Source organism: Protopterus annectens, chromosome 17.part0 (assembly GCF_019279795.1).
Source record: "Protopterus annectens isolate FY-2018-M chromosome 17.part0, PAN1.0, whole genome shotgun sequence".
Taxonomy (NCBI): Eukaryota; Metazoa; Chordata; order Ceratodontiformes; family Protopteridae; genus Protopterus; species Protopterus annectens.
The window spans coordinates 829,648,187-829,716,993 of NC_056751.1; the positions used below are offsets into that span (position 1 = coordinate 829,648,187).

The window sequence follows — 68,807 nt, forward strand, 5'->3', positions numbered from 1 at the left end:
GCATGTACATTTCTGTTCTTTCCAGTAGGGCACACTGTGGATACATTTCAAACATAAGTACTTTACAAATACCTATTCAACACAAACATCTGTACAAATCAGTTTGATGTACACATGACATACAGTTCTAATATTCACAAATGACATATAATTATTTACAAAATTCCAGCTCGCTATGCTGACAGTACCTCCTGTCATCACACCTTGGATGATTTTCAGAACAATTGTAATTTCAACATATTGTGTCCAATGCCAACTATGCACAGTGTAACAATTAAATTCATAGAGCAGTACACTCTAAAGCATTTAATGAAGAAGCTGTGGAGCATTAACAGAGTCTGTTACACAGATTCTCACATAGCATTATTAAAATATAGGAACACTTCACTGCAAAGCGTTTATTACCTGGTTTGCAAATGAGGTTGCAGACGAGGATCCAACATCTGCTTATTTGTTCACTCCTTAAAATCATAATTAGATTTGAGAGAGACTGAAACAGAATCTATTAATTGTTACACTGTGCAAAGTTGCCATTGGACACAATATGCTGAAATTACAATTGTTCTGAAAATCATCTAACTTCAATACTGGCATTACCTGGTACAACCCCATCTGGAATACCATGCCTTGGGAATATAAAATTTAATGCACTGATCACACTTTGGTTTGTAATGTCAGTTAACGTCATGACTTCTGAAAATTTCATTAAATAGTCATCACAAACCAGACAAATGTGCTCTTCACAGTGAAATAAATATGTCCTTGTCTTGCTTTATGGTCTATGTGAAAGTGAATAAGGCCATACAACATCCCTTTAACTATTGTTGTTGTACACAAAATCTGGACAGACATTCCAGGCCAAAATTACATGTCATTGACTTTTCCTTTACAAATAACTGTAATCAGGGTAGATTTCTGTTTTCTTGCCAACATTTCTTTTTTTTTCAAATGTCTTATATTCCCTTCAACAACCACTCTACCTTTGCTCCATTTGAGTAGTGCACATTTAGATCCTGGTCTTCAGACAGTTCTTCTTTCTCATCATCTTTCTCAACACAGTTTATCCACTTATAATTTCAAGATCCTTGTTTAAAATCCTACCCAACCAAAGTATTACCAACTGCACATCTTACTTGCAGAACCATAAATAACAAAATAAACCTTTTAGAAACCTGAATCACTCTTCATCATTGCAACCTCCTCTTCATCTCTAAAGCATGACTGATGGAATGTATACTTTTTTACCTTTGACATATAATCTATATTAGTCTTTCAGGAATGCCTGAGTAGGAAATAAAGTGATAGTACAATGTCCTCCCAAAAATATTTTATACTACTCTCATAGCAACATTAGTCTGTCAAACTGAATCTTCTCCATACTGAGTTGTTGGACAATTCATTCTTGGAGGACCAACTAAGTTCTTTTACTACCTCTGTATACCTACCCCACCCTCATCAGCACATTCTTTCAATTCCATTTTAGATGCATTTTCTCCTTGGATCGCAAAGAAAAGCCTCACTTGGATATATTAACCCTAACTGGCTAAGCCCTCTGTACAAAAATCTTCCTCATCCTTCTTCCTTATATGATCTCACTCTGTTAATAATGGTATCCACCAGTCTCAGTCCTTATTCAAACCATAACATTCTCTTAGTCTTCATACTCACTTACGGGTGGCGCAATGATGCAGTGGTTACCGTTGTCATCTCAAAGCAAGAGGTTCTCTGGTTTGATTCTCAGCTGGGGTGCCTTCTGTGTGGAGTCTGCATGTCCTCCCTCTGTTTATGTGGGTGTCCTCCAGGTGCTCCAGTTTCCTCCCACATTCCCAAGACATGCTGTAGGTGGATTGGACATTCTAAATTGGTCCTAGGTGTGAGTGTGTATGTGTGTGCCTTCTGAGAAAGGTTGGGCGTCGGGCTGCCACTCGTTCTGCAGACCATAGATCCACTGTGGTGACCCCTAACAGGAGCAGCCAAAGGGAGAAGAAGAAGAAGAGACTGTACACTCTAACATCCTGGAGAGATGTGCTGAAGTTTCTTGTCATTTCAAACTCACTAAGCAGTTGATGCCCCTTCATCTCACACTGGCCCTTTAAAGAAACATAAAATCTCCCACAATTTGTGATTAATGGATGTTCATTTTCTTCCCACAATGATATCAAATTCTACAGAACTGACCAACTACTGCCCTATTGCCTTCCTCCTCAATCACAAACTATTATTCAGTACTCAACATGGCTTTCGTCCTTCACGCAGCACCACCACTGCTCTACTGCTTATTACAAACACAGTGAACTCCCATAGAACGAATGGCAAATATGTTTCAGCAATTTTCCTAGACCTTTCTAAAGCTTTCAATATGGTGCCTCATACTAAAATAATTTCGGTCCTTGCTGCCTTAAATCTCAATCAGACTGCTCTCACATGGTTCCAAAGTTACCTACAAGAATATAAACAAGCTGCCCTGTGGCAGCATGAACTCTCTCCCCTTCTGCCTGTCAACCTAGGTGTTCCTCAAGGATCCATCCTTGGACCCCTCCTGTTCTCTCTTTTCACCAGTGATCTCCATAGTACCACCCAGCAGGCCTCCATCATCCACTATGCCGATGATTCCACACTAATTTGTGGAAACTCCACCTTAGAACTATTACAATCTCAGACCAAAGATCAGTAGTAGAAGCCTGGATCACAAACTCTCAGCTGATCCTTAATCCAAACAAAACTAAACTTAAGCTATTCCACCCCACAAAACCCACTGTTCCCTCTCCCTCATTCACAATAACATCCCTAAACAAAACTGTTATCTCAACAGCAGTCCAAACCAATCTCCTGGGTGTTGAAACTGACAGTAACCTTAAGTTTGACATCCATATCTCACAGACTATTAAAAAGGTGCATAAAAAACTAGGCATTCTCTACTGCAACAAACACTTTCTTACAAATGATACTAAGTCCACTATAGCCCGAACTCACCTGCTGTTCACACTTTTCTATGCCTCTCCTATTTTCATTAACTTCAAAAAATCTGACCTAGCAAAGCTGAAATCGTGTTATAACAATTGCAACTAAATCCCCTAGCATACACTGTTGGAAACTCCTGGTGTTCTGGCTGAACTGTGATTCTCAAACAATCTGGAAATATATCGCTGATTGATAAGTATATTTCTTGGCATTTTAACCTTTCAGAGTTCTGCATTGTCTTAATTTTGCCTGACTGAATTATTGTTTGCCTGACTGAATTATTTTATATATTTTCTGGCATTGTTTTCTGTTTCTCATCTGACCTGAAACTGCTTTCCCCCTATTCCTGTGGTGAAGTTTATAAAACTGGTCTAACAGCTTTTGTGTTATCTGATTGCTTCAAGACTTGCTGATTTAAAAATAATTTCTGTTTGTAAATTCCTGCATACACAGTTGGAAACTCCTGGTGTTCTGGCTGAAGTGTGATTCTCAAACAATCTGGAAATATATCGCTGATTAATAAGTATATTTCTTGGCATTTTAACCTTTCAGAGTTCTGAATTGTCTTAATTTTGCCTGACTGAATTATTTTATATATTTTCTGGCATAGTTTTTTTCCCCTCTCCCCCACCCTATTCTTGTGGTGTTGTTATAATTGGTGGCTTTGCAGTTGCCCACCCCTACTGTAAATTTGATCTGGGGCACCCCGCCCAGTCTGGTGTTCACTCTACTTAATACAGAGAGAACATTTGAGAAGGCCAACCCAATTAGGTTCTTAACCTTAAATTTTTCTTCAACTCCTTCTTCCTCTCTCCTTGCACTTTACTAAAACAAAATCTCACTTAATTTTGCTTTTGCCTCTTCTTAAAAGTACTCCATTGCATTTATTCTGCTCCATTTATTACTGCTTGGTAGTGGCCTGATTAAATTGTAACTGTTACTCTAAGCCTTTTGGTTGAAGCACTTGGGCTCCAGACCAGTTGTTTTACATTAAGAAGGTTTGTGGTCTGCACTGTTGTGGCAGGACAGGTAGCTTACATCCTTCTAAGCTGGGAATTGCTGATTGAAGGCTCAGTGTCTGTTATTTTAAAAGTGTATTAGTTCTGGTTAAAGCAGCTGGGCTTCAGGCCAGTTATTTTTCATTAAGAAGCTTTGTGGTCTGCACTCTTGTGGGAGGAGAGACTAGATTCTGCCCTTCTGGGATGGGAAGTTCTGGTTAAAGGCTTATTGTGCCTGCTTATTTGAACTGTTTCTTTCTGAAATTGGTGCACCTTGTTTGCTGTAGCATAGACTAGGTTCAGGCATCCTGAATCTAGTTTTGTTTGTATAACTTGAGCACTAATCCAGGCCATCTTTTTTTGGCGAAGGTTCCACTGCACCCTAATGGCAGGAGTGTTCAGTTAGAACTTGTCTGATTGAAGACTGCTGGAACAGGGCTCAGTTTTGATCTTGTTTACTGGTTAATTGGGTAATTTGTTTAAATCAGTTTGCTCGTTTTCTATTGTTATATTAAAAAAATTGCACTTTATTCATCTGCTTTTACGGTATTTGTGTTTCCTACTCCTTTATTACTTTATTTTGCTTTTGCTGCTTGTTCTTAAAAGTACTTAATTGCATTTATTCTGCTACATTTATTAATGCTTGCTAGTAGCCTGAGTAAATTGTAACTGTTATTCTAAGCCTTTGATTGAAGCACTTGGGCTTCAGACCAGTTGTTTTACATTAACAAGGTTTGTGGTCTGCACTGTTCTGGCAGGAAATGTAGCTTACATCCTTCTAAGTTGGGAGTTGCTGATTGAAGGCTTAGTGTCTGTTATTCTAAAAGTGTATTAATTCTAGTTTAAGCACTTGGGCTTTGGGCCAGTTATTTTACATTAAGAAGGTGTGGTCTGAACTCTTGTGGGAGGAAAGGGTAGATTCTGCCCTTCTGAACTGGAAGTTTCTGGTTAAAGGCTTATTGTGCCTGCTTATTTGAATTGTTTCTTTCTGAAACTGGTACGCCTTGTTTGCTGTAGCATAGACTAAATTCAGAGCTGCTGAACCTAGATTTGTTTGTATAACTTGAGCACTAATCCAGACCATCTTTTTTGGAGAAGGTTCCCCTGCACCCTAGTGGCAGGAGTGTGCAGTTAGAACTTGCCTGATCGAAGACTGCTGTAATGGGACTCAATTTTTAGCTTTTTATTGGTTAATTTGTTTAAAGCAGTTTGCTCATTTGCTACTGTTATATTAAAAAAAAAATACACTTTATGCATTGCCGCTTAGCTAGGTTTAAACTATTCCCGGCGCCATAAAGTCTGCTCTTCAAATTTCCCTTAGAACTAGCCAGTTTTTTAGTTTTAGCACTAAAATCCATTTCTTTGAGCTCAGCATTTGTTCAGAACTCGTTGTAAGCACTAAATAAGCTACAAATTACTACAGCACTCAACTTTCCTCACTTGTCTAGAGGAAGACAATTTTTAGTATTTAATAAATAAGCACCTATCCAGACATGTCTAAGGGTCAGCTCCTGATGTTTTCTCCTGTCTACCTGATGAATCTGGGCATCTTGGGGCAATGCAGCAATTGTCTCATGTACACAGACAACCCTCTCCTCCTACCACCCAACACTACAACCTGTGAGAGATGCACTTATATAGCCAAACTGGAAGCAAAGCTCTCTTCACCTAAGACTGGACTAGACAGTCAAGAGGAGAAGGTGAACACTTGCACCACACCACACTCATCACATAGTCCCTCAAAACCTACACCACCAAAGCATACACATAAAAACACAAAACACACACCTGCATTTGCAGAGGCTGTCAATAAAAATCTGCTCAAGCAACAGAGACCTCCAAAGTAGAAATGCAAGCAACCTCCACCCCCCAACACAACCCAAATGACATATAGCCCACAAACTCAGTGTGCCACTCAACCACAGCCCATAAGGCATAACAACGTACCCAACCTCTAGTCATAGGTGACTCTATAGTCAGGCACACTGATGTTCCACTCACCAGGTTAAACAAGGAGAAAGTTACTGTCAGCTGCCCGTTGGGTGCCAGGATCCATCACATAATGCACTCACTCAGGTCACTCCACAACAAGTACAAATATGACTCTATCATTGTCCATGTTGGTGTGAATGACCTGAAATGTACCTCCCTGGACTACATGAAAAGAGACATGGAGGAGCTCTCCGATCTTGTATCCCAGGCAGGTATGACCCTAGCCCTGAGTAGCATCCTGCCATCACCCAGAATGATACCACAGTACAAGGCAAAATGATTTACTTCAACAATTGGCTAAGCTACCGGTGTCATTCTAAGGGGGTCCAGTATCTGTCTGCCTGGGATGACATGATCGACAGACCACGATGCTTTGCCAGAGATGGCCTGCACCTGTCACCCTTGGGATTCCAGATACTGGCTAAGGTTCTTGCCACCCCTATAGTGCCTTTTTTAGGCAGGGTTCAAATGACAAATTCACTACCGTAACGAGTACAAGCAAGCAAAATCTGAGGGTAATGCTACTCAATGCTAGAAGTCTAAACTTCAAAATGCATTCACTCGAGGCACTACTTAAAATGGAGAACATCGACATCTCTGCCGTGACAGAGACCTGGTTCAAGGCTCCAGAGAGTACCCCTGCATTACCAGGCTATAATTCATACCTCACCTTTTGGCCACCTAACCTGGACCGAAACACTAAAGGCAGACGCGTGTCCATATTCATTAAGGATATCTACACCTCCAGGCTAGTTGCTTAACATAATGCATCCGAGATTATCCAAGTGCAACTAACTCTGGTCTAGACCATAATCCAAATTGTAACTTGCTACAGATCCCCCACCATGCCCCAGGATTCCCACTCCTCATTTCTTAATACACTGGAAAATATTAGGGTACAACCCAACACCCTAATAATGGGTGATTTCAACTACCCTACCATTAACTGGGAAAACTACTCATGTACCAACTCTTTTGCTCAACGTTTTCTGGAATTCATAAATTCCAATGCCTTGGATCAACTTATCCACACCCCCACCAGGGGCAGCAATATCCTTGACCTGGTCATTACCAACATGGGCGTCCGGTGTTCCACACCAGAGGTCAATTCCTTGTTGGTCAGATCCGACCACAAACTAATCACCCTAGACATCCACATCCTGCCCCCCCATTAGGGAAACCACTGTAAAAATGTTCTCCAAAGACAACTTCACGCTTCTTAAGACAGAAGTGGCAAACTTCACGACACCTATGCAGATGAACAATAGAGGTACGACTGCTGAATCCTACACAAATGCACTTTATAAGCACTTACACAAGTGCATGGATCGTGCTATCCCTAACAGAACCAAGATGCTATCCTTCAAAAAAAAGGAAGCCAATCTGGTGGTCCCCTGCCATAAACAAACTCTACAACAGAAGAAAGAAACTGTTGCAAAAAAAGAGTAAAATCCCATGATTGGAGGAACTCCCTGGTCAGCCTCAGCAAGAAGCTAAGATCCCTCATAAAATCCTACAAAGCTAGTTACGAAAACAAAATTGCCACTGATTCTAAAGACAACCACAAAGCATTCTATAGCTATGTCAAGAATCTCAATGGCAACACTCAGATCTGCTCTGAGTTACAGCAAAATGGCACTAAATATACAGAACCAACTGATATTGCCAACATTCTTGCAGATAGGTTCACTGCTAACTTTACCTCCCACTCACCCCAGGCCCATCTCTATACCGGAAGAATGCATAGTTCCTGTAATCACAGCTGCACAGGTAAAAACCACACTCTCCAAAGCCAAGAACACAGCATCCATGGGACCTGACAACATCCCAGGCTGCATTCTACATGAACTGCAGAATGAATTGGCACCCCACCTAAGCACCATGTTCAATCATAGCCTCACTTCAGGCTTTGTGCCCACTGAATGGTGCACAGTTTCGGTTATCCCACTTCACAAAGGGGGAGCCACCATGGACCCCGGGAACTACCGCTCCATTAGCCTAATGAGCCTGGTCTGCAAAGCCATGGAACGTATCATCATTGAACTTATAAACAAAGACATTGGTAATCTCCAAACTCTGAACCCCAGCCAGTTCGGGTTTGTAAAAGGCAGATCATGTCTCCTAAACCTGATAGACTTCTTTGAAGCAATCACCAAAGCCATAGACGAGGGTAAGGTGGTTCACACAGCCTATCTAGATCTCACCAAGGCTTTGGACACCATCCCCCACTCTGGAATTATAGATAAACTCACTAAACGAGGTATAAGTCCCTATGTTACAAGATGGGTTGCCAACTGGCTCACTGACAGAACCCACACTGTGAAAGTAGCGGATTCCAAATCCGACTTCAGACCAGTGACAAGTGGAGTACCACAGGGTTTACTCATGGGTCTTCTCCTGTTTGGTATCTTCTTTTCTGAAGTACAGGCTAAAACAGAAGGTCTTTGGCTAATGAAGTTTGCAGATGACTGCAAACTAGGAGCCATAAGCGAAACTCCTAACAATGTGGACATCCTACAAAAGGGGTATGTACCTTACAAGACAGCTACAACAACTGGAAAGGCCGCAGAAATACCTCACAAAGAGGATTACCGGCCTCAAACAGATGCCCTACGCAGACCGTCTAAAAAAAACTCCAGCTTTACTCCATCAGATATCGCCTACTCAGAGGCAATCTCTGCCTAACATACAAAATTATGTCAAACCCAGAGCTGTTAGACATGCTCCACTTAAAGAAATCCCAATCCCTCTGAGCTACACGCTCTAGGGACCTAAACCTTGTCACCACAATAAACAGAACATGCTGGAGGGATCGATTCCAGTCCCAGAGACTTCCTATACTCTGGAGAAAACTACCTATCTATATCAAACAAAGCTCCTCATTAGCACTCTTCAAGAAAAATCTTGATGATTGGATGGGAAATAGGAAATTCACCCCAGGGTTCACCTCTGTAGCTCTGCTCGACAGGGGCACAGGAAAATAATTTTCTTGGGTGGCAAAAGCCAGGGTACCTTTTTGGCTAGGCTTATATAGGCCCTAGGGCCAATAGCCTAGTACCTACCTATGAACCTATGAACAGGACACATCATTGTAAGGTTCTGAAACAGTTAAATTGGTTAGAACTCCCTCAAATTTTACTCTACAATCAACTTACATTGGCTCATAAATTACTATACCATCCCAATAGCACTCCTTCAATTCAAAACCTGTTACAACCACACTCTAGTACTAGAACAGTATACTCTATTCAATAGTTCTTGCTTGGCAGAGCTAAAGCCAACAACAAGGCAGATGAATCTCTTCTTTCAAATGTTATCCCTAAAATCTGGAATACTTTACTCTCCAAAATATCCTCCACTACCTCCTTGCCCCTCTTTAAAACAGTATTGAAAAAACGGGTGTATATTATAACATCGAAGTGTCAAAACTTTGAATGTTATAACATTGATCCCAAAACCACGAAAGCTGAAAACCCTGAAGACCAAGAACAGCGATTTGTTTCCCTGAGAAAAAAATCACTGTTCCAGTACAAAACACAAAATACACAAACACTACAAACTATTTCTAATGTGGGGGTTTTGCACCCCCCCACATCCCACCTACTTAAATATACCAACTCCGAGATCGCACCACAGTGGAGGAATAGCGAAGCCACGGAAACGGCCCACCAAATCCTTTCCCTGGGAAAGAATTCAATGTTCTGCTGCTTCAATATTGTCAGTCTTTGAGGTTTTGGGTTCGATGTTATAACATTCGAAGTTTTGACACTTCGATGTTATGACATAACCCGAAAAAACACCTTAATAAATCATGGCTCTGTAACTGTACCTCACCTGGATAATGCAAACTACACCCACTAGTCTCCCTGATTTATTGATCTCCTTGCAATGTTACCTCCTTACTGAAAACTCCTTATATTCTCAAAACTGCTTAATATAGCACTAATCTTAACCTTTCAAGTGAGATATAATGTATGTACTCAAATGCTAATATCATCTGTAATTACTAATCTAAGTTATTGTGCATATGTTTCATTTCTGACTGACTGCAGTTAACTTGTCTTACTTGTTCCATCCTCTAATTTACTGGTACTGTAATATATTGTAAATTACTTCTACTGTACTACCAATCCCTTAGGATTATGTATTTTGTATTATGAATGTTTTTATTATTGTCACTTGTGGGGCTTTTCTCCTCGGGCCTCCACTGGAAAAGGACATGTGTCCAGATGGATTTTCCCAGTAAATAAATGTGAAATAAATAAATAAACTTCAGTTCCTATTTGCAGATATAAACCAGTCTGTTTTATTCAGTATGTCAAGTGGCAAGGCAGCATTTCTTCTATAACTAGATATCTGTTGCTGAAATACTGGGACTCCTAGGAACCACCTTCTAGCTCTCTGACCTTTCAGCTATATTATGTTTAGCCCTTTTATTCTACTTGAAATTAGGAGGCTGGAGGTTGCAAAAAATTTGCTATGGGCCCAGGAGGCATCTTTTTTGTTTTGTGTTCTCATCTGGATGAATTTGAGAGGACATGGATTATCATTCACCAACCTAATGCAAAGCACTATTATGAAAGGGTTCCTCATTGCGGTATCTCAGGTCTTAGATTTCCATCTGCAACTTTTGAGCAAGACCTGATCCCCTCTGGTCCCTAGCCAGGCTGTGTTGTTTGGTGGCAGACTGATTTGGAGCAAACCATTGTCTCAGATTTGTTCCATACAGTCAAGCTGGCATTCATCATGGAGACCTGGTGAGATGAAAATGTTGAGCTGTATTTTGCAGCTTCTGTTCATCTAGGTCTCTGAGATCTTCACAGAGCAAGACAGGACAGTATCAGTAATAGAGTTGCCAAGTGTTTTATGTAATCATTTGATGAAAACCACGAGGAAGGTGATAACATCAACACCTCTGAGTATGCCCTTGCAGTATGACTGAACTGCAGAAGCCTCTTTGTTTACAGTACATCCTGTTATCTGGGAGACGTTCTGCAGGTCATGTATTTCTTTGTCCTACTAGTGTACAAATCCTATTAGTAGATAATCATGGATAAGTTCAATGTCTGGGTTAGTGAGAAATTCTCTAAAATGGCTACAGAACTTTTTTTTTGTAAGTTTTTCACATCATTCAGGCTGTTACCACTACTCTACATAAGTTAGGATGCTCCTTGAATTTTGTTTTTCAACTTGGCGTGGAGATGGTGGTGGAACCATTTTTTTTGGGTCTATATTATATGAACGAAAGTTCATAATATCGAACTCTCAAAAGAGCGGAAATGCCAGACCTCTAACTTCTTTTTGTGGGGGGATGTGCTCCCACACCCCCTGCTAAATATATATATATATATATATATATATATATATATATATATATATATATATATATATATATATATATATACCAACTCCAAGATTGCACTACAGTGAGGAAAGGGCAAATATTCCGACCTTCATTGTACTGCAATCCCACAAGAAGCACTTTGAGGTCCGGCATTTTCGTTCTTCAGAGCGTTTGATATTATGAACTTTTGTTCATATAATATAGACCCTTTTTTTCAACTAACCCATACCTGATTCACTTTAGGGTTGGCCTTTCACCAACAGCACCACTTATGCATAGCTGGTCAATTGTAAAGATCTTCGGAATATCACTGGTCGAGTTTGGTTGCCTAGCATGGAGGAGCTCTGGGTTTAATTTCTTCAAGCCTTTTGGGTTTATAATACCATGGCAGGAATGGACCCCATTCCTAAGTCAAAGTATGATTAACATTTATGAAATTAGGATTGTTTCAGTCTTTGATGTTAGCCAAAAATGCTCTTTGCAATACCCACAATGTGCCCAGAACTTACTCCTTATGCAGTTCATATGGAATTACATGTATCAGTGGCATATCTAAATACAACTCTAAATTCTTTTTTATAAGACCTGTTGCTCCTTGTGTTATTGGAACTGTATGGGCATCCTTCTTCCACATTGCTCTCATTTCTGCCTACAAATCCTGGTATTTTATGACTTTGTGTCTCTCGGTACACAAAACGCTGTAATCACTAGGTATCGCAATTTCATTGATCAATGCTACTTTTGTCTTCTTTTCATGGACTACTATATCTGGTTTTCTTGCACCTATTTTTGAACTTTTGGTAATGGGCAATCCCATGTGATATAAACTTCATCATTCGTGTAATGCTTTGTGGCTCATGTTTCCAACACTTCTCAGCTACTTCAAGCTTGTAACGTTTGCACAATCCTCAGTGCAACAGTCTTGCAACATTATTATTATGCCTTTCAATATACAGGCCCTCTGCCATTAGTATATCAAATCCAGCAATAAGATGTGTGATTGTTTCCAGTTCTGTTTTACAGAACCTGCATTTGTCTGTTTCTCCCACATGTTCAATGGACTTTGTAAACCAATGTGTATTTAGTCCATTCCCTGGACCACTAATATTAACCTTTCATCTTTTGGTTTAAATTCAGCTGTCCTTAACCATTCCTGTGTCAGATCTAGATCAACACGAGATTGTTCTGGGAGCTTTCTGTACTTACTGCAGCTATATTAATGCCTTTTCCACATTTCTTGCCTTCTCATCTGATCCTTCTCTTTATAGTCTTTATTTTGTTTTCTGGCACATTTATTTATTGCCTGATTGTTGTTTACTTCTGTTTTGGTTTCCATTCCTACTTGACACCAATATGTTTCTGCTAAACAAAGCAGGGAAGTCATCTTACATTTGTTCTCTCCATGTTTCAAAACTTTCACTATATTTGGAAATGATGAGGTCTGCAAATAGGTATGCAGTCCTGCAATTGTAGATCTGTGCATGTAATCAGTTCCAAGGATGCCCATACGCTCTTCAGAACGAGGAATATATAATCGTGGTATACACTCATTTTTATATATCATTTGATAAGCATGAAGCATTTTTCTTGTTTTCCTGTCCAACAGATCGAATACCTTTTGGGACCAGTCAGTCACTCCAAAACTGTAAGCTAGAACAGGAAAAGGAAATTGGTTTATAGCTTGGACTTTGTTCCTAGATGTCAGGGCTATTATCAGTATTAAATGTGATCTTCTAAAATACTCATTACTGAGTTCTGTTCACATTTGTTCATGTTTTATTGTCGATCTCTCATCAAATCCCAAATACTTAAGTTCCTTTCTATCATATTCCTGTCCCGGACTGATATTTTCTTGGTGCTGCAACTTTCCTGCTCTAAATGTTGCTTTTGCACATTTATCAACACCGAATGACATTCTTATACAATCTGAGAAAGTTCTGATCACTTACACTTGTGCTTTCAGTTCCTCATCAGATGAACTATACAGTTTTAAATCATCCACAAAAAAGATGAGTATTCTTTACACTTTGTTGTTGTCTGGGAACCAACTTGTAACTATGACCTAATCTGTTAAGTACACAGCTTAATGGTTTAAGGGCAAGACAGCAGAGCAGAGGTGACAAAGAGTCACCTTGGAATACCCCCGCCCCATTTAAATTTTTATCCCTGGGATAATAATTTGTCCTTTATCATGGCTTAACTGCAAAGTGGTTTGCCACTGTTTCAAGATGCCTGTAATGTAATTGATCAATGTACGGTGTATCTTATACATCTGTAAGCACTCCTTTATTCATGAATGTGGGATGCTGTCAAATGCTCTTTTGTACTCTATCCATGCCATACTTAGATTCTTCCCCCCTTTTTACTATTCTCCACCATGACTTTATTTAACAAAAAATGATCTTTTGTTCCATATGACTTTCTTTTGTTACCCTTTTGTTCTATTGCTATGATTGAGTTTTCTTCTAAATGACTATAAACTCTGTCAGCATCTATTCCAGTATATAGTTTATATGGATCTATATCACATAGTCGAAATTTAATACCTTTGAACACTGAATGTTCAACCCATCCTGTTCAAAGTTAAAAAACTTTGACTATGGATAAAAAACAAACAAAAAAAGAAAACAAAACAAAATAAACTGTTGTAAGCAGGGGGAGCCCCCTGCACCCCCCACACCCCCGCTACTTAAATATACCAACAGCGAGATCGCACCACATTGAACAAAATGGAAACCTCCCCTTACAGAGATTTCCATTGAAACGTTCAAACTTCTGCAAATTTGAACTTATGGTCTCAACCATATGAGGTTCGAACTTGCAGAAGTTCGACTGTCTGATAGGAACTCGTTTATACATTATCAGAAGGCAAGTTACTGGTCTATAACTTTTAGGATCGCTTGTAGGATGACTCTTAAGGAGGAGTATCATTTTTCCTGTTGTTAACCAGGTTGGTGTCTGTTCAGGGTGTGCATATAAGTCGTTCTTACTCAGGGCTAAATCACTGTGTAAAGATGTTAATACGTTTAGCCAGAAGTTAGGTACTGCATCTGGGCCTTGAATTTTCCAGTTACTTTTCTTAATTTTGTTTCAGTTTTTCTTGCCATTACTTCATTCCATTTCATACTCTGTACATTTGAACTTCTTACTGTTTCTTTTACTTCTTCTATCCATTCAGAATCTTTGTTATGTTTCATGGGGTCTTCATAGATATTTCTCCAAATTTGTCTATTTCTTCTTTTTTTGGGTGGTGTTTCTATTCCTTTTACTTTGCTTCCCAGTTCTCAAACAAATGTTTGGGTCATCAATGAATTGGTTATTTTGTACTTTTCTGTTATATTTATGTGCATATCTTCTAAGTTTTTCTACCATTGCTGATATCTTTAGTTTATTATTTGCAATAGTGTACAACAGATCCTGGTATGTTCTAATAGTGTGCAATGCTTTTATCACATCTATTTTTCTAAGTATTTTTGCTGATCTTTTCCCTCTTCTATACTCTTCTAACAGGGGCACTTCTTGTCTTAATTGCTTTATAGCTTTCTCTGTTTAATACTTCCATGATGGCATTTGATTTCTTCCCTTACTTTCTCTTATTGCCTTGTATTTTTGTGGTAAGACTTCATCTGTTATTGATTTAGCTGCATAGTAATATATCTTATTTATTTCTATTATAACACATAAATTTCTGTTAATCTTGATTATTGTGTTTATTTGTTTTATCAGCCTTCTAATATTTTGGGTCTTATTGATTTTCTGTAATCTATTTCTTTCATTGATCTTAATATGTCTATCCATCTGTATTAAATCAAGCAACTCTTCCCTTAGATCATTTTCTTCTAAACTGAGGGTACATTCTTTATTCTCTGTTTCCTACGGGCATTCTACAGAAAGTTCCAGAGCATCATCGTTTGACATATTATCCTCAACTGACAAAATATACTTAACTGCATCCATCATCTGTTGCCTTTTCATATGGGAACTCACTTGGCTATAACTCCACAACATTTACTGTGTCAGAGTTGCCACCATTTCCTGCTCCTTCCCATACTGTGCAACTCCAACTGAATTTCTACACTGGATTCCCACTGTAAGCTCCAGAGTATCTTCATGTGGTGACTGATCAGATGCTTCCCATTCCACCTGTTTCTCCTTATTTTGGGTACTCATTGTTCCATCATGCTTTGACATTACCAGAATTGCATTTTCTACACTAAGGCCTTCACTTCGCAGATAATCCATAACTTCAGTTTTCTGTTTCTTTAACTTCTCCAGTAGTAATCTTCTTTTCTATTCCCCCCTTTGTTTTCTTACTTTGTTTTACATTGTAACATTTTCAATATCTAAATGCCTTAGCCTGTATTTCTCTTCAAATATCTTTGGTGCTGCTTTTTTCCATATTGATTGGTTTTGCTTTCTCTTTTGCATAAGTATTGCACCATATTAAATCTCTTTTTCTCTCCATATTTCTTCAGATGTCTCCTGCTCCACCTGTTTCTCTTTACTTTGGAGAATCATTGATCCATCATGCTGTGACATAACCTGTGTTAGACTTTCTACACTAAATCCTTCACTTTGTAAGTATTCCATTGCTTCAGCTTCTATTTGTTTAACTTCTACTTTTACTACTCTTCTGTTCTGCATTCCCCCTTTGTTTTTTTTTTACTCAAATGATTTTTATTTTGATGAAATAACACAATAATGTAATATATTCATAACATTCAATAACTATTTACAGTATTTACATTCAGCCTGACAAAAAGGATTCAGATAAAAACATTTGTAGTTAAATAATAAGTTAATATATAAACTCTGATAGGGAGAATTTGGTTCCATCTGTAGGATATCAATCAAATTCAAACTTTCCTCCACGGACTATTAACCAATGGCTTAGGAAAAGTTCTTAACTCTTTAGTTCTTTTCTCCAATAGTATGCATTTTTTCAGTGATGATAGGAATTCCTCCATTGTGGGTGCTACATTAGAGTTCTATCTTCTAGTTACACATTTTCTGGCTATTGCTAGCATTGTCCACAACAAATACAGATCACCTTTCTTCATATTATTACTATTAACAACATTCAATAAAATTAAAGACTTTGTCAAAAGAAATATATCAGTATAGATAGCTTGAAGAATTTTGTTAATCTAATTCCAATATGGTTTAATAATAGTACAGTCATAAAAAATATGAGACCAGTCAGCATTAGTGGACAGATGACATCTCCAACATAACTTGCTGTTTGAAGGGTTCGTTTTTAAGAGTTTCTCAGGTGTCAAAAAGGATCTATGTAGAAATTTCCAATGAAAAATCCTCCAGAATTGTGAGTAAGAAGTTAGTTTAACTGAAAATAAAATGTTTATTTTATCTTCCATTGATAATGATACTTGAAACCCTTTAGTTAGGTATTGCCAGTAAGAATCTTTAGGAACTGTCTTATAGACAATTAAAGTGTTATATAGATATGATAATTCATTCTTAACATTGATATTGTTATATAGAATTCCAAAAATCCAGTTTATAATTTTTGGTGCAGTTTTGAAGGATAAGTTATGTATTATTCTACACAGATCCTTAGTGTATGCTGTGACACTTTGAAGAACCAACCAGGCATTAGGGGATAGGCCATAGGTTGACAATATACTTTGTGTGTTCAAAGCTTGTTGGTTTTCAATACATTGCAACAAACAAAATAGGTTATTATTTTCCCATAAACCAAAAATCTCTCTATGTGTTTTATCAGGGAAATCCCTTATAATAGTAAATGGAATTAAAATCTATGCCACAGTTTTATATCTAAATTTGTATTAATGAATTTTCTAAACACATCAAAATATTGTTTATTAGTGTTAGTTTAGTTAATGGTGTTGTACTATACTGTAAATTTAAACTTAAATAGTGCCATATCTTATTATCTTTGTCAGTTACCAAAGCATTCTTTGATAAATAATTTTCATTTATTATTATAATGGAGTGTAACTGTTTCCAGATGGAAGAGTAGGGTTTATCCAATTCATCACTATTTTAATTATAGATGCCTTTATATAAGTTTCAATCTCTGGGAATTTCAAACCTCCTTGTTCCCATTTTCTGATATGATGAGAATATGCCACTCAATTTCTTTTGGGGTACCATAGGAATTTCATCAGAGTTGAAGTGATTTCATTAAGGATTTCTTTCCTGGTGGAAGTATAATGGCTTGTGCTATGTATAATATTTTAGGTAACAAAACAATTTTTATCAGTTGTAACCTATCATCAAATGTTATAAATAAATTATTCCATTTGCTTATTAATGTCTTGATTAAGTCTATGGCTTTAGCATAGTTAAGCTGTAAGGTTTCCTCTATATTCTTGCCTAGGACTATTCCTAAATAGTCTAAAGTTGAAACTTGGTTTCCAATAATATGATTAACTGGAATCTATATGTTCTTTTTTATTTAATAATAAATATTTTGATTTAGATTTGTTGAAGGAGAGTCCTGAGATTTTTTGGAAATTTGTTGTTGCTATATCCACTTCACCTAACACTTCCTTAGAGTTGGGTAAGGTAAGTAAGACATCATCAGCAAACATCATTATTTTAGAAATATATTGGTCATATATATTTATACCTCTTATTTTTAGATTATTAAGTATTAAAATGGCAAGTATTTCTATGGCCAGAGCAAATAGGATAGGGGACATGGGACATCCTTGTCTAGTACCTCTAGTGATTTTGATTGCTTTGGAAGTAAAGGGACCTAATTTGACATATGCTAGATTATTTTCATAAATTTTCTTTATCATTGTTATAAAAAAGGGGGGTCAAATAACTGTAAGACTTTAAATAAATAATCCCAATTTAAGGAGTCAAAGAATATCTAGACCTATTATCAATGCTTCATGGTTTCCTCTATTGAGGTAATCTATTAGAGTTAATACTCTTTTAATATTATCCTGTGAGTGCCTGTTATATATGAAACCAGTTTGGTCTTCATTAATTATTTTAGATATGGGTATTTGCAATCTATTGACCATAATTGACATAAATAGTTTATAATCATTATTCAACAAAGAAATTGGTCTATATGAGTTGCAATGATTAGGGTCATTATTCTCTTTTAATATAGGGGAAATTAGAGAATATCTCCAAGAAGGAGGAATGTTTGCTAATGTTTGAACTTCAAGAAAGGTTTTATGTAGGAGAGAAATTATAGAAGAAGGGAACATTCTATAAATTTCGATAATTAAGCCATCTATTCCAGGTGCTTTATTAGACTTACTTCCTTTAATCCCATCTATAATTTCCTTTTGAGAAATAGGTTTCTGTTGCTCTAACTTAAGTTCCTCAGGAATTCTTGTTATGTTGGGAACTATAGTCTCTAGCTTCTCACATTCATTTGTGCTTATTTTGTTTTTATGATGCTCTGCATAATGATAATTAAAAGCCTCCAGAATGTCCCCTATGTCCGAGACTTTTTCCTTTTTCTTTCATGAAAGATACTATCAATGTTATTAATTTTTGATTGTATCTTAACTTTCATAGATAGGTTATGAAGATGCTTAGGAGAGGTAGCATAAGAATTTAATTTCAGTTTTTCCATAGCTAAATTAGTTTTATGTGATAATATTTCATTGTATTTCTTATTTACTTCTTCTGTTTTCTTCTTATTATCTGTAGCAATTAAGTTTTTATTAGATATAAGATATAATATTTGATTTTGGAGTTGCTGTAACTCTGAGTCCCATTCTTTAATTTTATTTTTGTACCAGCTAATGGTTTTACCATATAGATAGGCCTTAAGAGAATCCCAAACCATAATTGTGTTTACTTCAGGTTTATAATTAATCTCTAAGAAAAGCTGAAGTTCAGAAATTATCCAAGATTTAAAGTCTTTAATTGTTGTGATATATGAAAGAATCCTTGAAGTAATAACTAATTGATTGAATTCCAAGTGTATTGTTAACAAGAGGGAATTATGATCTGAAAAGGGACAATGTTGTATTGAAAAATTCAAGATTTTATAATAAAGATCTTGTGAGATATAAATTTTATCTATTCTAGTTTTGGTACCATGTCTATAGTCCTGGTGTGAGAATAGTAAACAATTTGGTCCCAAAGCATTAAAGGTATCTTTTAATTTAAACATTTCTGTCCATTTTTTAACTGTTTGGCTGAGGACAATAGTCTAGGAGATTTCCTATTGGTAGTTTCTGTAATATCTGTGATACAATTGAAATCACCTCCTAGTATAATATTACCTTTAGAAGTAGTTGTAATAAAGTCTAAGTGTTTCTTAGCTAGTCCAACCCCCATACCCAGGAACCAGTATAAATTAACCAGGGTCCAAATTCTATTATTAAACTTAAGTATAATTAAGGCCATGAGTCCATTGTATAATTAAGGCCATGAGTCCATCATTATCTACATGTTTGTAAATGATTTGGGGATTTAAGAAAGTCTTTTTCCATAGAATTGTTACTCCTCTGGTCTTATTTTTATAAGAAGATAGAGCACGTATTGTGTATTCATTAGGGTCCCACATAAATGTGTCATTTATTTTAAAGTGTGTCACTTGGAGAAAAACTACTTGAGCCTTGTTTAGTTTAAGATACCTTAGTAGGTTGGCTCTCTTATATGGGTTGTTTAAGCCATTAGTATTTAAGGATATCAAAGTTAAATCCATATCATAATTCTTTAAAGATAAATAACAAAGGAACTTGTATTAATAGAATCCTGTATACATAATACTCTTCCTGAATAGACAATAGAATATCAGTTGTTGTATTTCTATTTATCTCAATCCAAATAACATTCCCCATGAAAGATAAAAGTAAAACAATTGTGTCAGGCATTTCAAAACTAGAAAAACAGTTAAATAACAAAAAATTAGCATATTTCACTCTGATATAAACTTTAATACACCCTATACATGGAATGAGATACATTCCTAGTCTAGCAAACAAAACTAAATCTGCTAGACTACCTGTCCCAACCATCAACCTTTGTTGGTTCGAGCCCATGAAAACAAAGTAAAAAATGGAGAATATATTATAAATTAAGAGAAAAATAGTAGTGATAAATAACTAATCAGGTATTAATTCCAGTTAGGTTTTAGAGAAGAGTTACATACACTATTATTAGAAACATTAAACATTTAAACAGTAATTTTTCACTAAGGAAGCAAGAGACATATCAGGATATATATAATCTGAATTTAGTGCTTAATGGACTAAGGAAACATTAGCTTTATTAACAATCTAAATTATTACCCAAAATACCTAAGCATGTCATCTGTATTAGTTCTAATAAAAACTTCAAAATGGCACAACAAATCAAAGAATTATTTAGCATTTGTATTTACTTGCCCTCTGAATAAAACTTATCATGACAAACTCCCACTAAATAAAAACTTCACGAGAATTGGGTGTTAGCACATAGTGAGTGTGTTTCATTCCCAACAGATGTTAACATACATTTTTAGAAATATTCCATAAGACATATTTGTCCTTAATTAACTCCTAAACGTTTGGAATAGCAGATGTTTAAATAACTGACTAAATCAATAATAATGAACTGGCATCAGTTAAAATGACAAAAATTAGTAAAAAACATTATTTATATAAAACTTACTATGGATAACAGGTCTTAAAAGTGAATGACTCAAATACAAAATTAAGATAGAGATAGCTGTAAATATCTGCCATAGTAATAGGATAATACTGAAACTCATAACTTGTTTGTTGTGTTATCACAAGTCATAGATATTACTGAGCTCTTTCCTGTCATAAAGTGCTAATATACTAAAAAACATGACTTTATAATAACTGAAAACATGACATCTGAAATATAAATAATATCTAGGATACAATAAGGAAATCAACATATTAAATGCAAAGTAATTATAGTTCAATCAAAATTATTCATACATATATTTGTTAGGAGTTAGTATGGTGTGTTTGAGTATCCTTACAGTTATTACCATTAGTGATAAGCATTTCCTGTAAATGTATAAGCCTATATTAAACACTTACTAACTGCATAGGAAAGTTATAAAGATCTATTTATAAAAAAACTCCAGTATATTCACTAGAAATAGTGGCTATAATTAACTGTTTACAAGAAAAAATTATATTTCTGTATATATTTGATCACAAAATATTGTCACTCTTATAAAAGGGAACCATGAATATGTTTATAGACAGTGTAGCTCATAATTTTTGTAAAAGAAGCCTACTATGCTATATTAACCAGAAACTTGACATTCACGATTAGACTTGCATATACACATTAAATTTAATGTAATCTGATCTGTATGTCTAGAATGCGTGATGTCATGAGCTAAGTAAGAAAGCTTCACTTCTTAGATTTCAAACTGACATTTTCTCTCCCAGCACACTACACAGGACAGTTTCCTGACCTCACTTTAACTGTATCACAAAGTCTGCTTATTTACAGTAACAAATTCAAAGTTTAACTGTCAGATACTTCTAAACAGTAAATAAAGCAAGTCCGTTCCCAGTGAGAGAGAAAATAGTAATTTAACATTTAGCTGTACAGGAAACATAACTTGTAACCATTTAAAAACCTTGTGCCATAAAACATACAAGCATATAACTGTCAGAGGGACCCAATTTATGTCAAAAGCCGGTAAACAGCTTTTTGTTCATACAGGTACCAATATATATTCTGAAACAATCTGAAGTTACAAATATTAAAAAAAAATAGTTCATATATACTAAATCATAGATATGCCCTGTTTTCCCTTGTATCCAAAACAGTTTTGATAAATAATCTAAGCAGTGACTATGCCTGTGTATTAACTCAGAAGAACATTTAGCAGGGCAAAGGGCTATATATTATTTGAAATAAAGCATGTCATCTTAAGGTCATAAGAGCAAAGATAGCTTACTGTTCAATTATATCACTCAATAAACCAGTAATATTATACTAATATACTAAAGGCATAAACAGTTATTTAATTTGTATATCAACAAAAAAAAGTATAGAAATGAAAAAGCAAAAAGAGAAAGAAAAAAAATATTGTCATGACATACCTTACTTGAAGATTTAGCAAGTATAAAACAAATTAAAGTCCAGTAACAGTAGATGCTTTGAGAGATTTAGTGGGAACAGCAATCTTTTATCTCAGTTTTTTGTTTTTTCTTTTTAACATCACTTCAAGGGGTCTATATTAAAAGCCTGAAAGGCCATAACATCGAAGCTATGTACATCGACACATAAGGGTCAATGTACATAAACATGGAAACATGTAAACGGCGAAAATCACAAAGCCAAACGTGTTACGTCAACAAAGAGCGCCTCACATGTACATTCACACTAACATTAAAAACTGAAATTAACCCACTTTTGCAGGGGGGCAAGCCCCCTGCAGCCCCCCTACTTAAATATACCAACTCCGAGACTGCACTACAGTAGGGAAAAGGATATATTTTCTTATCCCCACGATCACACTGCTAGCTTAACAAACACATTCGGTGTTGTGATTTTCGCCATTTACGTGTTTCGACATTTATGTACATTGACCTTTATGTGTCGATGTACATAGCTTCAATGTTATGGCCTTTAGGGCTTTTAATATAGACCCAGTCCAAGAAAATTTATCAGTAACTCTCTTCAGAGATGCAGATGCCCATTCCATATCTTCAGGTAAGGAAATAATGTTATTGTTTTTAATAAAGGCAGTGGCTTCCTCTAGGGCATTAAATGATCTCATTTCATTCTGATGAAGAATTTTTATTCTGGCAGGAAAGACAAGCTGAGTTTTGATGTTATTCTGCATTAACAGTTTTATTAATGGCCAAGCTTTTTTCCTCTGTTCCAAAACCCTGGTAGAATAGTCATTATCAAACCTAATTGGGTTTTGATTACATTTTAATGGACTTTTCCTCCAGGCAGATTTTAGGACCAACTCCTTATCCAAATAAGATAGAAACTTTATGACTATTGATCTGGGAGGAGTAGAGGAGGATGTTGAAACTGGCTTTCCTAAAGCTCTATGAGCCCTTTCAATACCAAAGGACAGATCCTCCTTTAAATCTAAAATCTCTGGAATCCAGGTATTCAGGAAAGAAATTATATCTTCTCTTTCAGCTCTGTCGGGAATGCCAAAAATCCTTATATTTGACCTTCTCTCCCTGTTTTCCAGGTCATCCACTTTATTGAGAATCCAAATGTTTTGTTTGATGAGAAAATCTTTCTGGCTTTCTTTTTCCTTCAGTCTTCCATCAAGATCATTCAGGGATGCTTCTAAGTGTGTTATTCTGGATTGATGCTGCTGCTGTATAAGTTCCTTGAGAGAATCTGTTTGTTTCTGACAATTTCCCTTGAGGCTTTGTAAATTCTCCTTAAAATCATTCATTTTTAGTGAGAGTTCTTGTATAGCAGATGTCACAAGCTGCATTTCTTTTTTTAAAGCCATGTCAGAATGAGAAGTCTTCGAAGTGCTTATCTCCACAAATGATATATTCTCCTTTATAATTTGGCAGGAAAAAAACTTTCCTAAGTTCACCAAAGTTACTAATAATATAGTTTATACTTTCATCTATCAATTCTAAGTATTTTTGCTAAAATAAGTTATTTCCTGTTTTTTATACTAGTTTCATGGAGCTCTGAAAAACTGCTGCTATCAGTTGGCCATCTTGGCTCCGCTGTGTTCCCCCTTTGTGACCTTATTTTTTTGTATTGCGAAATTTTCTCTATCTGGGTGCCTTTGCCTGTATTTCCCTTCAAATATATATACCATATCAGAACTCTCTTTTCCATGTCCATGTTTCTTTTTTATACCTGTCAAAAATCTCTAGGTTTTTGTTCTTTATATTTTTGCACTTCCTCAGTCACTTCTTTTTCCAAACAGCCCAAGGTTTCTTGGTCTATATAATGTTTGCCATGAATCTGCTGTATTAATGAACACAGATTTGCATTGTAAGTTTTTGACCGTTTTTCTTGTGCAAGTATTTTTCTTTCCTCTAATTTCTCTCTCTTAATCTTTTTGAGTGTCTTCTATCCAGAAATTCTGGGTTTCTTGCATAAAATTAACAATACATAATTTCTTTCTTAAACTCAATAGTCCACTCTGTCATCTTTATGGTTCTTTTTTGGCTTATCACTTTTTATAGTTTTTATAGACTACTACTTCCTTCTACATCGGGGCGGGGGTTAATCCTGCCCCTGAACCTGGCCTAATCTCATTGTAAGAATGTTTCTGTGTCTTGAGGATTCTACACTGTCATTTTTTCCTGTCCTGGCACCAGTGTGTCTACCAGGATTGGGCACTTTTTTATCCTGGGAACTGTGCACCCAGCTGCCTTTTCATTTCTTAACCTACTTCTGTCCATGATATATGCTATATAAAATGCAGTCTATATATCAGTGTCATCTTGGTGAGATTTTTTAAAAACAGGGTCCACCTCGTGAAGGTACTCACCAAGACCAGAGGATGAATACAATTCCAGCAGTACTACTCTCCTTTGCTTGCTGATTTTAACATATCCCCATGAGCTCCTGAGTGAGGACAGTGCTGAGGATTCAGATTCAAGTATCGTGGCCTACAGTAGAAACATGGCAAGTGCCCTGGATGGAGCAACCCCAGCCTGGGTATGTCTAATCTACTGAAAATCAGCAACCCTGGCATGATCACAAGTTCATTGTGATGCATACACCTGGATGATGGCTGCAGTGCTGCTGTTGAAGGGTGAGCATGCTCAAAGAGAAGCTTGGTATGGATGCTTATCATTCTGCATAAATCTCATGCAGAAGGGTATTTCATTGGTCAAGTGAGATTTCTGCAGCACCAGATCATCTGGTTGTGATCTTGCAGGAAGTAGTAGACTGTGCAGCTCAGCACATCTCACTACTTATAGAACCTTTCCTTGATCTCTGAATGTGAGGAAGTCACACCCTTTATACAGATAAGATTGCTAATATCAGGCTTTCCTTTTTCCACAGTGTATCCCTGGTACACTGTGAGGAGTATGGCCTTGAGATGCCTCAGTTTTATTGGGCTGAATTTGGCAATATTGATTATGATGAGGTCATGAATGTGGTTTCATCTTTTGCTTTCCCAATGATTTGCTGGATCCCAGTCAAGATGCAATGACTATCTTGATCAATTTGTTGCAGAGGTTTACAACTATGTGCTGTTAGGATTAGACCCTGCAGAAGTCTTGTGACTGATTACCACAACCTACATTTTCCTACTGTGTGACACAGAGCAAGTTACTAAATCAGATAGTCCTTCTCAGTCCTGCCTGAAAAGGGGCACTTGCTGTCCAGTGGGCTTACCCAATTAAAAATGTATTTTTTTAGAATCACTGGAACTAGTTATTCTCCAGATCAATATTTCTTATTTGAGTTTTTTTTTAACTTCAGCATGAAAAAAAGCTTTTATCTACTGCCATTGTCTCTTAGATTTGAATGTCCTGGCGAATTACTGTACAATCTGTAGCCTTCTCTTTACGGATAAGGATAATGTGAAAGATGTTTACGCACAGATGTATTCCTGTTAAATAACCTATCTGGTTCTAGATGTAGGCAGCATAGGCCTAAGTCATCCCTTATCTTTGTTGCTAATAACCTTACAATTAAAGATTGATGGTTATATTCCATCTTGGTCTGTGATGTCTCAGTGGCTTATGACAGTATTGTCACAACACCTTGATCTAGTATTTAAGAGTATATTGTCCTTTTATTGGCATCATGTTGAAATGGTTTGACCCTTACTTCTCATTCCACTCATAGAGGAAAGTGTTGGGAGTTAATGCCCTTGCAGTCTCCCTCTGAAGTGCAAGGTACAGGTTGCACGCTTGGCACCCCTGCTATTTAAATGGGTCCACTTCACGTTGTCATAAGCTGACAATATTGAGTCTGATATTGTCGGCACAACAATATCGAAAGTGAAGAACATCGTGCAAGTATATTCCATCTTGGTCTGTGATGTCTCAGTGGCTTATGACAGTATTGTCACAACACCTTGATCTAGTATTTAAGAGTATATTGTCCTTTTATTGGCATCATGTTGAAATGGTTTGAGAAAGTGTTGGGAGTTAATGCATTGTCATAAGCTGACAATATCGAGTCTGATATTGTCGGCACGACAATATCGAAACTGAAGAACATCGTGCAAGTAAACGGAAATCTCCGTAAGATGAGGTTTCCGTTCACCTCAATGTAGTGCGGTCTCGGAGTTGGTATATTTAAGTAGGGGGGTGTGGGGGGTGTGCAGGGGCACTTGCTCTACGCCATTTATTATTTTTTTTTTTTTACATTATTTGATGTTTTACTTAATCGATCAATAAAGTTCAACCTTTATTGATTCGATTAAGTAAATTTTCGATAACGTGATATAGACACATTTAAATTGTATACACTGCTCCTCAAAGAGGTCATTCAAAGGAGAGGTCTTTCTTTCTATTTAGTCATAGTCTGATGATATTCAGATTTACCTCTCTTTCAACTCAGGAGTCTGTACCTGACTTTATCAAATTTCAGGACAATCTACTTAGAATCAATTTTCCAGTGGATGACAGAGAGTTAACTTAAGTTTACCTAACAGACACAAAGGTGTCATTGGAGTATGTCAGTATACCTCTTCCACACCTTTCTCTCCTTCCCTATTCTAATGGATGGACAGAGACTGGAATTCACCTCTCAAGTTTTCAGTCTGAGTGTGATTCTACATAACACTGAATGGCAGATTTCATCTTTCATTAAGATACTCTACTTTCCTCTAAAGCAAGTCTGGCAGTATCTGAAATTCACTGGAAAAACTGGCAAAGGAACCAAGGTATTGGGAGCAAATAAATAGAGAGGGGGAAAGGTAATAGAATGGAATGAGGCCAAGAAGACGTTTGGACTGCAGACTCCATGACTGTTGAGATGAAAGTGCTTAATAAAGGAATTTTGGACTTGTACCAGAGTTACTGTTGTCCTTGTTTTTTGGAATACTTTGTGGGATGTGCATGTTCCTGTTGGTTACAATAATTATTTAATTACTGAAATCAATCAGGGGAGGTTATTAAAGATTGGGAAGAAAGACTAGATAGAATGCTCATAAGTAAACGCTTTGGAAGACTTCATCAATGAAATACGTTGTTGTGTCTTTCGGCTTAACCCGGTTAGGGGTCGCCACAGCGGAACTCCCGTCCGCTAATGTTTGGTAGTGGATTTTTACGTGCCGAGTTACCAGCCCTGATGCACAACCTTCAACGAAGGCACACCCATTCACGCATGCCTCCACACAGAAGACGCTCTAGCTGAGAATCGAACACGACAACATCTTGCTGTGAGGTGACAACGCTACCGCAGCATCACTACCACGGATTATGACTGCCAAATACGTAACAAAGAAGATTTAGGATTTTTGCATGGAAGTGTTAGCATAATTATTTTTATACCCAAAGCAAACTCCAAAGAATTTTTTCCTCAGATAGATGGCAAATACTGGAGGTGTGATGAGGAAGAAAGAGGTAACTTGAAACGTGTTTTGGGAGTGTGATGTGTTGGCAGACTTTAAAAATTCCCTACAGAGTAGTCTGTCAGAAGTATTGGGTGAGCAAATGGGTATAACTAAGGAAATGATTTTTTTATCTGGGATACAGGATCTGAATTGCCTAGTCATAGTAAGACCTTGTTACTTATTAATTCTGGTGCCCGCCAAAAAAAAGCAATTACTAGAAAATGGAAATCAAAGTCTAAACCAACTGTATTTGAAGTAATGAATTTTGTAACATAGATAAAATAATTGGAAGTGGAATCTTTAGAAAAGGGTAAGAGTAAATTACATAGAAAAAGCAATGTAAATTGTGGGTTCAATACATGCAGAATAATGTTTTGGAGGAGGAATGAGATTAAAGGGAAGACCGAAATTGAGCAATTTATGTAATGTTGGATTGTTGATAATTGTACAGAAGAATATATGCAATGTATAATGTTTGTAACTGTGAACATATTAATGTGGTTTGTTTTCTTTTATATAAATGTATGTTTGCCTATGTCATAAGTGATAATTCAGTAAAGGGGCTCTATATCAGTGCGCCGAAGTCTAATTACAGCGAAGGTCTGTTCATCAAACCAAAATCACAAATGACCATTCCTCGAACATTCACATCAGCCAATGTTTTTCCAGGGAAGGAAATGACTTGGCCAACATAAGGAAATTATCCCTTTTACTCACTGTAGTGCAATCTTAGAGTTGGTATAAATAAGTAGGGGGGCATAGCCCCCCACTTTGGTGGGTTTGATGTACTGTGGTATGTGTGTCAGCTGGTCTGTTGGCCAAGCCATTTTCTTCCCTGGGAGAAAATTCTCTGATGTGAACATTCGATGAATGCTATTCGGTGATTTTGGTTCGATGAACAGACATTCACTGTAATTAGACTTCGACGAGCTGATATAGCCCCAATAAAGGTTATAAAGAATGTTTGGATGTGTGATTTCATTCCATCTTCAAACTTAGCTCCATGCTCCAGCATTGCTTTGGCTGCCATACTTTAATGTGCTTGTGTCAGACTGTTAGACAGAGGCCTGGCATACTGCAGAGTGTGCAGAACTCCCCAGTGAGTTCACTGATGGCACTTCCTGTTCTTGTCAAAGTACGCGGCAGTGGAACCTCCACTGACTGCCAGTTACTGCTGCATCAGCGTAGTACTTCTTATTTACCTTGATCCTTCTTTGGTTTCATTCATCCATGCTAGGTCCCAGGCTAGTTGTTAGGATAGTGGATGTTAGCTGCTTCAAGTATTTGCTTAGAAAATGCTAGCAGGGTATCTTTCGTCACCCTTGCCCCAGCCAATTGAAATCAGCAACCTTCCCTGATTCAGGGAGTTTAGTACTGATGCCTCCTTAAAGGGGTCTCTAAAATATCATAAATTTGGAATAGTTTTCCTAAATTTTGTATGAGGAGTACCTCTTAGTTTTAAGTAATTCATTTTAACTATTTATTTTTTATCTTGTCCATATTAATGATTTTATATTGTGCCTGCCCACAATATTGTAGTTTATTGTTCTTTTGTGGTGGTGCTGCAGTAGCATTGTTGCCTCACAGTTAGACGTTGCCCATTCGATTCTCAGTTAGAGCGTCTTCTGTGTGGCGACATGCGTGAATGGGCGTTCCTTCGTTGAAGGTTGTGCATTAGGCCCGGCAAGCCAGCACGTAAAAATCTAATGCCAATCATTAGCGGACCGGAGTTCTGCTGTGGCGACCCCTAACCGGGAAAAGCCGAAAGACACAACAACAGCAACAACATTGTTCTTTTGTTCTTGTCTAGCATTTACTTTGATATGTATTTTAATAATGCAAATAAATAAAATAAAATCTAGCACTGTCCTTCCCACCTGATACTTGATTTACCCCATCAAAAAGAAGTAAAATTCACAAAAAGCATTGCCCCTGGCTTATCTAGGGCATTAGATAACTATCCATATTAGTAATATGCCCGAGCACTACTGGACAGCCTCTAAAATCACTTTCAGAATAATAATTTACTTTCTGTAAGGCATGATTTCAAAATTATAGTCACAGTCAGGTCTGCAAAATCTGCCCAATGTAAATGAATAGACAGCTAGATGGCTAGATAGATAAACTGATAGACTGTATTACTTGGAAATTCTAAATGTTTATCTTCATAGAGTCATGGATGATTATTAAATTAATGACTCCTTGGGGACCTTTGTAAGCCTAGCCTTGCTTCCCAAATGTATCTGGCAGGTTAATACTCTATGGTTATTTTATTTGGTATATACAGACTTGGTTATTAGATTTTTAAGCATTTACAGGCTCTGTATACCTATTAAAGACGTAGGCATTTGCTACATTTGTAGCAAATGGCTTGCTGCTACAACTTATCGCACACAAAGTGCTGAAGTGCATTTTTGCATTGGCACAGAAAAGAATGCAAGAACTGCATTTCCCACTGATTAGTATCTCACGAGCACGCCCCCTAAAATATTATGCCTGGGGCAGCTGCCCCATTCACCAAGTCTCCCTGCATCTTCTACACCTCCTTCATTTTATGTACTAACTTCAAGATTGCACTAACTTCAAAAAGTGCATTTTCATTACCTATCAATGCAGTCCCTAAGCTATTCACACTTTTTGTTCTTTCTCAGCTGTAGTATTTCCTTATTTCCCATTTAGCTGATCTCTCTGTTCCTATATACTCCTTCCTTATCTCCTTCACCAAGCTCTGCTCTGCCATATCCCACATATTATATGTCATCGTCCTACTCTGTTGTTTTAATCTCAACTGCACTGTCATATTACAGTCAAGCTCCGCAGATTCTTTTGTTCCCTCCATGTCTAACCTACAACTTCTGACTATTTCTGGGACTATATTGTAAGTTCAAAGTTTGAAAACTTTGAATCTCATATGATTGACATATGAGCAAAGTTTTCAAACATCGAACGTTACAACAGAGATCACCGTAGGGAATATTTCCCTTTGCTTCAATGTAGTGCGATCCTGGAGTTGGTATATTTAAGTAGCAGGGGGTGTGAGGGGTACAGGGGGGCTTGCCCCCCTGCATAGAGCGTTCAGGTAGTTTTTTTTATTTTTAGTTGCTTCGCTCATATGGAGTCGATCATATGAGCTTCAATGTTTTCAGACTTAGAACATATAATATAGACCCTTATTTCCAAGGTAGGAGCTACAGCTCTTTTAAAAGCAGTCCTTCAGGCATCTCTGCACACCAAGGATATGTCTGCTGTATACATACTGTGTTTCAGAGATACCAAACATCCATTCCAATTTAAAAGCAATTATCAGCTTGCTCACCAGTTTCCCCATGCTTTTGCCATATGTCTTCATAACTTGCTTTCTGGTAATATTTACCATTAAGTATGTAAATGATCAAAAAGTCTCTTAGGGAGAAGTCCATGTGATATCCACATACTATTTGTCCATTAGTTTATAATAAACTGACTTTTACACATCATCTCAGCTCACGTTAGTTTTTTTGAACAAAAAAAAATTAAAGCAGGTATAGTGCTTAAACTTTCTCTTTTACCCCATAATAATAATAATAATATTAATAATAATAATAATAACAGGGTCGGTACCTTATTCTATAGTATAACATGATGTTTCAACTGTCTGTTGATCTGTTTCTTCTTCACTCTTTCACCAGGTCAGCCCTCTCACTCAAGGCTGATTGCCTTTTGAACAAAGGAAATAAAACTCTTCTATCAAATATCACCACTGCTCGAATTTGCTGTTCTGGCTTAGTAGAACTTCCCCCTGCCATTCCTGAATCTAGTCCTCAATTTTCTGCCCAAATTATATTGCTAAATTTTATCCAGACTTCCCTCACTACAGCCAGATCAGTGTATGTACTGATATCTTACATCAAAAAATAACTTCAGTTGTGCAGGAAACAAGATTGAATTTTACATTTAAACTACAACACAGTCTCATTACAAGAGTAAAACCTGATCTCCTCATCCTGGTCACCTAGAGTAATCCTGGTCTACAAAAATCTTTTTAACCTTCCAACACACTTTATTCCTTGGTTTCTGAAGAGTAGCCAATACGTTTTCATTTAGAGCAGAGATTTAAAATGCACATTAGTGGGTATGAGATACCCATTTCCGACTCTGAGTTCTCCATAGCATACAAAGTTTTTTGATTTCAATTTCTTGTTCACTCATGCCACGCCAAACAGCTGTCATAATATATTTTACAAATTGTGTATGATCCTCTCCATCTTGTTGTTCTTGGACTCTGATGATTCTTGCATTTTTCGGCATGTCCTATCCTCATACTCCAACATCTCCACTTTCAAATAGTCCTGGCAGGTGTCAGAAGCAGCCAGGCAGGTCTTAATCTCCACAGCATCCTCTCTTAGTTGCTGGGTGGTATCTGAGTGAGTATTTAAGGTTATACCCATTTATTTTATTTTATTTTTCTGTTTTACTTATATATGCCTGCAAAGTCATCTTCATTTCCTGTACTTCTTTAAAAATATTTGCCAAAGGACCATGTGCTATTCATTACAATCCCCCATGGATGCATCTGTTTCACATGCTACCTCCATCTTTTTTGGTAGCTCAGATTTCTGCCAACCCCCTCACAATGAAACCACTTTCAATGTTCTTTTTAATTCTTTTTGTTATTAGAATACTGGTAAAGCTTCCTTATTCCAATAATAAGCACACCCTGCTGGGACAACTGCTGAACAAGGTAAATCACAAAATAAATAGGCTAGGAGGGAGAACAAGGGTAAACCCACTACTCACAGATGGGTCTCTCATCAGAAGTCTTTCCTTTATTCTTCTTATTTTTAGTAAACTTAAGAATCTCCTTCATAATTATTGCTGTGTCTCTCATTTGTTTTCCCATAATGTAGTACATAATCTTCAAGTATCACTATTGATCAACAAGTCCATAAAAAACTTGGTTGCCTATATCATTGCATACTCTTCCTAACCCCCGAAACTAGAACAATAATAGCCAGAACTCATCTCTTATCAACACTACTATACACCTCTCCAGTCCTCACCAACATTAACAAAACTAACCTGAACAAACTCTCCACGTGCTACAATAAAATAGCTAGGTTCGCTGCCAATAATAGATCACATTCCCACCACTGCCAATCCCTAATTAAACTGCACTGGTTAGAATTTCCAAACCTCCTACGCTACCACCAACTGATCATAGCCCATCAAATTCTTTTTCATCCGGGGAAATTCCCTGCCCTAGCTGACATTAAACTTTCACAACCCCAAAAGGGAACTAGGTTCATGTAACAAAAACCTAACTGAAATCAACCCATGCAATGACAGTGCTGGGGAGGCCCTATTCTCTTATGATGTTGCTAAAGTATGGAACACCCTCCCACCTGAACTCAGGCTACAAAGTCACACAAGCACCTTCAAGGGCATTCTTAATTTACACCTCAATGCTAACTCTGCAACTGCAAAGACCCCCCTTGAAGACCCACTACTCCATATAAGTGACCTGCTGTATGCCTCCATTGCATACACTATATTCTCACCTGATATACTCACCTGATATGTACTTTTTTGTAAATATTGTAAATAAGGATTCTACTCCTGAGTATCTTATTGTTTGAGTATCTTATTGTTTTGCAAAATTGTTCTTGTACTTCTTTGTTTCTCTTACCTTGTATATCAGCTTTTTATTGTTATCTAAACCGTGTATGTACTCTGTTAACTTCCTTGGAGCTTTTCTCCCCAGGACTCCACTGAAAACGGACACTTTGTGTCCAGTTGAATTTATCCTGGTAAAATAATGTTAAAATAAATAAATAAATAAAATCTTTTCAAATCTTTTTGTAACTATTTCATACAGATTGTATAATTAGCATTGCACAATGCAATCAGCCTCTATGTTTTGTAAATCTTTTTTATCTCATTTTTCCATACGAATTTAATAATTCATAGGTTCATAGGTTCATACTAGGCTATCTGCCCTAGGGCATTTATAAACCCTAGCCCAGAGTGTGTTGGCTTTACACCCACATTTTAAATAAATTTTTGCTATGCTTTTTTTAGAGATGGTGCTCAACAGCTCTGCTGTGATGTGGTAATTTGTGGGCACTTTGTTTTGCCAAAGGGATGACTATACACTTTTGGCGCGCTTTTGAGGAGGCCATGACCCTGGCACCAGCTGTTTCTATGAGGCCCTTTTAGGAGGATGCTTGTGTCGGCTGGGGAGTTGATTATGGCGCCCAGTTTGCTCACATTGCAGTCATCTGCTAACCTTCCTTCCCCTGTGTCCTGTTGGCCTGTACTGTTATAAAATGAAATATATACAGGGAGGAAAGAGAGGTCCCAGGACTGCCTTTTGTGGGACATTCTGTGTAACTGGTTTGGAGTCCAACATGGCTCCCTTGCCAGCGTGATGTCCTTTGCCAATGTAAAATAACTGACCTCAAGCCCAAAGTGCTTAAACCAGAATTACTACATTTTTTAGAATAACAGACACTGAGCCCTCAATCAGCAGTTCCCAACTTAGAAGGATGAAGTAAGCTGTCTGCTACACTACAGTGCAGACCACAACCTTCTAATCTGAAACTGGTCTGAAGCCCAGGTGCTTAAACTAAAGGCTTAGAGAATGAGTTACACCAAGCAAACAAATGCCATACTTTTAAGAAGATAAGCACATGTCTTCATAGTGCAGTCTTTGTGCCAACCATTCGTTCAACATTTTCAAAAATACTTATTTTCATCATCAGACATTTGTTTATAAAATACATAATGTATTCTATCCCTTCCTGGTATACTATTGTCATTGCAGTTTTATAATGCACTATTCATTTCTCCCAGAATGATATACTTTAATGATCCGATTTTACTCACAGTCATAAAGATTCTTACTTTTTTCATCTTTTTTACATATCTGTCACAATTTCAGTAACCTTCTATTTTCTATAGCCTATGGTTGTCACTATGTCTCCTGAACTAATCTTCAAACATATCATTAAACCTTTTTCTCTATGCACTTTTACTAAAAATGGGGGAAAACTGTTCCTTGTTTGCTTGTACAAAATATGTTTCCCTTTGTAGCATCCTTTTTACTTTTTCTCTTTCGCATGCATACAGCTATTTTCTATCTGTATGCTATCTAAATTTCTATGCTCCAAAGCTTGCTTGTATGTTTATAACAGCTCTGTATATATAACTTTTCCCTTTTTATACCATTTGTTTCTGCCCTGAGGTATTCTATTCTATATTTCATCATACATAATATCCACCTCATCCAGGAATCATAAAATAGTCTCAAAGAAAAGTGTTCTTTCCACAATTTACATTTTACTCTATTTTTGATAAAGTTCCCATTAATCACTTTAAACCTTCTCCTTATCATAAGACAGTATCATTATATAGCTATAGACTACAGATAGCATAATAATGTGTGAAGCCACCAAAATCTTACCACTATCCAACTCTTTTAATGTAAAACATATTCTATCTCAGTTCTACATTTTCCTTTAACATATGTAAAAGTTTGTTTTTCCCAAACACAATTGAGGCTGCCCCATTAATTCCTTAAATGTTTTTATATAGGTTCATAGGTTGGTACTAGGCTATCGGCCCTAGGGCCTATACAAGCTTAGCCATAACAATTCCCTGGCTATTTCTTCCCACACTATTTACTTCCCTGGACTCCTGTCTAGCAGGGCTACTGACGTGATCCCTGGGGTGAATTTCCTTTCTCCCATCCAGTCATCAAGGTGCCTTTTGAAGAGGGCCAAAGAGGTGCTCTGCTTGACATGTATGGGCAGTCTATTCCAAAGTCTGGGGAGTCTCTGGGTCAGGAACCTATCCCTCCAGCATGTTTTGTTTATTGTGATGACAAGGTTTATATCCCTGGAGCATGTGGCTCTGAGGAATTGGGATTTCTTTAAGTGTAGCATGTCCAACAGCTCTGGGTTTGACATGGCCTTGTATGTTATGCAGAGATCGCCTCGGAGTAGACGATATGCGACAGAGTATAGCTGGAGTTTTTTAAGGTGGTCAGCATAGGGTATCTGCTTTAGGCCTGTGATTCTTTTAGTGAGGTATTTCTGCGGCCTTTCCAGTTGTTGCAGATATCTTGAGAGGTACATACCAAATGGGGCATTGTATTCTATAATGGGTCTACTGAGGGAGAAAAGCCATTAGTGATGAGGTGTGCCACATAAAATGATTTCCTGACTGTTGTGGCGATGTGGTTATTGAAGATGAGACCACTGTCCACCTGTGTCCCTAAGTCTCTTATCACACTTTTGGTGTTTAGTGTACTGCCACCTATGTGGTAATTCACGGGTACATGTTTTTTCCCAAAGGGGATAACTATATATTTCTTGGCATTGAGCCTGAGCTCATGGATCTGGCACCAAGCATCTGTTTCTGTAAGGCCCTTTTGTAGAGTATCGACATTATTTGGGGATTCAGTAATGGCTCCCAGTTTGCAGTCATCTGCGAACTTTGTTAGCCAGAGTCCCTTAGTGTTGGCCTGTACTTCAGAGAAGTAGATGCCAAACAAGAGAGGTCCCAGGACTGAACCCTGAGGTATTGTCACTTGTCTGGAGCTGGATTTGGAGTCAGCGTTCTGTCAGTAAGCCAGTTGGCAACCCAGCGTTTATCTATGATTCCAGGATAGGCTGTGTGGACTGCCAACCCAAACTGGGTGAGGTCCTGTGTTTTAAGGTTGCCAGTGTCTTTGTTTATAAGTTCCATGATAATACGTTCCATGGCCTTGCAGATCAGGCTCATCAGACTGATGGAGCGGTAGTTCCTGGGATCCAAGGTGGATCCCCCCTTGTGGAGTGGGATAACTGTAGCTGTGCGCCACTCAGTGGACATGAAGCCTGAGGTGAGGGTATGATTAAACATGACACTTAGGTGAGGTGCCAGTTCATTTTGTAGTTCATGTAGTACACAGCCAGGATATCATCTGGTCCCATGGATGCTGTATTCTTAGCTTTGGAGAGTGTGTTTTTTACCTGTGTGATCGTTATTACCAGAATTTGTCAATCTTCCGGTATTGAGATGGGCCATTTAGGGGGTGAGAGATGGGTGAAGTTGGCACTGAATCGATCTGCCAGGATATTGGCAATATCCTTGGGATCAGTATATTTAATGCCATTCTGTTGTAGCTCAGAGCAGATCTGAGCATTGCCATTTAGATTCTTGACATAGTTATAGAATGCCTTGTGGTTGTCTTTGGAATCTTTGGCAATTTTATTTTTGTAACTAGCTTTGGAGGATTTTATGAGGGATCTCAGCTTCTTACTGAGGCTGGTAAGGAAGTTTTTTGCATCCTGGGATTTTCCTCTTTTCTGCAACAGTTTCTTCCTTTTATTGTAAAGTTTGTTTATGGCAGGGGACCACCAGACTGGCTTCCTTTTCTTGGAGGAGAGCATCTTGGTTCTCTTTGGGATGGCACGATTCATGTATGAGTGGATGTGCTCGTACAGTGCCTTAGTGTAGGACTCAGCAGTCGAACTTTCAGTTCCCATCTGCATGGGTGTCATGAAGTTTGTAACTCCTGACTTGAGTAGCATGAAGTTGGCTTTGGAGAAATTTTTTTTATGGAGGTTTCCTTACTGGGGGTTGGAGGTAGGATGTGGATGTTAAGGGTGATTAGCTTATGGTCTGACCTGACCAATGAGGGGGTGACCATAGGTGTGCAGCATTGATTTCCTGTGTTAGTAATGATCAGGTCTAGGATATTGGAGCCTCTGGTGGGACTATGGATTAGTTGATCCAGGGCATTGGAATTTATGAATTCCAAGAACCGTTGGGAAAAGGTGTTGGTACATGAGTAGTTTTCCCAGTTAATGGCAGGGTAGTTGAAATCACCCAGTATTAGGGTGTTTGGTTGTATATTAATATTTTCCAGTATGTTTAGAAAGGTGTAGTGAGAATCTTAGGGCATGGTGGGGGATCTGTAACAAGCTACAGTTTGGATTGCAGTCTTACCTAGTGTTAGTTGCACCTGGAGAATTTCAGACACATTGTTCTGGGCAACTTACCTGGTGGTGTGAATATCCTTGGTGAATATGGACACTCCTCCACCTTTAGTGTTTCGATCCTGGTTTGGTGGCCGAAAAGTGTGGTAAGAGTTGTAGCCTGGTATTGCAGTGGTGCTCTCTGGAGCCTTGAGCCAGGTCTCAGTTACTGCACAGATATCGATGTTCTTCATTTTTAGGAGTGCCTTGAGAGAGTGCATTTTGAGGTTTAGATTTCTAGCACTGAGTAGCATTACCTTCAGATTTTGCATGCTTGTACCTGTTATGGTGGTGGTTTTGTCCTTTGAACTTTGCCTAAAAAAGGCACTATATGGGTGGCAAGAGCCTTTGCCAGTAACCTGAATCCCAGGGGCGACAAGTGCAGACCATCTCTGGCAAAGCATCGTGGTCTGTCGATCATGTCGTCCCAGGCAGACAGATACTGGATCCCCTTTGAATGACACCAGAAGCTTAGCCAATTGTTGAAGTCAATCATTTTGTCCTTATATTCTGGTATCATTCTGGGTGAAGACAGGATGCTACTCAGGGCTAGGGTCATAGCTGCCTGGGCCACATGATCCGAGAGCTCTTCTATGTCTCTTTTCATGTGGTCTAGGGAGGTACATCTCAAGTTATTCACTCCAACATGGACAATGACAGAGCCATATTTGTACTTGTTGTGAAGTGACTTGAGTGCATGAGTTATGTGGTGGATCCTGGCACCCGACAGGCAGCTCACTGTAATTTTCTCCTTGTTCAGCCTGGTGAGTGGGACATCAGTGTGCCTGACTATAGAGTCACCTATGACTAAAGTGTTAGGTACGTTGTCTTGCCTTAGGGGCTGTTGCTGGGTGGCACACTGGTGTTGTGAGCTATGTGACACTTTGGTTGTGATTGGTGTTTGTTTGTGTTTCAGCTTTGGAGGTCCTTGTTGCTTGGGCAGGTTATAGTTAAGGGTCTCCGCATATGTGGATTTAGTGTTGCTATATGTGGGTGTTGGTGGTGTGAGTTTAGAAGGGCTATGTGCTGCTTGAGGTGTAGTGCAGGTGTTAACCTTCTCCTCTTGACTGTCTAGCACAATCTTGGGTGGAGAGAACTTTGCTTCCAGTTTGGCTATGTAAGTGCATCTCTCACAGGTTATAGTGTTGGGTGGTATGAGGAGAGGGTTGTCTGTGTACATGAGACAATTGCTGCAGTGCCCCAGTATGCCCAGATTCACCAGGTGGACAGGAGAAATCAACGGAAGCTGACCCTTGGACATGCCTGGCTTGGTGCTTTTTTTTTAAAAAGACCAGGAGCTGTTTTCCCTTACCTTAGCAAGGTACTTTGCATTTATAGGCTGTTTAGTGCCTATGATTAATTTCTCCTTATTAATAAGGAGAGTTGACTGTTTGTATCAGTTTAAGGCTTCCTAGTGCTTTCCAGCAGGTATTAGAGCAAGTGCTAGTCACAGGGATGCTTAAAGGTAAGATGAAAAAAAAGGTTTATCCTAAACACTGCAGTGTGCACTAGAGAAGTTAGATGTGAAAGTAGGCAACTTAAGTTCTACCTGTCTAGAAAGTTAAGTTTTAGTGGAGAGTCACTATTTTTAAAACAGCAAGATAGATTGAAAGGGGGTGATCACTTTTGTATTCTGGTACTATGGAATACAGTAGGATGGCCAATAAATTTAAATAGTTGAAGGGGAGTGATTTCACAAAATGATAATTTTGTGCTTACTCACACAAGCCAGTGAAAGCAGAGAGGAAATGAGATATATGGTCAAATTAACATAAGAGGCAGGCAACTAGAAAGACAGTGGTATTTGGTGGGGAAAAATTTCTGCAAATTTCTGCCTGACTCACAAGAGACAGAACTGTGGGGTCTTTTGAAGTTTTAATATGCAGTTAAAAGCAGAACACAAGCAAAACACAAGGTAAAGAAAACAAATCACAGCACTCAAAATATAAAAAGGCAATAAACTAATGCAAAATACAACAAATAAAAAGCAAACCAACCTTTCTCTCACAGCAAAGTGTAGCAGAGTCTTTTTGAGCCTTTCCAATTACCTTTTTCATCATCATAGATTACAGTTATAATCACCAATCAAAATTATATCTAGATTAATCATCACATATCGCTTCATTTCTTCAAACATCTTTTTTCTTTCCTTAACCTGACTTGAAATGTACAATGCTATTCACATCTATATCTCAGTTTCCCTTCTACTACCAATAAAAGTTTTTGTACAACTGGAGTTACATTTAAAATTGTAATTCTTTCTCTTGTTACTTGAAATAGCCATTCCATTACACAAATCCCTTCCAAAGTTTCAAACTGTCAGCCTTAAAAGTCTCCATAATGTGAGAAATTGTCTGCTATTAAGAAACAAATGCCCAGTATACAAAAAATAAATGCCAAATTTGTTTTTTTACACCACTCATATATCAAAAGACTTATCAAATTACTTTTGTACTGTTAAAATTCACAGATGAAAAATGGTCTTGCCCACATCAGGATTAGCGACTCAGCATTGTCCCTAAGTGATTTGGTCACAATGACTAATATGGATATGACACTCCGACTCTATGTAAAAAATGGGAAACAAGGGGTTGATGATGAAGATGATGACTCCGCCTTTGTACAACACTTTGTCAATGACAATGCCTCACTCTTACATACTTTCTACCACCTCTTGAAGCTTGCGTTTACTTTCTTGTTCAATATTTACTTCTGAATTAGGCATGTGATTCTCATTTACTTCTATATTTTAATTTTCAAGTGTCTAGTTTTTCTTTCATGCTCTATCAAACATTCAAACCATTGTTGTCCTTTCTGCATGCATTTTTTGCAAAAACACTTTACAGTTTTTTTACAGTATGTCCTAGTTCACCCCCAGAGAATAATGCCTTTTAGGCCATACATTTATATTTTTGAATCATTACCACAAAAAAAAACACATTTTAGGGTGTCCCCAATAGTGCATAACATCTCTTTGCCCATTTACCCTGATAATGCTAAGCAAATGTTTAACTTTTCCATTTTTAATAAACAAAAAAGCTCACAACTCCCAAACACTAATCTGTAGCTTTCTTTTATCATTTCTTTTCTTTTAAACTGACATAAAAGTCAGAAAAAAATGTAAGTCTTCTTCTGTAAAGTAATCATTTCATAACTGCACACTTACTACATGCTTGAGCTATTATGTTCGCATTTTTTGCCTGTCATCCTCCCCCAACCATCAGCTGTCCTCTCTGGCCACCCAACTGGCCCATTCTTTCCCCTTCAGCCTCTAGTGGGGGGTGTCAGGTTGACTAGGGAGAGACTGTCATTTTTATGGTCTGGTGAATTTTAGTCAGCCACTAGTGGGGGGGGGTCAGGTTGACTCGGGAGAGACTGTCATTTTTATGGCCTGGTGAATTTTAGTCCTACTTTCCCCCTGCTTGTTATAAGCTCATTCTGGGTGTCTGGACCTTGTGAGGCCACTGTCTCCATTGCCATAGTGATGTGCCTATCTTGGGTACCCTCAAGGTCTTTGCACTGAAGCATTATGAGGCCATGTTCCACCTCTGAGTTTACACACCACCTCCTCAGTGGTCCCACCCCATCTGGACCTGGTATGCACTCCATCATGCTCTCTGGTGAATACAATGGCAACATGGTAGGTATAGTCCTCCATAGCACAAAACCCTCATCCCTCCCCCCAGACAGAAGTGAGTGGGTGCAGTGCTTTCATTCCTCTCTGAAGTCCTCCATTGCTAGGGCTGCTAGTGGAGCCCTAGTCACCTGGGTCATAGGCAGGGCTGCTCCCCTATATGCCATGGAGCTAGCACTATTATATTCACCTTTGTTAAGACACACTCATTCCAGATATACTGCTATTTTTTTATCACGTAACACTACACATTTATCCAACAATGCAAAACTTTCAGAAGTAAAGATTACAAATCCATTCATTGCCAGGATGTATAAGAAAATCAATATCCTCTTCAACAAATCTATCCCATACAGTATATTTGCTCAATTTTCCTTTGGGTTTAAGGAAATTCTTACCATGGGTTATCCTCTTCATTGCAAAGTGTGCACAACTCCCCTTATCCTATGAGCACTACCTGCTGCATAAGACAAGTTCCATGTATTATCCATAGGGTTTGTAGAAACCTCATTACCTTTAGTAAGCCTCAGCTCTTCTCCTGAAGCAACATCCAAACAAGCATAATATAATTCGATCACTCTCCTGACAAATGCACGGCACTACCTGCAACTTCAACCACTAATGCTTCTATTAGGAAGCAATTTTCTACTGCCATGGCAGTAAATTCATATTATTGGTTTCTTCCTCCTGCAGCATTTCTTTTAATGTCTCATCATCCATTTCTCCTGAAGCAGCTTTATTAAAAGCTATTTGCTATTCAATTTCACTGAAGCCATTAGAATTGCTTTCAATCTCATTTTCTGCTCCAACAGTTTGAATGCCTTCTTCTGCCATGGCCATCTCCTTCTACCAACAGCTTTTATGCCAGAGTTCAGGGAACATCAAAAAGGAATGAAGAATTTCCCCCCAGTGCCCCGGTCAAATTTTCCATTGTAAGTATGAATGCTATCTCAGGTCTTCCCTGAAAATAAGTAAGGGGTCTGAGTGACTAAAGCCTTTCATGCTTGGGGGGCAGTTACCTCTCTGCAAAGACACTTATCTTTGGCTATTAGTAGACCGAGTATACACGATAATTATACTATGTATGTCTCTATAAAATATATTCACTCTTTCTTATAGTCCTTATCTGACACATAGATAATTTTCTGTCTTGTGCACATAATTTCCACCTTAGCAAATGTACATGTAGCTGTATTTATTGAATATTAGCCAGCAATCTTGCCCTTACATCAACAACCCCAAAAATGAGCCAGACAACATTGTAAGGGTTTGCAAGATGTTAAAGACAGTTTCCCATGTTTGTCAGATTTACTGGTTTACAGGGTCAGTGAGTCAAATTATTCATTCATGTATGTCAATGTTAGAAGTCTCACATCACACCATCTGTTGAAACTTGCATACTTCTGCAACACTTCATCTATTTCTTATCAAATCTGGTATACTTTTCTCCCAAGCATAACTTCTGACAGTCCTCTAATTTGTTTCTTATAAGATGTGAAGCGTGCAAGCTATTGCACTTTAAACTTTGGACATAGAGAAAGAATGGTTGTTCAGCTAACTATAGCTGCAGCAAAAATTGCTAAAGAAATAAGATAAGCATATGCAAATGGAAATATGCATTCATATAGGTAACAGTGCAAATACATTTGTGTGCATCTGTGCAGTGGAAATATGATTATATGGTAGACTTTCAAAATTTTTTCTGATACTGTGCTTGTTGGTAGCTGTAACTTATTGATTACCAAAAAAGATATCTTCAAGCTATATCCTTCATCTCTGGTTTTGTATCTTAACAGTTTAAACCATTTTCTGATGTCACATAATTCTGTTGCTGTTTACAGGTATATCTCTACCAAGAACGGGTCATTAGGAAATGACTGTGGTTTCCTGATACTTGGCAGCTCAACGACATGCCTCTTTCTGTGAATTAATGAGCTTCATCTGTGATATTTACAATGCAGCAAGGAGTGCATATGTGATGATACTGCATATGTTAATACAGTGTCGTCGTTGAAAGGTACAGCTCTTTAAGATAAGGTCAGTAATAAGCAAGCTTCATAACAGAACACAAATAATCTCACCTGCATAAGAAGTAAAACTGACAGTAAATAATTTGCATACAGATAAAAATCACAGCAATTTTACTTACTTTATAGCATTTGATATATTTGCATCAAAATAAGAAGTTGTGGTCAAAACGGAAATTGTGAAACATTATCTGTTTTTCAAACTAAAGTTTTTGTAGTTAGGTTCCTTCCTTTGTTGTGCAATATTTATAATAAACTTAATAATGTAGCTGTATAAGAATGATTTAGTTAAGTGGCTCACACAGCCTGTATTTGTTCACAACAAAACATTAACTCCTATCCATTACAACATCCGTGCAGGAATAAATGAAGTTTGTAATATTATACAGTATACATGTGCAAAAAAGTGTCCCACATTACAATACTTCATGGCTTATTTTTAACACTTTTGAGATAATCTTTGAGCAAAGCATTTCTTCAGATCACAACCACAAGTACAGCTAACATACGTGTTGAAATGCAAAACTGCTCACTCATCACATTAGTAAAAGTTACCACCTATCTGGGGAAGTAATGATGAGTTTGTTTAACTTTAAAACAGCAATCAAAATGGCTTGACTAAAATATATAACCTATATTTAATAAGTCTAAACATAATTCCGAACAGAGCTATACCAGCATTTGAAAATACAGGCATTTCAATATTATTAAAACAATCACATAAATGAATGTCTGATATAAAATATTTTGAAAACACATGTTGAATTTGATATACTTTATTAAATATTTTTCACAAACAAGCCCTCCAAGGGATTTGACCAGCCAAGGCTAGTGTGCATGGCCACATTATAAATATGCCTTAACCTTGAGAATTAGGCTTAAAACCTCCACATATATCTGTTGTATAGTATTTGAGTTTACTCACACTTTTAAAAAACAAATAAACAACCACAAAGGGAAAAGTGAAACCTCTCATCCCATCCCAGCTGTTAATGAACCTGTTCAAATGCAGAATAAAATAAAATAATACTAAACATTTTAAGAAACCTAACTGCTCCTTTGAAAAACTAGTACTGTTCAGATTCTATTTCATCTATGAGCAATCAGATGATAACATTTGCTAATATATTCCACCTATCAATTTATTGAATGATTTACTGATCCTGCCTTTAAGGTATTGCTTTCTTATGGCATCCAACAATTTTACAGACCAGGGCATAAAGTTTCCCTTTGTTTTAGTTTGACTCTTCCGTGACTTTAGAGACAACCTTCTTTTCACAGTGATAAAACCCATTTGATGTCACTTCTTAACTTCTTGTACTTCATGCCACTAACCTGGTTTACAGAATTTTAGAGTAAATCAGAAGATTTGTACACCCACCTGATTTACTAAAACCTATATAGCAGGAGGAGGAATCAAACAGCAGCTTATCAACAGAGAGGTGCACAGAAAGCATGCCGGTGTGACAACCAAAGCTATGCTGCACAGGGGACTCCTCTTGTTTCCTAGGTGCAGTTACCTTAGCTGATAATATTAAGAAAGAGATGCAAGGATGAAGCTACTCTTCTTAAGAGAAGATGCAGGGTACTTTATCCCAACAAAAAAGCAAAAGTCTAACAGTTTAGTGGCAATGCTGTTTCATACTGTCTACTGTCCTCCACGTTCAGTCCTTAGAGCTGGTCAGTATATACTGATGCTTAACAAAGGTGTAGTACAAATTGTGTACAACAAAGAAATGTGACTATTTGTCATGAATGAAAAGGTTTATATTAAAAAAAACCCTTTTCAAACTTTACCTCTTCCAGGCAGCCCAAACTAAGGATGTGGGTCTGAAAAGAGATGTTAATAAAAAAGTTAGTTATCTTTTGCCCTACCTGTCTTCTCAGGTGTACCTACGATGCAATACACTCTTCATATTGTTTTTTTTCATCTCTCGAAATTTACTTCATTTTCTGAAACCCAGATATCAGACTCTTACAGCTAATTTTGTCAACATATATAGAATCTTATAAAAAATAAGTATTTTATGCAAGCAATAATCCCCAACTGAGAGATCATTACAGGGATTTAAGGGACCACTCAGGATGTTGGGAGGCCTGACACTACAGGTGGAGATCCGCCCACCCTGGAAGGTCTTTTTCCCTGTAATGTCCACCCTGGATGGCATTATTGTGCTTAGAAAATTGGATAAATGGGCTATCTGATAAGTTCTTTTGGAATTGTTTTATGATTAGGGTATATCATTTTTAATACCTGTTTTTTGTTAAACACCTTTATTGAGTTATCATCTGTGACACAGGCAAACTTGCATTTATATAGAAGAAAGCAAACCATATTAACTTGTTCACAGTAACAAACATTATACATCATACATATTGTTCTATACAATATAATCAAACCAACATTACATAAATTGTTCAATTTTTGCCTTGTCTTAAACCTCATTCCTCCTCCAAAACATTTTTCTGCATATATTTTTCCCTCATCTTTGATGCAAAACAGTTCCAACAGTGGTTGTTTGAAAATTGGTGGTTCTTAGTGTAGTAGTTGAGAACAAAAATATTTAATAAATGCAGTAGTGCTGCTCTGGTTTCATAGAGGAATAAAGCCAGAACTAGAGCCCAGCTAACCTGAGTATGATTAAAGGCTCAGGTGACTGACAGAGCATCAGGGAAGATGGGCATGCCCATCTTGTGGGTGGGCGGACTCATGAATATCCCTTGTGATGATCCCTGACAGAGGTTGGAGATGCCACTGTGTGGGGACAGGGTATAACAGTGGTATAAGGGTGGTGGGTATGGCCGAGCTGATTCGGAGGTGGAGTGATAATCCACATGCCACCCTTGCATGCCCAGCTCTAACCCAGATCATAAAGCTGTATATGATGGGATAAGAAACAGGATAAGGCATAAAGCACTCTTCTCTCAGATTGATGTAGGACAGTACAATTACCAGGACACCGTTACAATCCTCATTGGCCCAATCAAAAATTGTGGGCATTGGACCAAGGGTGATTGGTGAGAAAGAAAGCCTTGCAAAGTTTATGGGGTACTGAGACAGTTGTGAAAGTATTACAGAAGATACATAAAAAAGTAAATGCATAGTAAGATAAGTTTGGGATTGGGAAGGGTTTTATTATTGTTAGGTTTGTTACTGTTTGGTTAGTCTGTCACGTATGTGTTTTTTTACATTTTAATATCAAGTGCTTTGGAGCAAAAGGGAGAAGATTGCTGGAAAACCTAGAGTAATCTTAGTGGGAAAAGAGGAGAGAGCAAGAGAGTAATGGTGCAAAGTGTGGGCCTTTTTTAACTGCCAGGGGTGCTGTCATAGGTTGTCATGCCCTTTAAAATTAGGTTGACTGCTTTGTATAGACTGAGTGCAAGAACAGGTTGTGGCTTCCTCCTGTTCCTGAATTTAGATGTTTCTTGCCCCTTCAATTGAATTCCTAACAAGTTAAAATGTAATTATCATAATCTAGTCAAGTATCTTGGTGGCATTTTATTTTGTAGGGGTTAGTTATAGGGCTTTGAAGCAAGTTAGGTATATGCCTGGAAAAATACAAGAGAAAACAGAGAGAGAGAGAGAGAGAGATGAGTAAATAGTACAGGTACTGGGGTTCTACTATAAGTCCTCAAGTCCCAAGCACTCAAAGACCGCTGTCTTGAAGCCAGAGAATCGTGCATCTAGTAGCTCTTGTAAGTTGCTGATCATGTTTGAACTCGAATATGAGTTCAGACAAACTGCTGGGAAGGGAGTTGGGAGGGTTAGTGTAGATTAGGACACCATTTGGGAAGGGGATTTAGGTTTAGGGAAAGGGAGGAGAGTGTTACGGTTAGTGAGTAGGAATGGAGTTTTAGGTTTAGGGAGCAGAAGGAGTGTTTTAGTTTTAAGAAGTGGGAAGGGAGTTTTAGAGTTAGGGAGTAGGAAGGGAGTCTTAGGTTTATTGAGCAGGTAGAGAGTTTTAGGGTCACAGAGTGACTGGGGAATTTATATTTAAGGAGAGGAACTTGGAATTTTAGGGTAAGGGAGCAGGAAGGGAGTTGTAGATTTAGGGAGAGTGGGAGTTTTAGGATTAGGGAGCAGGAAGGGAGTCTTTGATTTAGAGAGCAGAAGGGAAGTTTTAAAGTTAGTGAGGGGATTGGTGTTTTAGTGTATGTGAGTAAGGAGTTGGGCTAGAAACTAGGTATGAGTTTAGGGTTACAGTTAGGGCTCTGGTAGAACTATACAGTTTTATAAAGTTGGATGTTTGGGGGCTAAGTAGCTAATGGGAGTTGGAGTACTTGCTTTTCAAGCAAGTTTCAGTGAGCAAGTGCAACTCAAGCTACTAGCATGGGGATATTTGTAGTAGACCCAGGATAGATTGCAGTTTCCTCATATTTCTGAATTCAGCTATCTTTTGCTCATTCATTTTGTTTCCTTGTTGGTATAAGTGGATTATAGCTATCGTAGTCTTGACACGTATCTTTTATTTTTCCCAGGAGGTAGTTATGTTAACACATTGTGTGTGTGTGTGTGTGTGTAAGATAACATGAGTTTCAATAAACTGTCACTTCATGTGTAACTGTGAATAGTTATGCATGGTGATTAAAATACATGTTGTTTCTGTATTATTTCATTGTTTTAAAGTATTTTTTAAAAGTTGAATTAACTTGTTTTTTTTTGTTTGTTTTATTATTATTATTATTATTATTATTATCCGATTCCCTGTTGTGCTCAACAACTCTAAATATATTTCTGGAGGTTACTTAGTAAGATGAAAAATAGCAGCAGGATGATAATTTTTTAACAATAATGCATAGATTTTGTGCCACGAATAGGTGTTCTCATTTTTCAAAAGACTCTCCCTGGAAATTAATTCACGCCTTTGTAATGCCAATGGATCAAAGAGGTTTTAATATTTCATGTGACCATTTTCTAATAGTGGATAATCTAGACAATCAAAAAACATGGAAAGGAGTCTTTATTAAATATCTTATTAAAGTGCTTTCATGCATAAGGCACTTTTTCAAGTTATTAAAAAATCCCACCCATTATGGAGGGTATTTAAAAATACATCACATCACACTTTTAACATTTAAAAATGGCATCAGTGTTTCAGAGCCCTGGATTTCAACACTGTTTGAGACTATAATTGTTATACAAACCATGTGTATTGACAGCATTTAAATTAATGATCCATTTATGTTATGCTAACTTAGTAAAATTTAACATATCCCCTATCCTCAGTTCAGCTTTGACCATGTATAGGACACAAAATTTGAACTGGTGAGCCTCACTAATGTATTCCTAGAATTTCACTATATTGGATGTCAGAAGACTCTTATTCCAGCATCATTCAGCAATACAGTGGATATTATCACTGACATACATCTATTATTAGAAATATCAATCTAAAGTTGATTTTTTCCAGCTGGTATTTAAGATAAAACCCTTAAGAATCCCATTTTTGTCTGCTAGCCATCCTTTTATGAAGTCATTTCAATGCACTTGTCAGAGGAATTTCTATAGGGTGACATACATGAGTGGAGGAAGATGCACACAGGTGGATTATATCTTATGTAGAAGGCCCAATCTGAAGGAGATTGGAGACTGTAAAGTGGTGGCAGGGGAAAGTCTAGTTAGGCAGCATAGGATGGTGGTTTGTAGGATGACATTGGTGATCAAGAAGAGGAGAATGAGTGTGAGGGCAGCACCAATGACCAAATGGTGGAAATTGAAAAAGGGTAATTGTGAGGTGATGTTCAGGGAAGAGTTAAGACAGGCACTGGGTGGCAGTGAAGAGTTACCGAACAGCTGGGTAACTACAGCAGAGCTAGTAAGAGAGATGGCTAGAAGGGTGCTTGGTGCTACATCTGGAAAGAGGAAGGAGGACAAGGAGACCTGGTGGTGGAATGAAGAAGTACAGGAGAGTATACAGAGAAAGAGGCTGGCGAAGAAGAAGTGGGATTGTCAAAGAGATAAAGAAAGTAGACAAGAGTATAAGGAGATGAGGTGCATGGCAAAGAGAGAGGTGGCGAAGGCTAAGGATAAGGCGTATGAAGAGTTGTATAAAAGGTTGGACACTAAAGAGGGAGAAAAGGACCTTTACCGATTGGCTAGACAAAGGGACCGAGCTAGTAAAGATGTGCAGCAGGTAAGGGTGATAAAGGATAATGAGGGAAATGTACTCACAAGCAAGGAGAGTGTGCTGAGCAGATGGAAAGAGTACTTTGAGGGGTTAATGAATGAAGAGAATGAGAGGGAGAGAAGGTTGGATGATGTGCGGATAGTGAATCATGAAGTGCAGTGGATTAGCAAGGAGGAAGTAAGGATAGCTATGAAGAGGATGAAGAACGGAAAGGCTGTCAGTCCAGATGACATACCTGTGGAAGCATGGAGGTGTTTAGGTGAAATGGCAGTGGAGTTTTTAACTAGATTGCTTAATGAAATCTTGGAAAGTGAGAGGATGCCTGGGGAATGGAGAAAAAGTGTTTTGGTACCGATTTTTAAGAATAAGGGTGATGTGCAGAGCTGTAGTAACTACAGAGGGATTAAACTGATCAGTCACAGCATGAAGTTATGGGAAAGAGTAGTGGAAGCTAGGTCAAGAAGAGTGGTGATGATTAGTGATCAGCAGTATGGTTTCATGCCAGGAAAGAACACTACATACGCAATGTTTGCTCTGAGAGTGTTGATGGAGAAGTACAGAGAAGGTCAGAAGGAGTTGCATTGTGTCTTTGTGGATTTAGAGAAAGCATATGACAGGGTGCCTAGAGAGGAGTTGTGGTATTGTATGAGGAAGTCGGGAGTGTCAGAGAAGTATGTAAGAGTGGTACAGGATATGTACGAGGGTAGTGTGACAGTGGTGAGGTCTGCAGTGGGAGTGACGGATGCGTTTAAGATGGAGGTGGGATTACATCAAGGATCAGCTCTGAGCCCTTTCTTATTTGCAATGGTGATGGACAGGTTGACAGACGAGATCAGACAGGAGGCCCGTGGACTATGATGTTTGCAGATGACATTGTGATCTGTAGTGAGAGTAGGGATCAGGTTGAGGAGACCCTGGAGAGGTGGAGATATGCTCTAGAGAGAAGAGGAATGAAGGTCAGCAGGACTAAGACAGAATATGTGTGTGTGAATGAGAAGGAGGATAGAGGAATGGTGAGGATGCAGGAAGTAGAGGTGGCGAAGGTGGATGAGTTTAAATACTTGGAATCAACAGTTCAGAGTAATGGTGAGTGTGGAAGAGAGGTGAAGAAGAGAGTATAGGCAGGATGGAGTGGGTGGAGAAGAGTGTCAGGAATGATTTGTGACAGAAGAGTATCAGTAAGAGTGAAAGGGAAGGTCTACAAGAGGGTAGTGAGACCAGCTATGTTATATGGGTTGGAGACAGTGGCATTGACAAAAAGGCAGGAGTCAGAACTTGACGTGGCAGAGTTGAAGATGTTAAGATTTGCACTGGGTGTGACAAGGATGGACAGGATTAGGAATAAGTATATTAGAGGGTCAGCCCAGGTTGGAAGGTTTGGAGACAAAGCCAGAGAGGCAAGATTACATTGGTTTGGACATGTGCTGAGGAGGGATGCAGAGTATATTAGGAAAAAGATGCTAAGGATAAAGCTGCCAGGTAACAGGAAAAGAGGAAGGCCTAAGATAAGGTTTATGGATGTGGTGAGAGAGGACATGCAGGTGGTTGGTGTAACAGAGCAAGATGGAGAGGACAGGAAGAAATGGAAGCAGTTGATCTGCTGTGGCAACCCCTAACGGGAGCAGCTGAAAGAAGAAGAAGAAGATTTATACATTTCCAAAATAAACATAAGAATAGAATTAAAAAAAACATCTGTGCATAGCATTGTATCTTGTCATGGATAATGAGTACTTTCCTATTTATGTTGAAAAGACTTTGAAACAAATTTAAAACCTAACAGCAACATTCTCCCTGTGCATGAAAACACCTGTTTGTGATTTTCAATAAAAATTTCCTTTCCATATTTTCTGGTTCTGTTTTTTAATGACATTTGATGTTTATGCTGTTTGAACCAAACTTTATCTAATTAGCACCAAAGTTGTTCTTAGTTGATAATCTAGCCCAGAAAGATAATTGATAGGGCCACAGATTTACAAATAATAAAACTCTGGAAATTAATGTCTATTAGAGTAGCACACAGACCACTCCACTGAGCACTATGAACTACTTTTCCAGTGTCCACTGTAAGAACACCAAGTGCTAATACATACGTTGGATTCAGAAACAGAATATTTACACAAAATAGTCTGCTGTACTTGCTAGCACATCAATTCCTGGCCCATATATACAGGCAAGTGTTAATGGCATGTATAAGGTGCTGAGCAAACTTTAAAGGCACCTCCACAAGCACACAGAGAATATATGTTACATAAAGTCATAAATAGAGTTCCACTGAAAATAATTGCTCCAAACAAACTGGTGTAACTTCTGGCCCAGACTAGTTTCAAAAAAGTAAAGGCAGACTTTGCAAGGTATGCAAAAGTCATGTTTTAAAAATGGCAGCGCACATGTACGAAATTTTTCTGAGCAACAGCTATTATATTAAAACTAACCTCTTCACACAGAGCTAGCCTTTGGTATCCAACAGGGGATGAGCAGTTCCAAGAGAACCCCTTAAGTGAAGGAAAAGTATTTTGTGTCTCCTTGATTTTATGACTTTTGTTCAGGTCTACTGTACTTTGAACACCTTAAAGAATCTGTTGCAGAAATACAGTGTAGATGTTAGGACAAAGCTTATGTTGCTTCATGCAGTGATCATTGTTAGAACATCCCTGTGAGCAATGCATACATTACAGACTTCCTGTTTGCGTCCACTGCCTCTTTGTGTATAGCACAGAGTTATAGTGGCTGACCTACCAGTGCCATTACCAAATGAGAATCTGTCAATATTGTCCTTCTTTGTCAGCATTTTAGATGATTTTTAGGTCTGTGTGTTTCTGCTTCTGCTTTCCTTCTCTTTCATTTTCTGCCTTCCTTGCTGTATCTATAACATTAACATGAATGTTAGTGATGTATGTGAGGGAGTCTACTTCAGTAGACCGAAAGACCACATTACTGACATCCAAAATATCGAGGCCACAACAACAAAACCACATAACACCGAAAGTACACAATGCCGACTCTCAAAACACCGACATCCACAACACCGACACATACAAAAAAGTAAATAAAACACAGCACGATAACATACTACCACACAACATCATTAACCATAAAAACACTCCCCACAACCTCCACCAAATTGTTTACTCTCATATCCCTTAAAATAAACTTCTATAAAAACCTAACCTACAACACTCTCACACAAACAACGTAAACTAAATTACACCTACAAAATAAAAACAATTGCCGAAACCGGAAGATCCTGCACTGCCATTAAAAACTAAACTAACACAGCCCACAAATCCACACTAACAAAATAACATACACAACACCTACCATAAATAAATAAAATTACACTAATTTTAACTGCACTCAATCCATTTACAATTCCCCTAACTAAATATACTAACACCGAGATTGCACTACAGTGAGGAAAAGGCATGTTTTCTGATCCTCACTGTATCACGATATCACTTTAAGCTCATTTCTAACCTATTTTTGTGCACTTCCAAAGAGGACTTCCATGAATGCGCTGCTCCACTGCTGCACTGAGGTGATTTGACAATCAACTGGTCTGTCGCTCATGTAAACATTCGGCGCTCTGTACGTTTGTTATTTTTGGCTCGATATTTTGGATGTCGGTAATGTGGTCTTTCGGTCTACTGAAGTAGACCCATGTGAGGACATAGTCATATCTATTGTGGTTTTAAAATCTGATGTATTTCTTCATATCATATGCATTCTACATTTATTCCTGTACAGCCAACATAGATCAGCAGTTACATCACCTTTTTGAAATACCTATTTTGATTCTGTGCAGATACTTTTTCACTACTATGTAACACATTTTAGTCTGTATTTTGATGTTGATGAATTATAGAGATTGTCATATATTCATCACTCGTTAGCACGTATTGTCTGTGAAGTGTTTGTCATGTCAAGAAGCTTAATAAACAACACAAAAACACAAAGTATGTGGTACTGCCTGCCTTGCTAAATAGTATACCATTATTTTTCATTTTATCTTTTAACCTGAACTTGAAATGATGCTGTCTTATTCTATTCATTAGCTACATCAACATTTTCTTCTTGTATCTGACCCCACACTAATGTATCAGTTATTTTTATAGCACCTTACAATTACTTCTGCAACAGTCCTTTGGAATACTTCTTGTACTAATGAAATACCAAACAGACATCTAAAGAATCTTAACCTGCTTACGGTATTTTTCACATACACAGTTTGTAGCATTATTTATTTAGCTTTAACTGCCATAAACCCTGGTTGGTAAGTAGTAATGAAAAAAAACTAAGCATTTGACTTTCTTGAGACCAGTTCTCCAACAATTAGCAGTTAGTATTGCTCTCTCTTTTAATTACTTTATTCAGATCTTTTGAATCAATACATGTGTGAATCATACCTCTCAAGTGTACTTCATTATGAAAAACACTCCTCATTTTGAATCTTAAAAAATTCATGGTCCTCATTGTTCCAAATTGAAAGGGTCTGTCACATATTCAGTGCTAAGAATATTTTTAACTGATATTCATGGTAAATAATACTGAATCATATTAATTCATCAAAATAATGTTTAATAAGTATAAAGTAACACATTTTAACCATTCCATTGGGTTTCTCAGTTGAAGTTGTCAGTAAGCTGTTTAATTATGTTCCACTTTATGAGAAACAGCGTTCCACATTCTGAAGATGGAAGGTTGAGAGCTATGGTGTGAATCTTGCCTTGCTTCACAACTGTGACCATACTTCTCACCCATTCTGCTGGTTCCTAATGACACATAAGCTTTCTATTCGTGTTATTCTTTTACTTCTGAGAGCAACTGGTGCTTTCCTGGAAGAATATATCACTGGTACTGCATCATGTATTATCTATATGTGATATTCTCATGTCAAACTTCCTAAGCCTGTAAACAAATCACCATAAGTAATATGTGCTCTATTTATGCTTGGTTTCTGAGATGTATATATAACTGTGTGACTGATTTTCTACACATACAGGATTTGCTTTTATATTCCTATCTTTCCAACAAGTCAAATAACTCTAATATTAGGATAAGTTAATAATTTAAGTCCTACTACTTGAAAAAATACTTTTATTGGTGTCCCAGTGACACTATCCCATGGCCAATATAGATTAAAATGTGCACACAGGTCTATCTTCAGTATCCCTGAGCTGAAGCGCTTCAAAGTACCTAGAGACAACATTGTTACAGTTTAGGAGACTTCTGGATAAGATGTTGGTGCCTCTGAGTAGTCTTTTTCAGTGCTCCTGGCCCTAAGTTTGGTAAAACTGAATAAACTGTGAGCTTTAATCTTTAAACTAGACATTACCCAAAAGGAAACATAACCTATTGCTGTCAAGAGATCTGATGGTAAAATAGGACAACAGAAAATGGACCAGACTGTATCTGCTGGATGGAATGGCACTGATCCAGCTCTGCTAAACCAACAAGGACACCAAGGCACAGTTGATGTTCTGACTGAAGAATGGGACAATCTTTCTGTTCCCTTAGAAGAGAAAATAAACCAAATTCACAAGGAAATATTCAAAATAAGTGAAAACCTAGCAGTTTATATAATGGCCACAAACAAGAAGTTTGATCTTATCAAAGAAACCTTGACAACGCACATGGTTAAGATTACATTGCTACACTTAAAAAAAGAGGATTTAGAGAAGACCCTGATGAAGTGTCAAACAATTCAAAATTATTTTAACCTGAGGCTAATCAAGATGGAAGATAGACTCTGCAGAGATAATCTCCATTTTTCAGGCATACTGGAGAGAGAGAGAGTGGAAGGAGACATTTGCAAAACCTTTATGATAGATTGCATCCATTAGTGGACTAGTATATCTCAGGATGAAATCATTATTGAATCAGCACATAGAGTATTTGTTCATATTCCCTATACCACACAGCCAAGACTTGTGTTATTAAAATTGACCACATAACCCTGATGGAAAAAAATATTATCTAGTCTTCGGAAAAAGGGCATTATACTGTAAATGGGCAAGTCAACAGTGTATGTAGTTAATGATTACTCAATCCAGACCAGAGAAAAAAGGAATGCCTTCATTCCATGCTTCAGGAAGTGTAAAAAAAAAATGGATCAGGTTTAAGCTGATCTAAGCAGCAATTAAAAAAATATCCTCTAAGTACCAAGACGTATTCCAATCCTAATAAAGCACTAGATGATTTGGACAAAAGGCTAAGTGAGTTTCACCCAAAACAAACGGAAGTCAAAGAGTTAACAAAAAATGTATTACAAAAGGATTTAGACATGACATCAAGAGAAAAAAATCTCATTCAAGCCATTTCCATTGATTCAGAAGAAAAATGTAAGACAGAGCCAAGGAGGCAAAAGAATTTGCTAAAAGAGTTGAGCTGGCAATGATTTCCACTGTACCAGAATTACCACAAGAGATGGAGGATCCAGACCAATAATGTGTTGCTAGCTTACAAGTGTCTCGCATGAACAAACTTTTGCAAACTATGAGCCTCACAATAAAAATGGATATCTTTGTGTGTAGAGTCTACATTATAGAAAGTCCTCCTATGCTAACTGCTCTAATTGAGCCTGAAGATGTTACCTAAACATGGCTGTGCAATATCTTTCAACAACTACAGTAAAGGGTGTCACTAAAATGGAGCATCCATAAATAAAATTAGACAGAAGTATTACACGCTCCAAGGTAACATCAGCATTAAAAGTTCTGAAAACAAGACTTCTGCCTTTATATCGACTGTACTCTTATATTTTGCATTCAATGAGTGTTAATTAACTAATATCAGAGTTAAAACAAGCAGAAAATCATAGGGTTTATCATAACCAACTGTGTGTAGTGGCTGCTGATACTTTGCACACTGCTTGGAAAGATCCCATACAGAGATTTGGGGTAAATACTGCTAAGAATGACAGAAACATGTCTTGTATTTATTGTGTGGACCTATGAACTACCTAAGAAAATTAGGAGCCTGTTATTATGAGACAACAGTGGGCACCTTGTTAATAAGCACTCATCCTGTTTTCTTTGGGGTAAATGGTCTTTAAAGCAAGAGGCTTAAGATTCCTGCTGAATCTGTATTAGTTAAAAAGGCATGCACATGAGATATGGACAATGAACACCAGGTCATATGGAACTATAAGTTAAAGCAAAAGGGTGATGGTACAATTAAAAGGATTACGTTATTCATTATTTGATAACATTGCTGTTAATGGTCAATGCAATTCTGGAAAGGAATGGCTAATGTGGCAATCTGAATTAGCTTATTGAACAAAAATTTAATTCATAATAATCCTAAGTGCAGACTTTACTTTGGTGCAATTGTTCTGTTAAACAAACATATCAATGCTGTATTGTAATGCCTTTACACTGAGCATGCAAAAAGCATACTTACTTGTATATAGTTCTAACAGACATTAGATTCTGATGTTCTTGCAATGTGCATTCTACTGCAGCTTAGAGCTCTCACTATAGCCCTACAAACTGGGAAAATGTTGCTTGTTGATCAAATAGAGATACAAAAATGTGTGTCAGGCTATAATGTCCCCTAGATTATGAGTTTTCCATGAAGACAGTGACTTAATTAGGAAACTTAATACCCTTGAATGATATGTAGCTGACATTAATGACTTGGAATGTCAATGGGCTGATAGAAGAGAAAAAGAAACACAGGGTGCTGGCATATTTATTGAAGGTGGAGTAGACATTGCTCTGCTACAGGAAACCCACCTTAACCCAAGGGAGCTTAGAGATCTATCAGTATAGAGTGGAAAGATATGGTATGGAAGTGACATGCAATCAGAAAGAAAGAGGGGGATCCTAATACTAATCAAAAAGGGCTTAGACATTAAAATATTATAAGAGAAGACAGACAAACAGGTGAAATATGTTTTTCTTAAAGGTTTGGGGTTAGGACATTTAATTATGATTGTAGCACTATACACCCCACCTAAAAATATCTGGGTACAGTTAAAAACTGCAGTCACAAAAAGGCCATCACACAAAAGTCAGATATTCCAAATTTATTGGACAAACAAATCCAAAGAATCCAAATGTCTAAGTCAGACCATATTTTGATGAATGAAGTGTATAGAACATATCCAAACAACCCCTTTGGGTGCAGTCATAAAAACATACATATCAGTTTAACAGTATAGGTGAATGGGTAGTCAAAAAAAAAAAAAAGAACAGCAAGCAGTTATCATTTCATTGTAGGTAGTATAATGGTGTACAGTAAAAACAGGAAAGTACAAGTAAAACAGCTGAAGTATAGGAGAAGGGGGGATGTGAAGATGATGCTGTAGAAGTGAGATTAACCAGGAGCAGAGCAGGTACCCAACACATGGCTGATCACCTATTGTGAACAAATATGTTTTTGTTCTTCATTCAAACCTATGTGATAATACTGTAAAATATGAGTGCTATGTTTTTGAATTGCTATGTATGTCTACATTTATGTTTGTCTTTATTTGAACCTATGCGATGATCCTTAAGGTATGAATGTTTGAATTGTCTGTATTTGAAGATTTTCTCCCCGGGCCTCTGCTGAAAATGGGTTCTGTTGACCCAGTTGGACAATTCCAGTAAATAAATGTCAAATAAATAAATAAATAAGTTCTAGATGCATGACAAAATCTAGAAAGTTTCACATTTTTGCATGAAAATGCCTGCACAAATATTTACATACCTGCAAAGCTAAGCCGCATGTTTCCCCCAGGTTGAACCTAATTGCTGAGGATGAAAAATTCAAACAAGAGGGTATTGGGAACATATCTTTTGGTACTGACAAGAGTTGCAGGTATTTAAACAACTTCAGAAACATATTAGTACTATAACATCGCATTACATAAAGCTTATGAAGAAAATGATGATAATGAACTAATTCCCAAAAAATGATCACTAGGAAATCCAAAAGCTCTGATTCACCATCTGTAGAGGAAGTTACATGAGAGATGAAATGCACAAAACAGTTTGAACTTTATCACTGAAGGGGAAAGTCTGGGAAATGTATTACAAGTAAATGGGTTAAATGGGTGATGGTACAGAATTAAAACTACCCAGACAACCTCTAAGGATTCTGCCTTGTTGTTTATGTTGAACTGTTTAAATTGTTCATATCTTAAGCTATTTTTTTCCTTTTTTCCTTTCAGGAAATACACCAAGGACTTTGGTTTACTATGATGTGTTTTAATACGTGATATTATTATGAGTATATTCAAATAGAACCCTGGATGGTGCCAGAGATACAGACTTACAAGGTGAACTCTTAATGGAATATAAACTACATGACACACTGGGGTATTAAGATTCATATTGTTGTCTGTGCACAGTGCATGAGTATTGCACGTTGTATTGTACAATTATTCAGATTAATGAAATAAAGAAAATCCTTGGTCTAAAAAATGTTACATTCTACACCTGTGCCTAGCTTAAAAGTCAACATTTGCCTATTAATTTTCAGCATGTTTGCCAACAATTTGACCTGTATTTTTGTCTCAGTGCACCTCTGATACATTATTAGCTTTCACTGTATCAGCTCTTTTCAGCTAAATACTAACAATGAACAACTCATTTTCACCCTACTGCTCACTACAAGCAAATTCAAATGAAAATGTGTTTTGCTTTTACATATTTTGGTCAAATATTCCCTTCTTACATATATTGATTCTGCAAGACTTGTTAATTTTTAAGACAAGTTTTCCTCACCCTTTTTGCCAACACCTTCTACATAAAGCTTGAATTTTGGTTACGCAGTCTTTTCCCTCTCCTTCATTTTATATTCGCATGACTGTCGTTTTCATAACAACTAGTTTGGCAAAACATCCTGACTTTATTTTTAAATGCCTTATTTTAGTTTGACCCACATATTATGTTGTGTATATTATCTTCATTAGTTAATTATTTTAATTGTACACTAGGAAGTTCACTTGTTCTGCATATATCCACAGTTTTTGATAAGGTTATGTCTATTGTTATTATACGCTTGCACCTTATTTCATCATTTCTTATACCACAAACTATTCTGTCACTTGTTATTGAATCCTGCAGTTTCCCAAATTCAAAATGTGTTGCTCCATTCCTTAGCTCAATAACATAAGCAGTTATAGCCTATATAGTACTTGGAATTCTTGTAAAGAACAAAGTGAACACATGGCACGTTATTTCTTAGCTCACAGTACTCCATGAATTTCTATTTAAGTGCTGTTATTTTGTCTTTCTTCTCTTTCTCTTTCGCTTTAAGAAAGCAAACGATGTAAACAGGAATGCTGCACACAGTACCTTTCATGTTTAATGAATAAATCCACTTGCAGTAACAAACAAATCAAATTTGTGGATCCAAAACTTTCAGATTTCTACTGAATTCCCTTACAGCAAGAGAATTCCAGGAGTTTGAAGATGAAGCATTTCTTCCAAAAAATGCTGTTCTAAACATACTGTTTTCTGTTAAAGGCAAATATATTTCTTTACATCTGTAGATTTATGATTTACTGTTACAGTGACTACATCTGTAGATTTACTTATTTACTTTTGGCAAATATTTTCTTTACTTCTGACTACATGCCATGTCAGGTGGCTTAATAAATAAAATAGACATACAGGAGATGTGGTTTAGCCTCAATGAGGTATACATTCAAACTGAGACTTTTCTAAAAGAATAGTATACAACATAACATTCAAATCCCTGTAGATAAGATTTGGAGTATATAGCTTTAATGCTTATGAACTAACAGTCATATGCTACTGTAAAACACAAAACATTTTCATGAATACCCCACCTGCAAAGCTTCATAAGTATCAAGACTTACACAGCAGGTACGGAACTTGCACAGTGCAACAAACCTTTCCTAATCTCACTCTAACTCATTTACAAAGTGTATTAACCTTTAAACAGTGTGTAGCCCCTCTCTTAATTCTATTTTACTCATGTATATTTTTCCTCTTATTCAAGCTCCAAATATTTCCCAGTTACAATGTCAGCAGCTGTCTCCTAATTAATAAGACAACATTGTGTACAATTTATTTTGCTGCATTAAAAGTTATTTTCATATTCACACACACAAATATGTGCACTCTTCATTACTCAGCCATTACCATATATGTGCAATTCCTGAAATCTATTACACTGCTCCCCCAAATTCTTTTTGAACAACTAACACATTTAAAATTATAATAGAAAGAACTTAAATCCCAACAGTCTATGGACATTCATAGACAACATATAATATTTTCTAATAATGGAACTATTCTCTGCATCACCTGCACTTTACAAAATGGTCAGAAATATATTTTTTGGCCTCTAGCACACTATTGTGATAACAAGAAAATGAAGCATTCTGCCTCGTATTCCTTTTGTGTAATAAAATAAATCATGCCAGATTAGTAGGCTGCAGGTTGAGCAAGTCACAGTATATTATCTAAGCTGTGAGACTAAATATTATAAACTGAATTGTGCTAAGTCATCTGTTACCAGTCTTTGCAACCAAGTGCCTTGCATGCACTAATGGTCTTTAAACAAAAACACAAAAACAGATATCTCTTACTGCAATGGAGGCCCTTTTATTTTAACATGAAAGTTTAGTGCTTTTCTAGTAAAAAAAATAATAATGCATCTATACCATTCAGCCTAACAGCTGAAGATGGATTTTTTCACCTCTTACATGAGGCCAAACAAGTCACTTAGCAATATTACAGACAGGTCATGGAATGCCACCAAGGCCAATTTAAATTTCTCCAGCTCGTGAAATATTTTTTAAAGATAGCACTGTAGGGCATTACACAATAAACAGGATAGAAACATAAATAATTTTGAAACTACAGTGTAAACGGTCCCATGTCATTCCTAGATAAATGCCTTGGATAGAAGGAAGTTTCTCTGTTCATCTGTCAGAGAGGGGAGCTTTGAGCAGCCTATCTGTCCCTGGAGGAGTGGTTTCAGGTCAGAAAGTAGTAGTTTATTGGCCATTTTGGGCTAATTTCTATCTCTTTCATTTCCCTGCTATAAAAATCGCATTTGCCCGGTTTTGCATGCCGGGCAGCGCTGGTTAGCTAGGGTATAACTATTCCCAGCTCCACAAAGTCTCCTCTTCAATTTTTCCCTTGGAACTAGACAAACTTTCAACTTAAGCACTCAAGCCATTCATTTCTCAGCCCGGCACTTGCTCAAAACTCATAGCAAGCACTTATAAACCCTAGCACTACAGAAGGACAAGGCTCTCTATTCGACCTTACCAGCCATTCAGTAAAACAGTTTACTGCACCTATCCAGGCATGTCCAAAGGGCAGTTTCAGGTGTACTCTCCAGTCCAACTGGTGAATCTAGGCATTTTGAGGCAATGTAACAACTGCCTCATGTACACAGACAACCCTCTCGTCCTACCACCAAACACTAATACATGTGAGAGATGCAATTATACAGCCAAACTGGAGGCTAAGCTGTGTCAACCCAAGACTGGATCAGACAGTCAAGAGGAGAAGGGAAATACTGGCATCAGACCACAAGTCTCACATAGACCCATTAAACCAGCACCAGTAAAAAACACATGTAAATACACGAAAACATACTCAGAGGCTTTAAATAAAAATCTGCAGAGGCAACAGAGCCCTCCAAAGCAGACATCCAAGCAACCTACACCCCCTAACACAAACCATAAAACACATACTTCACAAAATCAGTGTGCCATGCAATCACAGCCCTCAAGGCAAAATAACATACCCAACATACTAGTAATAGGTGACTCTATAGTCAGGCACACTGACGTCCCACTCACTAGGATGAATAAGGAGAAGGTTACTATTAGCTGCCTGTCGGGTGTCAGGATCCGCCACATAACACAAGCACTCAGGTCACTCCAGGACAAGTACAAATATGACTCTGTCATTGTCCATGTTGGTGTGAATGACCTGAGCCGTACCTCCCTGGACTACATGAAAAGAGACATGGAAGAGCTCTCTGATCAGGTAGCTGGTATGTCCCTGACCCTGAGTAGCATCCTGCCCTCAACAAGAACGATGCCGCGGTATAAAGAAAAAATTATCAATTTCAACAATTGTCTAAGTTTCTGGTGTCATTTAAAGGGGATACAGTGTCTGTCTGCATAGGATGATATGCTCGAAAAGCCACGCTGCTTCGCTAGAGACAGCTTGCACCTGTCGCCCTTAGCCTTTTGAATACTGGCCAAGGCTCTTGCCACCCCCATATTGCTTTTTTTAGGCAAGGCTCGAAAGACAAACCCACCGTCGTAAATAGCACAAGTAACAAAAATCTGAGGGTAATACTACTCAATGCCAGAAGTCTAAACCTCAAAATGCACGCACACAAGGCACTCCTTAGTATGAAGAAAATCGATATATGTGCAGTAACAGAAACCTGGTTTAAGGCTCCAGAGAGCACCACAGCACTACCAGGCTACAACTTATACCATACATTTCGGCCACAGAACCAGGACCGAAATACAAAAGGCGGGGGAGTATCCATATTTATCAAGGATACCCACACCTCCAGGTTAGTGGCACAGCACAATGCTTCAGAGATTATCCACGTGCAACTAACAACAGGCAAAACTGCAATTCAAATTGTATCTTGCTACAGATCACCCACCATGTCCCAGGACCCCCATTTCGCATTTCTGGAACCACTGGGTAACATAAAGGTCCTACCAAACACCCTAATATTGGGTGATTTCAACTACCCAAACATTAACTGGGAGAATACTCAAATACTAACTCCCTTTACCAACATTTCCTAGACTTTATAAACTCAAATGCCCTGGAACAAATGGTCAACACTCCCACCAGAGGTGACAACATATTGGACCTGGTCATCACCAACATGGGAGACCGGTGTTCCACACCGAAGGTCAACCCCTCGCTGGTTAGAGCTGACCATAAACAAATCACTTTGGATAGCCACATTTCGCCCCCACCCCTGGACAAGGAAACCACCGCAAAAAACTTTTCAACAGCAAACTTCACGTTACTTAAGACGGAGGTGGAAAGTTTCAAAGCCCTCATGCTAAAGGATAATGCTGTCCAAGCTGCAAAATCCTTTACTAATGCATTCTATGGGCACCTACAAGAATGCATGGATTGTGCTATCCCAAACAAAACCAAGACTCACTCCTCCAAGAAAAGGAAACCAGTCTAGTGGACCACTGCCATAAACAAGCTATACAATAGAAGGAGGAAACTAGTACAGAAAAGAGTAAAATCCCAAGAAGGGAAGACATCCCTGATCAGTATCAGCAAGAAACTATGATCCCTCATAAAATCGTACAAGGTGAGCTTTGAAATAAAACTTGCCAAGGACTCCAAAGATAACCACAAGGCATTATTTAGCTATGTCAAGAATCTAAGTGGCAATGCTCAGATCTGCTCGGAGTTAGTGCAGAATGGCACAAAATACACCGAACCAACCGATATTGCCAACATCTTGGCAAACAGGTTCACTGCAAACTTCACCCCCCTCTCACCCCCAAAAGGGCCCATAACCATACCAGAAGAATGTAGAGCCCCTGAAATCACAAACACTCAGGTTAAAATAGCCCTCTCCAAAGCCAAAAAACACAGCATCAATCGGACCAGATGGTGTCCCAGGCTGCATCCTACATGAACTCAAAGATGAACTAACCCCTCACCTAAACACACTGTTCAAACTCAGCCTCTCCACAGGCTACGTACCCATAGAGTGGTGCACAGAAACAGTTATTCCACTCCACAAAGGTGGAGCCACAACAGACCCCGGAAACTATCACCCTATAAGCCTGGCTAGCTTGGTCTGCAAGGCTATGGAGTGCATCATCATGGAACTCATTAACAGAGACATTGGGAACCTCCAAACGCTGGACCCTACCCAGTCCGGCTTTGTTAAGGGCAGATCATGCCTCCTAAACCTGGTGGACTTCTTTGAGACAGTTACCAAGGCTATAGATGAGGGAAAGGTGGTACACACAACCTACCTAGACCTTGCAAAGGCCTTCGACACCATTCCCCATTCTGGTATTATAGACAAGCTCACCAGCCTGAACATAAACCCCTATGTCACAAGATGGGTTGCCAATTGGCTCATGGACAGAACACACATGGTGAGAGTTGTGAGAGCTAGGTATGACTCTAAACCGGTTACAAGTGGCGTTCCCCAGGGGTCAGTCCTTGGACCCCTCCTGTTCAGCATATACTTCTCAGAGGTACAGACAAGCACAGGAGGACTATGGATGACCAGGTTCACAGATGACTGCAAATTAGGGGCTATAATTGACTGTCTGGCTGAAATAGACATCTTTCAAAAGGGTCTCACTGAGACGGATATCTGGTGTCAAAATCATGGCCTCAAGCTAAATTCCAAAAAGTGCATAGTTATTCCCTTTGGAAATAACAAACTACCCACAAACTACCACATAGGTGGCAGTCCCCTTAATATGGAAAACGTAATAAGGGATCTGGGGACCCAAGTAGATAGTAATCTCTCCTTTGATAATCACATTGCCAAAGTGGTTAGAAAATCCTTCTATATGGCCCACCTAATCACAAAAGGGTTTGCATCCAGATCAAAAGAGGTCATTGTGCCCCTCTACTCATCACTCATCAGACCCATCATAGAGTACAATGCCCCATTTGACATGTACCTTACAAGACGCCTGCAACAGCTGGAAAGACCACAGAAGTACCTCACCAAGAGGATCACTGGACTCAAACAAATGCCCTATGCAGCTCAACTGAAGAAACTCCAGCTGTACTCGGTTGCATACCGCGTGCTCAGAGGTGATCTCTGCCTGACATATAAGGCCATGTCCAACCCAGAATTGATGGACACCTAAAGAAAACCTTATCCCCTCAAGCCACATGCTCTAGGGATCTAAACCTCACCACAACAATAAATAGGATGTGTTGGAGGGATAGATTCCTGTCCCAGAGACTTCCCATGCTTTGGAACAAGATTCCAATCTGCATTAGGCAGAGCTCCTCGCTAGCACTCTTCAAGAGAAACCTTGACGAGTGGATGGGAAACAGAAAGTTTACCCCGAGGATCACTTCAGTGGCTTTGCTGGACAGAGTCACAGGGAACTAATCTAAGGTGGCGGCGAAAGCCAACACATTCTGGTTAGGCTTATAAATGCCTTCGGGCAGATAGCCTAGTACCTACCTATAAACCTATGAGGTACTGACTCACCTTACTAAGCTTCCATTTCCATTTACTCCACTGGTTTGCAGCAGATGCACTTTTTCTTTGTTCAGTACATGATGCTTTTTTCCTGTAATTTAGCAGCATTAATATGAAGAAATGCAGACTGTAACTAGTGAGTTCTTGATGAATGGAGTTCCCAATCCACATGCCAAACTTCATAGGTGCTATCAGAAAGTGGAGGCCCAGTCATTGTTAATTTTACACCATGTTTTGAAAATCTAAATATCAGAAATTCATTGCAGCAACATTTTCTATCAAGCTTTTGTCTCATCTTTGTAGAATTTCTTCCTTAACACCACTACTCTGTAGACTGATTAAATGATTTAATTTGATAGTTGGATAAGAAAGATGACCCAAAGGACCCTTTCAGACATGACATAGTTGAACATCTTTCTGAAATCTGATATTATCTACCATTGTGGTATAACTAAACCGGGGTAAATGAACTATGTTTGATAAATGGTCTGATACTTTTAGTATCATGCAATAAGTCTTTAATTACTCCTTATAGTTATTACATCATGCCTATAAACTTTTTTTCAGTGAATGGTTGTACAGCAGTTGCCCTAACTATTGATGGTGTTGAAGGTTTTTCTCACTCACACATGTAACAACAGGTAAAGGGCACATGTTTCCTTTCCATGTCATCCACAACAATCTAATCTGGCTCTACTTATTGACCCATTTGTTTTCCTTCTTTCCCTGCTAACACCATAGGGAAGCAGGGAATGTAAGCACTAAGGAGCTCATAGCCATCATCTCTCACCCACTTCTCTTTGTTCTTTGGCAGCACAAGTGTAATGTCTGTAACTCTACAGCTCTGCCAGTGCATAGTCCTACCTACAATACCTAAATACCCCATACCCAACTACAAGATCTGAACATTTCTTTGCAGACACACAATCCCATGACTCTATGATTTAGAGCTACAATGCCCAATCAATCTGCAGGTGTTATTCCTGTGGTGGGATGCTAATCTACTCCCTTCCCCAAAACAGCTAAGCAGACATCAGACTTTCGGTCCTAGTCCTTCCTGGCTGTGTACTCAAGCATTCAGAGCCATAAATTCAGTCAAGGTTTGCTGCAACATAACCAGGACAAATACTGAGCTACAAATGCTGTGATCTTTGGAAAAGTAGCTTACATTTCAGTTTCCATCTTTATATTGAAAGCTTTGGTTGTTTAACTTCTTTAATATATTTCTTGTGAGAAAAATGCTGATTTTTTTTTCCAAATCACATAACTCAGTTGAACTTTTATTTTTGTTAACAAAAACATGTGTTTGTATAGTTTTTCAAGCAATGTACATCTTTAATACCATATCATATGATCTCTCTGCTCCTCCTAATATATACAGCTGAACAGATGGAAAATGCTGTCAAATACAGGGGGAAAAAAAACAAAAAAACAGATGCATTTCATTTAAAGAACCTTTTCCTTGGGTTATAATTCAGTTGGAATATGTTAGTTACTTTATCCAGTAAGTAATGTCCTATACATATGTCTCACTCTGATACTCTCAGTAATATGTCTATTTTTTTCCAAACACCTTTATTGAATTATCATTTGTGAGACAGGCAAATTTACATTCATATAAAAGTAATCACACAATAATTAACATAAACTTTTTACTTCACATATATTGCTATATATCATATAACCTAAACAACATTGCATAAATTATTCAATTCCTAAGTAATATGTCCAGATTTTCTCATAGGATTTGAAATTACAATGTCCAAAACTTGAGAAAAAGAAACTGTCCCTCCGATCCCATTTCTATATTTAGCTGAAGCATTTTCTATATCACTTTTTGAAATCATACTAATGAAGTTTTATTCAAATACACAATGCCTGCTTTGTCTTACCCTGGAAAAATGCATCACATTTGCAGGATGCTAAATATAACTTTATGATTTAGCTTTTATCAAAAGCTGTATTATAAAGCCTTTCTTGTTATAGGATGAATGGATGTAGCTGAGTCATGCAGGCTGTGATAACTATCACAGGTATTGCATCCAAAAATATTAATAACACCTACCTTGACGTTGACACAGTGCTTTTTGATAATGAACTGCAGTTTAGTTTCAGATCCTTTATGTTCATATTCTTCATTTGCTCTATTTTAGTCTCTGTAGCTGCACTCTCCTACAGCTGCTTTCATGCATTTTGCTTCTTTGTTCTATATACATATTTTCCTTTAGTTTTACTAGAACCTACTGGGGTTATCTGCCTCTGTCCCCTATTAAAAACAAGATGTTTATTTTGCTTGTGTCAGTCTGTTAATTTCTCCATTCTACACCTTAGCAATTTACCATTATAACTCCTTTCTCTCAGCTTAGCTATAGACCATAGCCAGTCAAAAATGAGGGTTCGGGACTTACAAAGGACAGGCTATTACAAAATGTGACATTGTCATAGAAAAGTTTTTGTCCATGTTACAATGGTGACATAAGATAAAATATAAAAATTTCTATCACCATACCTGTCAGTTATCCCTAATTTGCAGGGATGCCCTTGATTTTGAATCATTTGTTAGCTCTGTCCCTTTTAATCTCTCCTAAAACTAGTGATTTGGAGAAAATGCGGTGAATTGCATTAAAATGCTGACAATAATTCTTTAATTTCAGCAAATTTATATTTCATTTGCATTCTTTTATTGTCAGTTTCTCAAGTTAATAGTACTAATATTTAAAAAAAGTATCCTTGATTATATGTGGATTTGTCTATAATTCTGTTGAAATTTGTCCTGATTCAGGTGAGAACTATGGATATCTCAAAAGCAGCAAGTCATTGTATGAAAAACGTGCAAATCAAAAGTTAGTAAACAAAACATTATGATTCTCAGCCTAGGTAAAATTAAATGTTATTCAAAATCATGTAGAGTTTAAGAGATAAACAGAAGATGAGGAGAAAGACAAAAATAATTCCAATTAAAGCAGAAGTGATAAGGGTAGTCAGAAAAAAGGCCCAACCAAGGAAAGCGAGATATTAATATTTTAAGGAAGTATATGGAAACAGAGATGGCAGAAGCAGTAAAATAAGGGCTGTTAAATACTTTTAGTCAGTGTTTATGAA

At 37.7% G+C, this 68,807-nt stretch overlaps 1 long non-coding RNA gene across 1 annotated transcript; it reads left to right on the plus strand.

The window, feature by feature from the left end:
* The first annotated feature begins 43,229 nt into the window (after positions 1–43,229).
* Positions 43,230–58,943, plus strand: LOC122791554. Its single transcript, XR_006363166.1, has 2 exons — positions 43,230–43,426; positions 58,699–58,943. It is a non-coding gene; the product is annotated as an uncharacterized LOC122791554 (long non-coding RNA).
* Positions 58,944–68,807: the final 9,864 nt, after the last annotated feature.